Source organism: Ambystoma mexicanum, chromosome 7p (assembly GCF_040938575.1).
Source record: "Ambystoma mexicanum isolate Mex_15411 chromosome 7p, UKY_AmexF1_1, whole genome shotgun sequence".
NCBI classification, from domain to species: domain Eukaryota; kingdom Metazoa; phylum Chordata; class Amphibia; order Caudata; family Ambystomatidae; genus Ambystoma; species Ambystoma mexicanum.
Genome location: NC_090939.1, coordinates 468,832,628 through 468,904,716, shown reverse-complemented (window position 1 = coordinate 468,904,716; position 72,089 = coordinate 468,832,628).

The window sequence follows — 72,089 nt, the reverse complement described above, 5'->3', positions numbered from 1 at the left end:
GATCTCGATATATAGTACATTTTATCTTGGTCAATTGTAATAGAATCGCATCTTTCTCGGACCATGTCTAGAAGCATGTTTCCTTTTGATGCATGAAAGTACATTCAACGGATGAGTAACACGTTACGATTAGCGCCATATCAATCAATTCTGTATGTATGTCAATTCTGTATGTATGTAGTATTTGACTACGCTACACAGGTTTTGCTTCTTTGAACAAAACAAACGTGGAATAGAAAACTGTGATATAATTCCATCAATCTCATACATTCAGTACAATTGTTTTGTAATTGTTTGTACTTTTTTTATACAGATCGCATCAACTTTTCAAGAATGCCTGCTTGTTTTTGGGTTGAAGTTCTAGGAGCCCTGTCAAAAGTCAGGGCACAATCCTGCATACATTCTCGAAGGATATTCATTTAATAAGAAGATGGGTTCGATATTGTGGTTTTGCAGTGGACGAGATTGAAAGTAGAGCCCAGGCTGTCTTTGAAGACTTGAGGGCCAATCGATTCCGCATCTGCAACCTGCACTTTAGCCAGGATATGTCGACCAATCGATGAGCACAAAAAAGGGTCGATCCAGAATGTTTCTTAAATTGCTTCCAAATGCCATTCCAACTCTATTGATGCACACGCTGCCTAAGTTGCGTGCCGGGTGATGAATTAGCTGTAGGCGTTGTGGTACTGAACAGGTAACTCCATGAACGGATTGGTGCCTTTTTTAGGAGAGCATACTGATGGAAGCACAAACTCTCGCAAGTGATGAAACCGCCGACACGTCCAGTATACCAATGGTGAGCCCTACAGACTTGAAGAAGTTCATATTATCAACAGTTCGATCTTCCCACATATCGAATGTAAATCTAATTTTCTCTTTTAGCACTTTGTGACATTGCACTGAAAATGAAGGAGCAAGATTCAGCATCCATTTCTTTTCCAGAGTCAAAAACAACTTCAAGCACCTATCAGCTAATTTTATTTCACTTTTCAATTACTAGAATGTATTATGCTTGGTCATTTATGGGTTATTCTTTATATGTACCATTGTCTGCAGTCCATTGTCTCTGTTTCAATTAGCTGTTTTCATCCATACTAAAACAAGTACTGTGTTAAAGGGGGATGCTGGTACTTTGACTCCAATTACATAATCCTTTGGAGCTGGTCCAGAGTATGAAGTGGGCGTAATGATAGTTCCCTTGAATGAATGAAAGTAAATCCTACGTAGGATACTATTAAACAGTGACATTCATATAAACGTGCAGTGTTTCAAACTTTTATGATTTCAGTCCTAACGTTACACTTCATCCCTAATGCAGAATACATTGCAAAATGTTTGAGGGCAACATTATAATCAGTATGCTTTGCACTGTGATCTCTGATCGAGTACACTGAAATTCGAAATGTATATTTTGACTAAATGAGTACACTGTTCGCGAGGGTATGTTTTTTATAATGAATATTCTATTCAAGGAATGTATACAAGGTGTGGAATTAGAAGAGGCACATGGATCAGAGGTGGTGGACCAGCTTGCTGGTGCGGTCGTTACAGAGAAGACCGCGGTTTCACAGAAAATCAAGAAAATAAGGGTAACTAACAATTTCATTTTCTAGTAGTGTTTTGGGCTGGTGTTTTCTTCATAACATGTTTTTTTTTTAATTTAAAGTGCTATCTACTGTATGTGTGATTTACATTGAACATGTTTTTACAACCCATCTCCTAGAGGCCCAGAAGGAAAAGAAATATAAAGACACAGATAACAAATGAAAACCAAGATGCTGCTTGCCAAACATATTTCACCATGTAGCAACTACTATTTGAGACGCAGTGTGGTCCAGTCAATAGGCAGACTTGGGATGCTTATGTCCAATGGCCAGAAACTGAATTGAATGTGACCGGCGAAGCCAGCAAAGTATTGTTGGACCATTGCTACAATGGGAGAACTTGCCAAGATGAAACTGAATATAATGAAGATGATTTTTAATTCCTCACTGACCACTTGACACAATTTACACCTGCAAAAAAAGGTCCACCCAATAAACAATCGACGTTGATGCTTTCTCCAATTCATGTGCAAATAACACAAGCTGAACTAACAGAGGAACTTGCCAAAGATCTAGACTACAGTTTGTCTAGTTTGGCTGATTTGTCCACCACAGTTGAGTCACAATCCACAAACATGCAGGACAATTGGCTAATAAAAGAGCAGACATACATTGTATTCAACAGCTGCCTGGTAGAGATTATACTGATGTTGAAATGTGTCCATCCAGTGAGGGGGAAAATATACAGGGAACCATTGGTGAATGTGACTTGTGTATTACAAGGCACTAACCTAAAAGCCCAAGCCACCTGTGTCCACCTGCATGATACATTTTCATGGTCATGGGCAAAGTTCTAGCTGGAAATCTACTGTGTTCAGCAGCTTTACTTTTCAGTGACTTGACTTTTAGTAAGTTGTCCAGTTTCTGTCAATTTTTGGGACTTCAGTTCCTTGCTAAAACACAGTACTACAAATATCAAAGAGAATTCTTATTCCCCGCTATTAGTCAAGCCTGGAAAATTGAACAAATGTCAATAGAAAGCACATTCTCTGGCAAACGGTTCAGGCTAGCTGGCGACAGACAGTGTGATAGCCCTGTATTTTCAGAAAAGTACTGCACATACCACTTTCATGATATGGAAACTAAAAAAATTGTGAGTTCGGAGGTCATGCAGGTGTCCCAATGTAAATCCTCAGTGGCCATGGAGAAGCATGATTTCATAAAATCCCTCGAACATCTTCAATCGAAGGGAATGCAAATAGACCTCATAGCACTGACAGACATGTTTCAATAGACAAGGCCATGCAAGAGCAGTTTCCAAACATTTGCCATCAATTAAATTTATGGCATGTTGCCAAATCAGTCAATAAAAAAATCACGGCTGCCGGTAAAAAAAAGGGTTCGGAAAATATTTGAAAGTGGTTTCAATCTCTCAGCAACCATCTTTGCTGGAGCTCCAAAACTTGTGATGAGTCTGTGGAAATTCTACTTGAAAAATGGTGCTCATTGATGTGCCACGGTTCCAATGTTCACTCATGGACAGAAAACCAACATTTTCATGAATGTGCACATGGACCTTCATCGGAGGAGCAGGACTGCAAGAAGAAGTGGTTGGTTCCATCTTCATCTCCAAACAAAGCTCTTGAGAAGATCGTGTTTGATAAAACACTTTCAAGAGACCTGAAGGGACTCACACCATTTTGTCACACCAGAGATTTGGAGGTGTTCCAGAATATGTGCCTTAAGTACAGACCCAAAAGGTTGCATTTCGGCATAGACGGTATGCATTCTAGAACATTACTAGCCGTATTAGCGCACAACGAGAATCTAGGCAGAGAACAATCGAAAACTGCAAGAAATATTTGGAATGATTTGTTACTGTTACACTCACCTGGTATCCACGGGGGTGCCACACGATACTGGATGGAGGTCTAAGCACCATCCCTGACCGATGTCTGCTTGGTTATGTGCCAGACGTTGGGTAGCACCTATAACTGGAGAATGGAGGGTTAAGATACTGGCTCTGTGATGGGTGGACTCCCACCTCCCTCTGGTCCAAATACCCTCCCTTGGGGTTACTGCTCACCTTAGGTTTTTGTGCATTGAACTCGCCGTCCTGCGTCTCTGTGCAGGGGTGCGTGGTTGGTGTGGGCATTCCGTGGACCAAGTTGCTTCACTGTTCCATGTGCCCTTATGTCAGGTCCAGACCGGCTATGACTCTGACACTGCTTGCTGTCTTCCAGGTGAGTTATAATGTCTTTTCCATCTTTATTCTGTCTCTTTCTTTCCCTCTGTTTTCTCTATCTTCTCGGCGTCTTGCTCCACTATGCTGTTCCATAACAATGTCTCTTTTTGTTTTCACAAGGATGGTTGCGATCTCGGAGTTGCCGCACCGATGGCGAAGACCACAGTGAGTTATTGATGCTTGGAGCGCTGCACTGTTTATTGGTTTTAATTGCTAACCTGTGTTCTCTTCTCTTTGTACAGGTTGCGGTGATGCTCCGGAATGATGAGTGATCGAAGCGCTGCTTGCTCAGGTAAGTGCTTTGTTAATGCTGACCTTGTTCCTTCTCCCTTTCAGGTTGCGGTGAAACCTGTACATGGGCGAGGTAAGAGAATCTCAGGGTGCTGCCAGGACTCGCTGCTTGCCCAGGTAAGAGTTGTTATTAATGCTGTCCTTGTTTCTTTACCTTTGCAGGTTGCGGCGAACTCCGAAGATGTACGAGGTAAGCGAAGCACAGGATGGATTCAAGAACGGTTACTTCACAGGTAAATGTTCTTGCTCGCTAATGCTGTTCTTGTTCTTCCAGGTTTTTAATGGAATCCGGATCTAGGGCTTCAGGATCGGGCCGCTGGAGAAGCAGATGAGCAGGACCTGGACACGGTGAGCGTTACGCTGCAGGAGTGCAGAATAACGTGAAGCGTGTTCTGCTGTTTGGGTGTGGTTTAAATAGCCCAGGTAAAGTGGTTCCAGGCCCAGCCACACCCAAAACACTAGACCGCATGGCTTGGTACTAAAGAACTGAGCTGTGTAATAGGCCTCCATGTTGGATTAAGGTCCAAAACTGGTATTGCTTTATTCCTGATAATGAGCCTGGCGCCAAAGGCGCCAGGACTGACTCCATGTATGTTTCTGATGGAGTTTTAATGCCCTTGGGTCCAGTGTGAAGGGCTTTAGCCCCACTGCTGCCAGGGGGCTGTTATACCTGAGGGGGTCAGGGGCATGGATCGTGACAGTTATACAATGGCCTTTGCAAAATGAAGCAAAAAATGGGTTGCCAAGCCAATATGCTAGGAAATGGAATTCGATTTTGTGAAAGATCTCACTTTGACTATTTTGGCCATGCATACTCATGGAGTCAATCCTGATTTTGTTCTTAGGACACATACTTTGCCACAAAACATTGCAAACGAGCCCTGTCCACCAAAAGAGGACCTCGATGAACAGTTGACTTCCCGGTATAAATGATTAGCAGCGGGCTGTATGTTCCACAATGTTTGTACATTGTACATGAACAATGGAATGCTAGTAAACTCGATTTTCAAAGCTATTAAAAATATGAGAAAGTATTTAATTATGCTTATTTAATCTGGTTTATGAATCATTGATTTATATCTCGAACGATAACATGCATGTCTGTGGTTGCTTGGTGTCTGTAAAGCTCAACATAGGTGGCCATAGCGTCCAAATTGTCTTTACAAATGTATCCTCTTTGTCAACTTTTTTTTGCAAGAAGTCCGTGTTGTAGGATGCCATACAGTGTAACTCTGTGTTTTCCCCCTTCCCACTTTCGGCCAGCTCTTGTGTGTCCTTCACTGATCAGGGCACGGGAGGGTCAGATGGATATCAGCATGAAAGCAACTGCGGGGTCTGCAGTTGTCTTAGCATGCACGTGTCCAAACAGATAGAATAAATACGTGTCCCACTAGGGAATGAGACCAGGAGAGTAATTGCAAGGGAACCAAATTTGATATAAGCAAATAAATGGAGCAAAGGACTCTGCTGCCTGAGAGTGCTTTGCCGAACATTACAAGAACAGTACATTATAAATTCTTGAAACTTCACTACTGACGTTTCCCTATAGGTGCATAGTGTTACATCAGGATTGGAGGAAGACATGGATACAGTATATAGATATAGGGAATGGCTTCACAGGATTGGGTGGTGTCTTGGAGATCCAGCAGACGGCATGTGGGTCAGCTGGGCTCCTTTCGGCGGAGTGAAGGTCGGGCAAAGTTCCACAGATATGAAGTACAGATATCTGACTAAGCTAAATAACAAACTTGGAATGTAAGAACTAATGACTGTCAGCAAAACACTGCATGAAAGGGGGCTGTTGGTGTGAAATAGGTGCATTTTTACCTATATTTCTATGGGGGCATGTGTTGGGGTTGTTCCTTCGGATGCCTTATCAGAAGAGAAAATCTTTGAATTGCGGCCTTTGGAGTCTTACGATTTCAAACACAGTGGGGATAGGTCTTACTGTTACCAAAATATATGAACACTCTATATTAGGTATATGGTAGGTGAATTGGAGGTGGTGCGGGGGTAGGGTCTGGTGATCAGATGCATTCAAAAGGAATAGGGGGCATGGGTTCAGGGGACTGTGTCCTGGCAGGAAGGGGGTGGAGAGAGCATTAGTTAGTCATTAGAGATGGATGGAGCACTAAGTTTGGAGCAGGCCTTGGTCTCACATTCTTGAATGAGCACATTTTGTCAGGGCTCGATACTCGCTACTTGCAAAAATGAATAGCTGCATTTCCGTTAGAACAGGAGACGCGCTGATCTGACAGAGGACAGAGGTTTTGGGGGCTTGCTGTGCATGGCGCTGGGATAGGGAGAGAGAACATTTCACCAGAGTGGCAGAGGTCCTAGAAAAAGATGGCATTTGGAAGGACACAAAATTTAGTTCAAAGTATACACATTAGTACAGTGTTAATACACTTATATGAAACGTTGGTTATGCAAATAGGTACAAGAGGGGTGGAGATGTCTACCCCCATAGCTTATATGTCATTTACCCGGTACAAGAATGGTGCAGGGGGGCGGGATATACCGCCTCTCCTCCCACATTTGTTAGTGCACGGGAAGTTCAGTGAAGATGGAAGGGCACTTGGATTTATGACTTGTCAGTGTCTCACGTTATCCGTAGCGCACATTCCTCTGCAAAAACTGGGCACACACAGACATGACTATGGGGAGGACCCTAACTGGAACTGTTATCATAAAATAACTAAATCACTATCAATATAGAAGAGTAAAAAAGTATTCACGAAAGCACAGCATTGGTGTATGCCAGGAAACCATTTGTTTTTCGAACATATTTCAAATGCCACTTTGGTCGGCTGGGCTAATCGTTCCCATGGAGTGAAGGTCACTGTGTTTGATGTTGCTTGTGGGAGTTCACAACGACGCATCTTGTACAGTATGTTTTTGATTTGTGGCTTTCCTTCACCAAAACGAAACTTAGCATAGGCGCTCCAAAGAAGGTTCAATTGTTGTTCATCCTTGGAAGAAAGGGAGGATTCTCTAAGGACTTAAGGACGGGAGGTGTGTAATACCAGCAAAAATGATGAGGTTCACAATTTTAAAACTGGACAAAGGAACATGTAATTTCATTTATGAAAACCGTTGATCTGAGCGCACACTCTGCGTTACGCCAAGAGAATGGAAATACCAAATATAATGTAAGTTTTACTGAAGACGCGTTTATAGACGAACGAGTCAAGGTTTCATTTTTTGACCGGTATTGCTTGCTTACATTGTTATGGGTTGTTGGTTGGGGCATATTGTGATGACACGCAAACACAACCTGTATGTATTTGTCTTTGTCCCGGGTACATGGACAGTCCAGTACCGAAATGTTATAGCAATTCCCTTCTGAACTAGAGTACCTACAGCAACCCCATACACGTGTTTCAGCCTTGTTGTGCCTCATCAGTGAGGTCGAGCAGTGCCTCTCTGAGCACAGTGAGCATGGAGTCCATGTCTGGGTTCCCCCAGGTTCCACCAAAACCCCAAGTTTGTTGCTAATATTCTGTTATAATGCCGTCTATGTGTTGTCAGAATTCTTCCGTCAGCTTCCTCATCCCATTGCGTGCTTAACATACTCCACAGCACTAACCTCTCAAGCACATCATAGACTCCAACTTTCCACAATGTTTTCTCTGTTTTTCCATTGTTTCTGGTTTTTGTTCATTATTAGGTTTCACCCGGTGCAGAATTAAAGGATAAATGGATGAATTGACATAAAGGACGACTACTGAAATATATTTTTGTTATGTTTTCTACACAGATACATTCTGCCTTTCTGCGAATGTCATCGTTTCCAGATACCGAGTGGTTTCTTCAACAGGCAGTGGCAGATACACCTAAACGGATGGATCACTATTATGCTGATGTGGGACAATCGCCCGGGAACGAAATGCCCTTTGGCGGTACCAGCAACAAGGAGCAACCTGCCATCTTTTACGGTGGTCTAGCAAGAAGCTGATGCCCAAGCCTTATGATTCAAGGTGCGTTGAGTGCGCTTCTTCTATCGAAAGGAACACCCTGTGCCTCATGATAAAGATTTGATGCTCGAATAGAACGAAATTTAAAATGAGAGACTGGCACCATGCAAGCAAGGCCCAGAAGGTATAGGGAAGCACGAGCCACCCGGTAGGGACATGGGGGAGTAGAGAGGTCTCCGCTTCATGCCGGGGCAAGTGTAAAGACTATAACTTTTCCCACTTAGATGTATCTATTGCGTTATCTTTCAAACCTGATTACTCTTGTAGTTCCAGGAGCAGCTGGGGTATGTCATCAAATGTATCTGCTACCAAAAGTACATAAAACTCACTTCCACATGGCACAATTGATGTCTATCATGAAGCTGTTCTATGTGATCGTAAGACACTAACCTTTAAGACACCTAGTTTTAGTAATTTTAGCAAAAGTGATCTTAACAAAATTAGGATCTTGTATGAAGACGATTCCATCACCATAAGATCGGCGGACAAAGGAGGGGCACTTGTCATCCAGAATACAGATGACTACGAACAAGAGTGTAGCAACCAATTGAATGACCAGAATATTTAAGCGGTCCTTGACCACGATCCCACAAGAACCATCATGGATAATCTACAAAACCTTCTAGACCAGGATGAAGGTTTTGATTGGCTCAATGAAAAGACCAGAACATTTCTGTTTAATGCACATCCGAAGGTACCTCATTTTATCTGCTACCTAAAGTACATAAGACATTTTGACAAATGATCGGGCAGGCCCATACTATCGGTCACTGGCGGCATCCTACAACCCTTAGGCACATATGTGGACACCATTCTGCAACCACTAATTCAAAATACGACACACACATCAAGGACACTACACATTTTCTGAATATCCTAAACCGGCTGACCATAAATGCAGAAGACACACTGGAGTCAATGGATGTAAAAAGCTTGTACACATGAATACCCACAATTTAGGCCAAGTGGTGGTCAAATGTATTCTCCTTAGAGAAGAAAAAGTAGGAGCTACAAAGGAATTCATCATTTGTCTGCTCGATTTCATAGCACAAAATTCATATTTTAGACACAAAACAACATTTTACTTACAGACAATTGGTACAGCCATCTGTGCAAATGCCTTCATGCTTATATTTGAAAATCTACGGATTTTAGATTGGCAGTTGTTAGCAGTAGCAGAGAGGTAGTATGCACATGAATCTAAGATTCATGCTTAACGTTTATTTCCAATAGAATTGTTGTATCTCGTTACTGAAGAGGACAAAGGCACACTTACACGCTAGGAAGGAGTTACATCCTGTAATGGACACGTGGGAAGTCTATTTCTTTTAAACGGTTGGCAGACAAAACACCCAGTACAAGGAATGAACACAGCCCATTTATATCTCACCTCTAATTTCTCACAGGTTCAGACAAGAAGGCACCTGCTGTAGAGGTTAAGAAGAGGCAGGTAGGCTTAGTGTACATTGCAATTTACATCAGTACAACATTGTAGCTTTATTGCAATTGTAAATATTTTGAGCTATTGTGACTAATATACACTGTATATGTAATTGTAGAACATTGCCCTGATGATGGACCACATCGGCCTGGAATGCATTGGTAGCAGCCACTTCTCCTCTGTCAAAGAAGAAGACGATTAAAGGATGTTTGGTACATCAGATATTATTTGTCTTTATGTGTATTTAATAGATATGACTGATATATAATCAACAGTGGTGATTACTACACAGGAAGCATCTCCAGATCTTGTGTAGCTACACCGGAAACAATTTAACTACTCCATGGAACCACTAATAACCCTAAGCTGGATTGCTTCTTTCCTCGCTGGGAAAAAGAAACAACACTTATGGCCCTTTTCAGATCATCCCCACCCATTAGCTGAAATGCTGAGTACCCCAAGTTGTCAGCCTCTTGTCCTCTTCTCTTCAACATATACATGATCTCCGCTTGCAACTCATCAGCAACATAGGCCTAACATGCTTCCACTAGGCAGATGACACACAAATGGTCTGCAAACTCACAAATGATCCAAAGGTGGATGCAAGGGGCCTCAATACTGTGTAGACCCCTGGATGACCACTACCAGATTTAAATTGAACCCTTCCTAAACAGAACTGCTGATGAGCTGGCCACCTCATGAATCAGGTGCCAATCACGTGGCTGGAAGTAATGGGACAGCAACCTCACACCAATACACAGGTTAAATTCATAATTAGTGCCAATTTCTTCCACCCTCATATTATATAGTGCACCATGCCGTACCTGAATTTCACACACAGGACCATAGTAGTTATCTCACTGTTATTATCAAGACTTCCCTATACCAACAGCCATTACCTTGCAGTACCAGGCTATTCACTTAACAGACTACAAGGAGTTTAAAACATATCTAACAGACTACTACCTAGAATAAAAAAGACATGAACACACAACCCCAGCACTACCCACACTCCAGTAGCTCGCAATCAAAAACTAGATCCACTTCAAAGCTCTATACATAGCTCACCTCTCTTACTATGTACTGCAGCTGGGGCCCAGAAGCCATCAGAAGGAATTTCTTCTGATGCATACCAACAAAAACAATACGATCCAGCAGCAATGCTGTAGTAACAGTGCCATGCTTCAACCGGCAACAAGACTGAGGCTCAATGTTTTCCCTCCTAACAAGCAAACTCTGAACTACTTACTGTAAGGGTGCAGAAATAAGACTCTGGACCTCATTACAAGTCTGACTGTCTGGAATTAAGGGTGCCAGGTCTGACATGCCGAGCACAGCAGCCCCGGTAGGCAATGTTGTCACAGAAGCAATGACACTGTTAGCAATGGTGCTGGTGCTTCCAAGTCCCCATTCCTGTGGAGTCCTATAGGATCCCTATAGGACTCCATGGAAATGGGGACTAACATTTTCTGCCGCCTGACTTCTCGGGCCGCCGGGACTTGTAATGTCCCAGTGGCACAGGGAAGTCAAGCGGCGGAAATGGTGTTGCAGAGTGTTCATTGTGGTTGGTAAACAATGAAAAGAAAACCCTACTTTGCGATAGCTCTAAGAGGGGTTTCCCTGCTTCGGCCAAAATTACTAATGTCATAGTTAGGATGTCAAAAGCAAGAGTTCATAGTCCTATGTCAGAATCCTAGCTATGTCCCTCATACTCTATGTTAAACTAAATGAAAAAAAGGATGTCTTCCTAGTCCGCAGAAACGGCTCCCTTCACCTGGACAAAAAGGCAGTTCTTGGTTTTAAAAGTTCTGACTTTCTGATTCAAGTGTTGTGGGGGATTTCCCCCTTCACCAGCCTTCCTCAGGCATCTGGCACAGTTTACCAACTGGTGGGGCAATGTCTCCTTTCGCCAGTCCTCCTTATGTTTATAACACAGTTCAACATCAGTTCTACAAATGATGGGGGAATGCTTCCTTTCCCCAACTGGCCTTTCTCGGGCTTCTTCAAATGGTGGTGGGTCCCTGATCCTGATTCCTTTCGACGAGGCACTGTGATGAAGAAGAGGAGTTTGGATGTTTTTCCAAACTGTGGTAGACCAGGTTCCCTTCTACCAGGCACTGTATAGAAGAAGAACATTTTGGATGCTTTTGCAGACTGAGGAGGGCCCATAACCCTGATTGGCAGACTGTGTTCCCTTCTACCAGGCACTGCGAGTAATAGAGGAGTTTGGATGCTTCTCTAGATTCAGGTGGGTCTCTGACCTAGATTGGCAGACCTAGCTCCCTTCTACCAGGCACTGAGATGAAGAAGAGGGGTTTGGATGCTTTTCCAAACCGTGGTGGGTCCCTGACCCTGGTTGGCAGACCTGGTTCCCTTCTCTCCCAGGTCTCTTAGGTTCAAACACAGACTCGACTTACTTGCCTGCCAAGTACTGTGTTCATATGCATTGTTATCACAGTTCTTTTCACTGTCTCTTAATCTCTCATTCAGACTTGGTTTACTCTCCTGTCAAGTACTGTCTTTGTATATCTTATTCTCACAGTTCTCTTTGTTTTCTGCCCTCTTGTTTGACAGATCTGGGTTGTCTTAGCTCCAAGTACTGCCACAAGGATGATTATGTATCCTTATTACGTGATATTTCCTTTTCAGGTAAAGGTCCAAGACCCTATTCCCTTTGTTATAGTGTCTTTGTAATATTTCTCTTAATGTCCGATAGGGGTTATCCCCTGTTCTCCCCTTTTTATGCACTGTTGTCTTTAGGGCTCCTCACAGCCTCTGCTGACCCCCAACCTTATACTCAGCCACCCAAATACCTTTAGGGTCTTGGCTGCAGCCCTACGGTCGGCTGTGGGCTTCCCTGTGTCTCTTTTGGGCTCGCTGGAACTCTGAGGCTCTTATCGGCTTGCCGCAGTGGCTATGCAGCTCTGGACTCTGTTTGGCATTTCCCTTGCAGCTGGGCCGTGTGGTCCTTCAGTGCCACGCTGCTGGTACCCTCTCCAGCCGGCCTTCTGGTTCTCTCGCTGTGTCCCCAGGGCACTGTGTTTCTCACCCTGGTCTCCCCCTGCTGTGCTCTCTGGTGAGCATCCACCACACTCTCAGTTCCTCCAGTGAGGATCTGACACACAGGTGAGTCTGTTGTACATTTTGTATGTGAGCATTCAGTGCATTCTGTGGTTGGAGACTAGACCATTCATGTAAGTTCCTCAGAGTGATTCTCGCGGATCCCCACTTCTTCCTCGTCACAGTTGCCCGCGCTTGGATCTCCATGAGAGCTACCTCTACTCCACCTGTTTGGCACTGGCCGGTAGTGTTTATAGCACAATCTAACCGATCATAGTATTTGATCTGTACATAAATTTGAGAGCACCAAGTTTGTATTTGCTTATTTAACACATTTTATTAACTTTTTGTGCATAAAAAGGCCTACTGCGGCCGTTAAACATATCTGATCATTCTCGACCCCATCTTATATGGGAGTATTATGCAATAGATATCATATTAAACATTCATATAATACACAATTTGCAGTCAGAATTTTGCACGGTGGGGGTTAGTACAGTATGTGACTTAGAATGTGGTTATTATAACCAAAACATCTGTCTAGTCGACACTTGTGGTGTTTCTGGCATGAAAGAGATAGTTTTGTATTCTAATGCTGTCTTCAGGACTGTAGAAGTGGACTGGGTGGTGTCACTGGTGTACCCCATAGGTGGAACATCTAAAAGTAAGGAATAAAATAAGGTCAATGGTGTCTCTCAACAGGATTCACTAAGTCCCTGGAGTGTGTGCTATAAAGAATCCTACCTGGCCTTTGATGTCAGTGTCACAGGTAATGAGAAACAATGCAGCGTTTCGCTCTCAAAGTGCCTCTAGTGCTCCTCTGGTAGTGTTGTCCTGTATAGTTAGGCTCGGTGTCTCGCTGATTATGCTGCAAGTTAATAAAAGAAAACTGACATGTGTTGTTGCAGTTACTTCTAAACAAAAGATGACAGATATGGCCGGCTGTGTCTTTTAGCCAGGCGGCCATTTTAGTGCATGTATACTAGCACTTTCTACTTAGGTGACTGCCAATAGGTGGCGTATCACCTTCTGTGGTGCTTTTTCAGAGACCCCGGTGTCCCTGCTCGGCATCATGGCAAACAAGGCCATATGGTTGTGTGGAATCGCTTTATTGCGGTGCGGTAACCGTGCATATCCACTGGCATGCCTTTGTGGAGCCCGGTGTCTGGCATGTAGCCATCTCGAGGTAAACTCTAAAAATTCCTGATGTGTTGCTGGTGGAAGATGCAAGCTGGAGGAAGCTGTCTAAATGGCAGCAGAAATTGGAAAAGAGCAGCGCTGGTGTGCTGTATCTTACCTTCGTTAGCTTCCTGCGTTTGTGTGCTGTGTCCGCGATAGTGTAATGAGAGAGACGCATGCGTGCTTACTTTCAGTAGTTGTGTCTTGCATTGCTCCGCAACCACGGGCTGATGTGCGCATGCTCACGGTGTTAGTGCCCTGATCTAGAGGCTCGCCTGTCTAAGAGCCGTGTTCTGTAGGCTACGTCACAAACTAGTGTGCGTGGGATGTCCACTGATTGTGAGGACTCGATATGCATGAGGTGATTCTTGTTGCTGAGGCCCCCATGTACTGTGGAGGTGCATAGTAACTGTCCATGTTTCTACACCTGTGTGGAGTCAGTGTGATATGTATCCTTCATGGACATAGGTATTGTCGAGGTGGTGTCTGTATGGGAAACCAGGATAGCCTCTATTCAGATGAAATCCGTAATGCACTGTTTATGGAGCAGACATGCAGATTCATACACATCTGGCATCTGACATGTATGCCACATTACTCTCTTTGTACATTGTGTGGACATTTTCATACATAGTTAGCCTCTGACATGTGTGCCACATCGCTCATCGATTCAATATAAACATTTAGCTCATTTTTCACCGTATCTAGGCGGTGTATCCATTTTTGCTCCGGTTTCCTTATTTCCAAGTCCCTGTCTCCCCCTCTAGCTTTTGCATTGATGGTTTGGATGATACACCATCTAAGTTCTGTGTGTTTGTGTTTTGCTTTCGCGAAATGTGCCACCATTGGTTTATCCTCAATCATGTTTTTGAGGCACGACCTATGCTCACATATTCTTTGTCTCACTTCTCGCTTGCTCTTGCCTATGTACAATAGGTTGCACGGACATTTGATCATGTAAATGCTCCATTTTGTAAGGCAATTGGAAAAGGTTTTGATCTTCTGTGAGGTGGCACACTGAACATTTTCCACAGCGCTAGTGTCCTACTACGGGTGGAAGGTTCTATAGTGTGGTTTGGTCTGGTCTTTTGGGTTTCTCGGTAGAGTAGGTATGTACCAGATAGTCTTTTAGGTTTTTACTTCTTTTAAACGTGAATCTTGGAGTCTCTGGTGTAAAGGTATCCGTTTGTAGCAGATTCCAATGGGTTACGATGGTTTTCCTTATAGCGTTACTGATTGGAGAAAATGTGGTTACACACGTCATTTTTTCTTTATGTTTTTCTTGCACACATTTTGTCAGGCAATATGTTCTATTAGTATTCCTCGCTGTTTTGCGTGTCTTCCTGATGATTGATGTTGGATATCCTCTGACTTTGAGCCGGTTCTCTAGATCTTTACTATGATGATCATATTCTGGTAATGTGGTGCAGTTCCTCCGTATCCTGAGAAACTGTCCAAACGATAAATTTTCCTTTAGAGCTTCTGGATGGAAGCTGGTGAACTTTAACAAGGTATTCTTGTCCGTGGGTTTGCGGTATAGTGTAGTTGTGATGCTACCGTCTTCTTCTCTGAGTATGTTGGGGTCCAAAAATGCTATGTTGGTGTTGTCATGATGCATCGAGAAATTAATGTATTCATCTACGCTGTTGAGCCATGTGTGAAACTCTTGCAGTTCTGTGATTGTTCCTCTCCAGATGGTGAAAATGTTATCGATGTATCTTACCCACCGACTAGTTGGTTCTTGTAAATGTTGTTGTCATTGTGAATGAAGTTGTTTTCCAACTGGTCCATATATAAGTTTGCGATGTCCGGTGCGAACGTTGACCCCATGCTTGTGCCCCTTGTTTGTTGGTAGAATTGCCCCTGGTATATAAAATAGTTTTCTGTTAATGCCAGGCGAATACATTCTTGAATGAAGGATGTAGGAGTGGACACATCTGTTTTTCTGTCTAGATATCCTTTGAGTATATCAATGCATGGTTTTTGTGGTATGCTAAGTAGAAAGTGCTAGTATAGATGCACTAAAATGGCCGCCTGGCTAAAAGACACAGATGGCCATATCTGTCATCTTTTGTTTAAAAGTAACTGCAACAACACATGACAGTTTTCTTTTATTAACTTGCAGCATAACCAGTGAGACACCCAAACCTAATTGTACAGGACAACACTACGAGAGGGGTACTATAGGCACTTTGAGAAAGAAACGCTGCATTGTTTCTCATTACCTGTGACACTGACATCAAAGGCACAGGTAGGATTCTTTATAGCACACACTCCAGGGACTTAGTAAATCCTGTTGACAGACACCATTGACCTTATTTTATTCCTTACTTTTAGATGTTCCACCTATGGGGTACACCAGTGACACCACCCAGTCCACTTCTACAGTCCTGAAGACAGCATTAGAATACAAAACTATCTCTTTCATGCCAGAAACACCACAAGTGTCAACTAGACAGATGTTTTGGTTATAATAACCACATTCTAAGTCACATACTGTACTAACCCCCACCGTGCACAATTCCGACTGCAAATTGTGTATTATATGAATGTTTAATATGATATCAATTGCATAATACTCCCATATAAAATGGGGTTGAGAATGATTAGATATGTTTAATGGCCGCAGTAGGCCTTTTTATGCTAAAAAAAGATAATAAAATTTGTTTAATGAGCAAATACAAACTTGGTGCTCTCAAATTTATGTACAGATCAAATACTATGATCGGTTAGGTTGTGCTATAAACACTACCGGCCAGTGCCAAACAGGTGGGGTAGCCTATGTCCTTTTGTTTCATAAACTGTTGTACACCCTCATGACATAGGCCCCAACATCAAAAAAGAGAGCCCTTACCCCTTATATTTTAGACAGCTACCTCTGCTCTTCATTGCCTCAGTCCTTTTTACTTCTTGAGTTCTAGAGAAGTATCCTGGATAGGATGGTAGTGGTGGAGAGAGAGGGGGTGAGGGAGAGGTGTAGGTGTTGGCAGATACCGCGTTTTCCCACAATAGTTGTCACTGGTCCCATAGAGGGCTTCCCTCCCATGAGACCCACCGACTGAGTACCACCCCCAGGGGGACTATCGGGTAGCAGCTTCACCGCCCTGGCCTCATGGGAAGGGGCTCCCCCTACGGAAGAAGTGATGACATCCTGGGATTCGTCACGTTACCTAAACACATCCATATATATGAATACCTCCTAACCTTTAGAAAGCAGCAAGAAACCATGGTCTTCAATTAAACCTTGCAATTACACAATTCTTATGCCATAATCCTCTGAAACTTTCCATGCTATCTACATATGTTCTTCTGCCAGCGCATCTCCCACAACGTGAGAACACGCGCGCTTGACTTTGAGCTGCACAGCCTCCTAGATTAACTGCCCAGCATGCCACTGTTCGATTTAATCGTTGTTACGTCATGAGTGCCGTTAAATGTTTTCCGTACCACATAACTTGGTACGTTAGTAGCCCAGCATTTGTCTACATCATATGAGTGCCTCCAATTGATATATATACCGCACATCCTGTATGATAATACCGAATGCTTTATTCTTTGCACCTACACTTGTTGAGGTTACTCGATCACCCCTGTATTTGCATTGCCTAGTTCTGCCCATATTAGCAGTAAAGCGCTGCTTCCAATGTACCCATACCTGTGGATGCTATATGAGTACACTCTGTTCTTCTGCACGGCACCATCCTGCACACCAGCTGCTTAGTGCTGCATCTAGTGCATCTACACCTGCTGATGTCCTGTATTCTATACTGTTCAATCCTGCAATCTAACTGCCTAGTGCTGCCTCAAATGTACCTGACCTGCTGATGCATTGTATTCTATTTTGTTCAATCCTACGTATTAGCAGCCTAATGTTTTTATACTGCATTTACATTTGTTGTTTTACCCAAGCACCTCCTCATGCTCCTCTGTTCAGCACACTCTGGCATCCTAGCAGCCTAGTGACCCTTGCCTGTACTCACCTTGCTGCTATCATTTGAGAACGTAACCACTACCTGTGTATTACACAACGCTTCATGTTATGTTATTGAGATTCTCATCGCAGTATGCTTACTACCAGCCTTATTCTCATCGCCTTAGGCACACTACTCTCAATAAATATACCAATGGGCTCTGTTACACCCTCCACCCCCACTACCATAACCCCATGCACTTGAACAGCCCTACAATGCTTACAGGCGCCTCTCTACGTCCTCCCAAACTTAGCCTCCCTACCCAGGCCCTATTCCTAAGCATTCCCTGTAATACAGACACCAGAAACACGAGACCCCGATCTAGACTAGCCAAATTATTTGAACCCCTTGCTAGATCTACTCCACTCCCAGACCTCAAAAGAAATGTTCCCCCATCCAGCCAAAACAACATAAGTAGCAAACCTTTCGCCTATTGGACCCCTTTTCCTGCTACTCCAAAAGCACTGTACTGCAAAATGACCAAAGAGTGTAGTTACCAAAAAACTTCCTACACCTACCTCAGAGCCCTCCATCCCTCCACTCAAAAGGGCACTGATAAACGCTAGATCTCTGGGTGCACATGCCACAGAGATCGCTGATTTGATTTTAGCAGAAAATCTTGACCTTCTTGCCATCACTGAGTCATGGCTGCATTCTGCAGCAAGCCCCATGATCCTGCTAGTAGTCCCTGGCGTTACTCGATCCTAAGACAGGACAGACTCGAGGCATGAGGCGGAGGCACTGCCATCATCTTCAAATCTAGCCTATCCTTGAGACTAGCCCCCTCCCTCGACATCCAATCTTGTGAAGTTCTCTCAGCTAAACTATCACTAGCCAACTCCCAGACCCTTACCTTGCACCTTATTTATAGACCCCGTGGCCCCATTGGGCACGTCGAGGAGGATATCTCCACCATTCTCTCAAACAACCTCAAAAATAGTTCACAAATACTCCTTTTAGGCAACCTCAATCTGGGCTTCAACGACCCACTTGATAAACATGCCACTGCAACGGACAATATTTTGTCCAAACTCGGCCTTACCCAAAGAACCAACGCAACCACCCACAACAAAGGGAGATTACTTGATTGGGTGGCAGACTATATTTGCAACGCCAACATTATGTCCATCTCCCTGCAAGCCTGGACTGACCACTTCCTTGTGTCTTTTACACTCATCAGCGCTAGACCGCTCCCTATACTCACTCCCACCGCTCCCTCCATCCCAACCAGGAACAAAAAGAATATTACATCGGATAGATTCATTCCTCACATCCTCCCTACCCTCAATTCCTTATCAGACAGCACCGATCCCGGGTCGCTTGTCAATGAGTATAATAAAATTATGGCAACTTCATTAGACACGATTGCCCGCTTAAACTGAGACAAAGTAAGCCTAAAGCCCATTTGAACAAATGGCTTACCCCACATTTAAAAGACCTATGGCAAAAAAAAGAAGTTGCAAAGCTTCCTGGAAATCACTCCCTGTGAAGAAAACAGAATCAATTTACCAAAATCTCCTCCCTCTACAAAAAAGAAATGTGCCTGGCCAAGCGCAAATCCTACAATAATTGTATCTCCCAAGCCAATTCCAGCATGAAGGAATTATTTACGATCCTAAAAGAATTAGAGACCCCCACCCCTACACCAGGCACTTGCACCAAAGACAAAAACTGGTGCTCTGACATCCAGCAAGCATTAAATAATAAAGTGACTACCCTTCAAAACAAAATTGCCCCAAAAAAAGAACCCCTAACCACCTTAACACCCCCAAACAATACCTCTCCAACTTTTGACAGCCCACCCATTTCAATTTCTCCAAAACCTCTATTCTTGAGGTGGAAAAAGTCATACTATCACTCAAAGCCTCCAATTACCAGGGCAGCCTTTGTCCAGCCCAGCTTATCAAGGATGCAGCTAGGGATCTAGCTCCCTTAAATCTGAGCTTATCTAAGCCTCATTCACAACTGGCACCATTCCCAGCAACCTCAAAGAATCATGGGTGCTCCCACTGCTAAAAAAACCAAACGCTAGACCCATTGAAACTAAATAATTACCGACCTATCATGACAGTTCCCTTTTTGTTAAAAATCCTGGATAAGGTTGCATATTTACGAATCCAGAAATACCTGGAATCACACCACCTTTTAGGAGTTTGCCAATCAGGTTTCCGTCCACAACACGGAACAGAAACTGCCCTTATCGACCTGAAGGCCCAAGTCGATGAGCTAAAGGACAAGGGGAAATCAGCCCTCCTTTTCCTCCTCGACCTATCGGCTGCATTTGACTTTGTGGATCATAAGGTTTTATGCAGCCATCTAGACTTAGCCGTACACTTTTCTAAGGAGGCTATAGCCTGGATTGAATCATTCTTAAGTGATGGAACAGTGAGGGTCTTCTGCCCCTCGGCTGCTGCAGAACCCATACCTATTACCTGCGGTGTGCCCCAGTGCGCCTGTGTCTCTCCTACCTTGTATAACATATTCACCAAGCCCCTTTTTGATGACCTGGGCCATCTTGATATCAGCTACACTAACTATGCAGAAGATACTAAGATTCTCCTCCCACTTTCTGGGGATTGTTAGGGAGAATTCTCCAGACTGGCTAATTTCCCTTACCTACTGAGTCCCTCAGCAGCTTTTCTGGATTCCTAGAATTTATTTTTTTCACCTGGTAAGGGTGTGAGCCTTATTTTCCTACTCTTACATATGTTTTGCTTTGTGTGTTTAACATTTTCTTGTGTTCATAGACTGTGGAGCCTCACCTACTCCATAGGCAACATCTTTTTACTGTGTGTTACACCTCACCTTCAGTGCAGTGACACAGGGTTGTCTTTAAGACTTCCAAACTCAGACTCCATTTTCTGGGACTGACTACTGTCTCCCACAACATGTAAAGTTGCCATTAACTTAATTAGTCTTTTAAAATCCACAGACCCAGTACAAACTATCTTACATGGAGTAGTGGAAAGGGTTAATACTTATCCCTTTTTGTCTGTTTGTCTTGGAGCATTGTTTCGCTCCCTTTTCATCAAGACTTGGCTGGTGGCAGTGGTAACTACCATATTTTTCCTAACGCGGTTATCTTAAATAACCCTGGTATTGTTTTAGGCTATCTTGGTAGCCTCGAACTTAAGCCCGCTAGGCCATATATGTTTTTATATGGTTCCGGCTGGGTTTATTCACCATTTCTTTTTGAAAATGTCTTTCTCGTGTTTTACTCCGCGTGCCAAACCAGGTTTGGTTCCTTTGTTCACCGTCTTTTCGCGGGCTTCTACACAGAAGCCCTCCTTGGGTGCCTGAAAGTCTGGATAGGCAGGATGTGAGGGAGGGGTTTTAGGACCCCTGCCATGGGTTCCCTTGGTAACCCAAGTCGCACTCCTGTTTGATTGGCTAGGTGACTGTGCCACCAGGCCAGTTACCCTGCTGTGTGATTGACAGCCAGGCTGTGTGAATGGGGGAAAACTGCATAAAAAGCAGGTCTCTGGGATTGGAAAGGCAGAGTCGCCACTGGAATGAAAGAACCAATGAGGAGCTGATGGAAGAGGACCCCTACAACGACTGAACCACCCGGTGAAGCTCAGCTGCAGGTCCGAATCTTCAGACTCCAATGACAGAGGAGATCTACCAGGAATCTTCTTCCCCTGAGCTGGTGGGACCAACCAGTTCACCCAAACTGCAAGACAGGACTCCCTCCTCTGGTCGAATTTGCTGTACAGAGCTACAGTGAACCGGATAGCCATGAAGGTTGGACCCTGCTTGGGATTTAAGGAGCACACCTTTTATTTGTTTATTTGCTCTGCTGCTGGTTTCTTCCCTGGGCAGTGCAGGAGCCTCCAGTCTTCCTACTTCATGTCAGTCCGACAGTCGCTTCAGGAACCGTGAGCCTGCAGGAACTGCCAGGAACATCCGCCTCAGCTACAGCTTCTTCTTCATTTAAAGGTAGTGTGCAAATCCGGTTGGTCGTTTCATCCAGCCGCGGTGAAGGTGTGTGATACCTTTCACCAATTCGAGGGCTTGTGCTTCTCTACTCTTTCAACTAGCTTTTCTGCCGACCAACTTCGTCCGGAACTCTTGGCAAAGACTTAACCGCAAACTATCTTGAACTGTGTGATCTTGAGCAAAAGACTTTTGTCCTATTGACTTTGCCTCTAAGCCTTTTTGATTTGATTCCATCACTGTAGTTCCTCTTTCTAGATTGCCCTGCTTACTTACCTGTTGGTGCTGCTCAATTTTAGTCTAACTTTGTTTTCCCCTCTCTTTTTAAATTGCTGGAGTGCCATTTTTCTCACACTTCGTTTTGAGTTTAACTTGTCCAGAATCTATTGGTAGTGGTGTGGTGTGGTGTATTAAGAGTGTGATTTTTCAACTGCTTTACAACTGATGTGTAAATAAATGTATATTGTTTTACTCCGAAACCTTGAGTCAGTGTTTGAATCATAGTAATTGCGGTCTTTTGTGTAACTATTGATACTGCTCACTTGCTCTTGAGATAAGTCTGGCTGCTCAGCCATCACTACCACTTTACTGTGTAGTGCAGGCTTGTACCAAAGGTGAATTTGTACTGTCAATTGTAGTCTTAATTGTCTGTGGTGTTCCCAAAGGGTACTGCATATAATTCTGCCTAACACTGGTGTACAGCGGTGAGGATCAAGTATAGTGATTACACTTAGAGTGCTGCTATTACCTTGGATCAACTAACCACAAGGCTAAACATCACTAAAAAGCAATATTATTCATGTCTGATATGGAAAGCTAGTCAGGAGACCCTCCTTAGTTACACTGTGGATTATTTAAAAAATCTGTGTAGAGAAAGGAATCTCTCTGTTAAAGGCAGAAAATCTGAATTGATTGAAAGGTTGTTAGAGAAATAAATAGTTTGTTAGAGAAATAAAGTCTGGAGGGTGGGTCTGAAATACCTGACCTCTCAGCAAATGTGGAAAATAATGAGGATGATAATGTGTCTATTATTGATGAGTTAGAGGACATAGATGTGTCTCATAATGTAGGCCCCACTGCTCCCTTATTTGCTCAACAACCTTTGTCCACTGGGACCCCACCAGGTTCTACACTCAGTCCCGAATTCATTGCTGTAGAAAAGATTAGGCTTGAATTGGAATTCAAACGTTTAAATGCTCAAACTGAACAAAAACACCAAGAACTTAAGCTCAGAGAAATGGAGTTGAATCATGAACTAGACATTAAAAGGTTATCTCTTGAAGATGCTTCTCTCCCAGAGTCTTCTAGGTCTTCCAGTCCTAAGAGACCTTGCATGCCTAAAGAAATTGTGGGTATGTATGAAGCTAAGCTTGATATTTTGGATTGGTTGGCAATGTTTGAATATAACCATGGGATTCAAGATCTTACAGGGAATCAATTGCTTCCCTGGCTCTTCTCTAGGCTATCCTCAGTGGAATCTGATGTTGTGATGGAGTTGGGGGGAGGTGGATAGGATGTATTATGAGTGTGTGAAGCTAGCTTTAATTGCTAGATTTGGGAATACCCCTTCCCATTACCTTAAGAGATTTAGGACCCTCATGATGGTACCCCTTGGGCTACCTGGGTGTGTGACTGTTTGAAAAACTTAGATGGTTGGATTAAGGGTTACAGAGTAAACACTTATGGAGGTATGAGGAATCTTGTTATGTTGGAGTCATTTTATGATGCCTGTTCTACTGAGCATAGACAACACTTGGCTGTTTCTAAGAAGATAGATCCAAAGAAGTTAGCTAAGGCTGCTGACTTGTGGGTTGCCAACAGAGCTACTCACAAGGATTCTGGAGCAACTCAGAAGAAGGATGAGGGAAATATAACAAGGAGAATTCTAATACCTCCAATCCAAAAGAGGGCCACTAACAGCAATATATGGGTAAACCACAGGATAAACCGAATCAGGCTTGTGCACCATCTGGACCCAAACAAGATGGAGGTCAGAACAAACCCCCATTCATCAAAACATTTGGGAAATGTTATGTTTGTGGGTCAACTGACCATGTGAAAGGGGATCCCAGATGTAAGGGTAAACCTTCAGGGGTCCACACTGTCTCCTTAGCCTTCTCACCAGAGGAAGAAGTACTTATGGCAAGTGGAAACTTTCACCTACTGGCTGATGAACCCATGAGAGTCTCAGCTAGTGTTTCTTTAGAGTCCCTGGCTTATGGGAACAACAGAACTTAGATATCTATAATTCCATCCCAGATAATACTAAAGAGTATTATAAAGATAGTGTTCTTGTAAATGGACAGGAGACCCCTGCCACCCGAGACACTGGAACCAGCATAACTGTGATAGAAGAATCATTTTTCAAGGTGGAGGATGTTGCCAAGGCATCCAAACGCCTCATCAAGTTAGCTGGAGGCCCTGTGCAAATGCTTTCCCAGTTACCAGCTCTCATCCAGTGTAATGATATGACTGTCAAAATACCTGTTAGTGTGCAGAGTGAAGTGCCTAGGAGAGTTCTGCTGGGTAATGACCTGAAAACTCTTGGAGTTGTGTCAAGTACCCCCATATCTCCCAGTAAGAGGAGGCAGGAGCTCACTAGGCCTGCAAGGGAGAGTACCTTGAGAGGCTCTCCAGAGGATTTGATAGAGGAAACTATCACTCCCACTCCACAGGAGTTGCTCACTTCTATTTCTGGAAAGAAAGAGGCAAAGGGGAAACCCAAGACCTCAAGAAAAAAAGTCAGACAGCACCCCTGTGCTACCAACAAGGACAACCCCAAGATTGTCCAAGATCACCCCTTTTATCCCTCCACCTGATGAAGCAGAGTGTCGTACAACTTGTGTGGTTGAGCCAGTTTCTGAAGAGTCAGATCTGGAAGAAGACACTGTTTTGGTTGGAGATATTGACCCTGTTGATCATCCTGAGCTGCAGTATTTACTGGCAGAAGGTGGACCCAACAGGGCAGACTCCAGCAGAGGACAAAGAGAGTGTCCTACTCTCGAGGGTCTTCGACAACAGGCTGCTAACCAACTTGATGGGCAAAAAGTTGGAAAGCATAGGTTAAGCTGGGAAGATGACCACTTCTACAGTGAACCGACTGAGTCTATCCCTGGGGACTGCAAAATAATTGTAGTGCCCCTTGCTAACAGATTCCATTTCCTGGAGTTGGCCCATGAGATACCTTTGGCTTGTCATTTGAGCTTCACAAAGACCAAGGAAAGTCTCTCCTTCTACCTCTACTGGCCTAAAATGGGTTCAGAAGTTGACAAATTCTGTAGGAGCTGTCACACTTGCCAAACCACTGGCAAGAGTAGAGCCAAGAATGTGGCACCCCTGGTGCCTCTCCCAGTGGTTGTAATTCCTTTTGAGAGAGTGGGCATCGACATTGTTGGTCCCCTTGACCCTCCCTCATCTTCAGGGAACAGGTTTACCCTGGTTGTAGTAGACCATGCTACAAGATAGCCCGAACCCATACCTATGAGAACTGTTACAGCTCAGGCTGTGGCTAAGGCTCTACTTGGTATTTTTTACCAGAGTAGAGTTTCCTCAGGAAGTGATATCCGACAGGGGATCCAATATTATGACAATTTCTCTCCAATAACAGTTGCATTATCTTGGCCAGAGCACACATCCTGTCCAGGCTGGATTATTGCAATGCCCTCTACATTGGGGCCAAAAAATATATCATCAGGAGAATCCAAACTCTCCAAAATAACGCCCTTAGAGCAGCCCTTTGCATAGCTAGGAGAGAACATATAGCTAAAATCAGGAGACAAAACAACTGGCTCTCTACCAATGACAAAATCCATCTGAAAACTGCATCACTTATTCACAAACTGTTGAACAATGCTGCGCCTATCTATCTCTCTGAGAGATGCCACAGAAGGACCTTTTCTAGACCTTCCAGACTTACCAACTCTAACTGCCTCATTGTTCCCCGGTTTATACTTTCAAAGGTTGGGGGCAGCAGCTTTCCAGTTAAAGTAGCCCAGCTTTGAAACTCCTTGCCACCCTCACTCAGAGCAGACCAATCTTACCAGAACTTTAGACATAGCTGCATAAACTGGCTTAAGACAACACACTACTAAGGCCTGCCACCTTCATTACATTGTACATAGATTAATTACATTGTACATAGACTACTTCTCCATAGCTGTTCTTAGATCATAGACACAGCGCTCATGCCTGTTCCTATCTCTGCTTGTGTTTACATATAATTGCTTTTGCCTGACTTGTTCTATATTTGCCATGTATTTATTCCTGTAACCTAAGCTGTGAACCGTCTTGTATCCTCTGCGCCCTGTTACCTCCGGGTATGCTGCGCAATACAAATAATTAAAAAAACAAACAAACATACAAACAATGAGCTCAGCATCAAACCTGGCCTAGAGGTTTACCGCCTTATCCACCAAACACGGAAAGCTCCTTTATAAGCAGAGAGACTACCAGGACCCCTCATATACCCAATGACAGTTTAAAGGTGGGAATGCACACAGCCAAAGTGGAATCCAACAATTACCACTGAATACATCTAACAGGCTGTCTTATTTGTTTCACTCGCAAAAACTTATCTCAGACCCGGAGAGCTCTTACTTTGATGTCCAAGCCTCCTCATCCACTACACTTACCCTGTGCATCGACACAACACCCTCTAAATCCTTACCCTTCCACCTTATAACACACTAAAAAGTTGCACACTGATAGCCAACACAAGCCTACCGAATCTCACAGGAGCACCACCAAGCCATAACTGAATCCCCTTCTTCAGCTCTATCACACTCCCCACATTAATGGGAAATAGTGACCTAAACTCTTTTACGCCTTTTCAGCCCTCGGGCTCTCCCATAGAGACTCAGCCAATTCCATAGAAGCACACCAATGGCCAGAAATGTGTACATATATTTATAGCCTGCACGCATCAATGACACAGGCTTTGCATTTGTGGCTTCTACTATCTCACTTACCCATGCAGAGCTGCGCACAGCAAGACCAACAAAAATGGCAAAGCGTGCTATATAAGACCACTTTATTATTATTCTTATTATATTGTAAGTGTAATTGTCATTTATATAGCACCCTTTCCCCATTTGTATGGCCTCAATGCGCTTTGTGGTTGGAACGTCCTCGGGGACCAAAGTCCATGTATGGGACATTCTAAGAGTTAAGTTTAAGATGTGTGTGTGCATTGTGCCAGATTAGGACTTGGGAGGGTTCGCTGGGCACCAATAAGCAGCCCTGAAGTCGGGCACGTGGGTGGGTGCTCTTGGTGGATTAGGATAGAGTGCTAGTGTAGGAGATTCGATGTGTGCTAAGCTAGACTACATTTTCTCAGTAGGTTGTCGCTGTATACTAATGGCAGAGGTGTTGAGGTGCATCAGAGGTTTCAGTTGGATGGCTATGCAAGCTGCTAGATTGGATTTGCATAGCCATAGCTGTATTCTTGAGTGCATGGCTGGGGAGCTGTGTCTGCGGCATGTGTCTACAGATGTGGCGTGTGTTATACATACCTTAGTCTCAGATGGATCATCATTCAGTGTCGTTTTCTTAGGTCTCTCAAGATGATAGATTGGTTGTTCAAGTGCATCTTTCGGGGTGTTAGCATACTACCTTTGTGGAAGACCTGGCTGGTGCCTTTCTTTGAGTGCAATAGGAATTAAATTAAATTAACTAGATCTTGCCAACTATGGCCGAGACCAATAGTAACAGACCCGCCCCGACGGATAGAGCCGTCTAAGTGCTTCTTAACGTGTCTCTGGTCCTACTCCCACAGTTATTCAAGTGTGTTCCATGCCCAATAGCCCCGGTTGATCTGGTGCATTTCCTCACTACCCCCAGTGCGACCTATGGGTTTAGCGCTCTGTGTGCTTGGGTAGGCCCTTTGATATTTAGATAGGGACCACCAGCTGAGTGTGTGAATCATAGATATCCCCTGTTCAAACTGATCTTGCTACCATTGCCATCTCTAATGGTTCATCTGAACAAGCTTTCTGTCCCTGAATCTTTACGTTTGCCACATCCAAGGTGCATCAAATTTACTGGTGCTATTAAGTGACCAGATTGCACCATGTATAGAGTTGGTGGTTCAGGCAGGGCGGGCGAGGGCTCGGAAGGACAGGATGAAGTATGATCATCTGTGAGGCGGGCAAGAGAGTGACATTTTCTCACTGTGTGCCGCTGCGAATGCTGCCGGCACCCACAGTGGTTTGGAAAGTAGGTGCTTAGTTGAGGCTGGGTTGTACTTGTGTGCTTGGGCAATCACAGTATAGAGTGGGAGAGTTTCAAGAGGAGGAAGGAAAAAGTCAGGTTTTAAGGGCCTTTCTTTTTTTTTAAACCTTTATTTAACATGCTTGACTTTATAACAAGGAGCAATGAGTTTCCTTGAACATTCCATTCATACCATCAAACAGTGCGACCATGCAGGGTCCAAAAAGCAGAACTTGCTAATTTTACAACTTGAGGGTTCTGACCAAAAGACAGTTAACAGTAGACTGGCAATGTTAATTATCAGGGGATGATGGATTGTCGCTATCTCCACCATCCGTAGCAGTCAGAGAGTGCAGATAGGACCGAAAGGAGACCCAAATATTCCTGGGCATACATATAGCCGGTTGCATAGAGGGCCAACGCTCCTCCACACCCTAAGCCCAGGTGATGGCCTGAAGCCATTGATTGAAGGTGGGAGCAACAGGGCACAACCAAAGTAGCAATATACAGTCAGTTGTGAGCAACAGACAGAGACCAGCCAGCTTCCTGTAGTTACAACAGGTATGGGGGAACTCATGGAACAAGCATGCCATTGGGGTTGGTGCAATTGTGCAATCTAGCATCTGAGATATAGCATCACAGACCCCCTTCCAGATGGTAGCTATTCTTGGACAATACCAGAGCATGTGAATATAACCAGCATTGTCAGTATTGCATCTAAGGCACAGAGAGGGGTTCTCCCCTGACATACGGTGCAGCCTAGCCAGGGTGTAGTGGGACCTGTGTAGCACTTTCAGTTGAATCAAAGCCTGTCCATTGGGCGGCTTAAACATCCCGTATAACACCAAAGCCAGCCGCTGACCAGTTAGGTACAGTCGAGCAGCTCCACAGGGTAAAGTCACTGTGAAATGGATGGGGGTGCACACCTGCCTCCAGAGTCTGTGTCACACTGTCATCAAAACCCAGGTGGGCTCAAGTTTCAGGTTCACAGAGGGAAGAACCAAAGAACGGATGTCTAGCTTCCCAGCCGCCAAACGCTCGAGTTTGACGTGAGGGAGAGATCCGCCATAATCAAACCAGAACGCAGCAAAGTGAGCTTGGGCTGCTATCCAGTAGTGTTCAAAATTAGGGGCGGCGAACCCTCCCTTTGCAAAAGGGGCAGCTAACGTATCTAATTTCAAGCAAACCGAAACAGAGTGCAATAGAAAGCTATTGATTGCAAGAGTGAGTGTCTTATAGAATCCAATCCCTGGCCAAAGTGGGACATTTAGAAATGTATAGAGAAGTTGTGGAAGTATCAACATTTTAAGGAGTGCCACTCTTCCAGCCAATGTGATTGGTAGTCTGGCCCAGCCTTCAACCATCCGGACAAGAGAGGTGAGGTAATTCCCATAATTGTGGTCGTACAGTGAGGTTCCGGTGACGTGTAACTACAATCGCCAGATACTTTATCTCTGATATTGACCAAGTAAACACTAGAAGGTCTTGGGGTGCTATGGTGTTGTCTGTCAATGAGAACAGTGTGGATTTTGTACAATTAACTTTTAACCCAGATAGTTCACCAAAGAGGATAACGTTATTCATAATAAGTGCTAGGTTATCCTCAGGGGACCGGATATAAAGCAATGCATCATCTGTATAAAGCAAAATGATCTATGGATCCCCAATGAGCCTTATACCCCTATGTGGATGCCGCTGGTGGATCCTGTCCACCAGATGTTCGATGGCTAACATAAATATCAAGGGGGAGAAGGGGCAGCCTTGTCTGGTGTCCCTGGCAATCACAAACTGGGTGTAGCACCGATCCCCGGTATGGACCCTAGCAACAAAGGATGCTTAAAGTAGTTTCAACCAAGACAGGAAGCGGGGGCCAAAATGACTCTTCTCTAGTACTGCCCAAAGAAACCTCCAGGACACTGGGTCAAATGCCTTGTGCATGTCCAATGTTTCTGCCACAGCCAGCGTCTCTGTTTCAATATGGGCCAGGATATCAAACAGGTGGCACAGGTTGAGGGCGGTGGCGTGCCCCGGGATAAATCCTGCCTGGTCGGGGTGAATGATAAACGACATATACCGGGCTAACCGAGGGCCGGAACCTTGACAAAGATCTTGACATTGCAATTTATAAGGGAGAGAGGCTGGTATGAGCCACATTGTGTAACTGCTTCATCAGGTTTTAGCAATACAGAAATAATTGCCTCACAAAGCGAGGGGGGAAGTTTACCGACCACGCACGACTCCTCCCATACTGCAGCTAGTCGGGATACCAGGCACCCTTTATAACACTTATAAAATTTGGTAGTGAGGCCATCGCCCCCAGGGGCCTTCCCCACTGATAGTGAATCTATGGCTCCTGATATTTCCTCATTTGTCATTGGGCAGGCAAGCGCCTCCCTAATTTCAGTAGACAGCACTGAGAGCAGGAGACTGTCAAGAAATGATTCAAGATCTACCAAGGGGGAAGTGTCTGCATTTGCATAGAGCGCTTCATAGAAAGAGCGAAACTCCTCATTAATTTCCTGAGCGGAAAGGGCAAGTGTATCAGTTGCTCTCTCAATTGTTGAAATATGAGGAACACCCCCCTCGTGTCGGATCACAGTAGTCAATATCCTGCCAGGACGTTCTCCCTCGCCATACTGTCTGACGACCTGGGGATTATTCAGGAACTTGCGCTCCTGATCTGCATGGGCCCTAAAGGTATCCAGTGCATCCCCTATCTCACCCAGTGTAACAGCGGCTGGGGATGAGGCATACTATGCTTCAAGCTGGGCAAGTAGGAGCTCGCAATTCCCAATGGATGTATGGATCGATCTGAGGATCCTGGCCTCCTTTGCAGGGCTACTCCGCGTATGTACTTTGAAAGCCTCCCAAGGGATGGCCTGAGTATCCACCAACCCGGCAATGAACTCAAAATACTCATCAATACCCAACCCTAGCTTTAATAAAACACGGGATCCAGCAGAGTGCCTGGTTTGAGCCCCCAGGAGCGTGTCGTCCCACAACCCTCACCCCACGTCAACGAGATAGTGACCGGGGAGTGATCCATAAAGGTCCTAGGCAGGATGGACATCTGCCTTATACATTTGACAAGTACGTCGGACACTAGCCATCTATCAATATGAGAATGCGAATCGTGCACCAACGAGTAGAAGGGGTAACCCCGGGCCATAGGGTGTTGAAGTCTCCATGCGTCAACAACTCTCAGCGTGGTCTGCACTTCTATGATGGTCCTAGCAGCCCTGGACAGCTGGTGAGCTCTGGTACCAGACCTGTCCAGATCAGTGTCCACTATGGTGTTGAAATCACTCCCCCCCACAGTATAGGGATAATAGGGAACCTGGTTGATAAAGAAGAGAGTTGGGAGTAGAACTCTGGGTCATCAATATTTGGCCCATATACATTAAGAAGAACCACCTCCGTCCCAGCAATGAGCCGTACAATAAAACATACCGTCCATGGGGATCTATATGTGCCACCCTGTGAGTAGACTTGATGGATTTATTAACCAGGATCATTACCCCGTGTCTTTGAGTAGAGTAGGTGGTATAATAGCTCTGGGTACCCCATGGCCTGGCAAACCTATCACATCCTCCAGCTAATGCGTGTGTCTCCTGCAAAAAAAGAATCTTACGTTGTTCCAAATACAGCTGCAATTTGCGCATCTTAACAGGATTGCCCAGTCCTCTAACATTCCAGCCCATGCATACCAGGCCTTCATCCACCATCTAGTCGGCAAGCACATGAACCCAGGAACCCAACCAGGGATAGGAGAGAATAACTTGCAGAACTGGCTGACCCAAATAAGGGGTTAATCGTCACACCAAGTGCCAATCAAGCAACCTTTTAACTTCACCGTCAAAAAGGACTTCCGCTCGTTCTGCACTGCCATTGAAAAATCAGGATATAGATGGATCTTGCTGGAACCCAACATTAGCTCCCCTTTGGCCCTGGCAGATATGAACAATTCATCCCTGTCCCTGTAGCTGAGTACATAGGGTTGCGGGGAAGCCCCTGGTCTGGGCCTGGGCACCAGAGAGCAGTGCTCCTCCGGTACCACATATTCACCGCCGTCCCCTTCAGTTCCTCCCTGGATTTTGGGTGCAGCCTTAGTATATATGTTGATCGAACTTTGTTTCTTGCCACCTCCCTCGGCCATGATAGCGAAGTAGAACACTGGGGGATGGGGGGACCCAGGAAGCGAGTGAGAGAGAGGCCAGACAAATATCAGCAGGCTGAGGTTGACCCATCCGGGGTGCGGGGAGTGAAGCGGCAGCAGCAGACTCGCAGGGCTGCTCCGATATGCTGTGAAGTGGCCTTTTAAATGCACCCAGACACCCCTGTGAACACTGCCCCTCGCAGATATTACAGCGTACAGTAAGGGCAGTTCGACATGTGACGTGGAAGGGTCAGGCAAGGGCAGATGTGTCTGCAGTGGTAGGGCCGAGACCAGTGAAAAAGAAGTCATTACAGCCAGCCGCCAAGACTCACTCAGTCAGGGCATCCAGCTGCTACGCTCAATTCAGCATAATTCCAGCCGCTGGTGTATGCCAGGCTGTGAATGAACTGCTTACTGGGTGTAACAGGCTCGGGGAGGCCAGGGAGTGCTCCCGGGATGCAACTATGGTGTGATTACAGCCCACGGGACGGCCACCACCAAATAAACCAAGCAGGGAAAGGGCCCTGTAGCTCTCCAATCAGAACAGAGCCCAGGAGGTCACTGCAGCGCAAAGCCCACTCACCAAAGTAGGCGTTGTCGGGGGAGGCACCCAGGTGCCACAGGGCTCAGATGTTGGTCAGGTGTCCATACAGCCTAAGTGAGGGCAGCACCCCCATGGGGTCTGGGCACACCACCAAGTCCCTCGCCGGAACAGCCGCAGCCAGGAGGACAACCTCCTGCGTTCAATCCCTATGGAGGGCTGCACCAATAAGGGGGAGCCAAGTCACTTCAAGTAGGGCCAGGTGAGCGCAGCACTCCCAGGAATCAACGAGGATGCCAGTTTATGGGGTTAAGAAAAGGACTAAGAGAACCCTTGTTGCCTCCTGCAGGATCACATCCAAGCCCTAGTTGAGCTAGAGTCTCTGAGTCTTGCACTCCAAGTAGATGTCTGTCAGGCTAATAGCATGTGGTCAGTTCCATTAGCCACCGCTGAAGTCAATCCCATACACTGTGGCACAGCGGGCCGGCACCAAGGTGCATCTGCCCACCCAGGTCCAGCAGCTGGCGTGAAACATACCGCAGGGGTTAGAGCGGTGCTGGTGGGGCAAACAGGTGGCAGTAAAAGCGGGGCCTAGGTACAGGCAACCCCAGCAAGAATCACACACAGGTGGGGCCCCGGGCTCGTAAGCCCTTTGAGGCTTTCAGCTCCACCGGACCCACACAGTAGACCAGGATCAATCCCGTCCCAGTATTCCGGCGGTCTGCACCCAGTCAGCAGCTCCACAGGCATTTACATATTTTGGGTGGGCCTTGCCTTCTCAGGCCCTACCCTCAGACTCTGATGTGAGCGTAGCCTCAGGTCTGGCCACTGCGATATTCCACCGTTAAGCCTGCGATGTAAGGTGGATGGTAGGCCAGACTCCGGTAGCTCAATCACCAAGATGGACCAGCAGGGTCAATGCCAGCAGGGGTACCCAACCCACTGCGGCAGTGCCGGCCACGCCGCTCCACCGTGGCCCGCAGCGCAGCCAGACGCGTGATGAGCAGGCACAGCAACCACAGTAGTATGCACCGGCGGGAGCACTGTTAAGCAGAAGGTCAGTCTCAGCACGGTACCCAGGAATCCAACAATCCGATGTCGACACCATCCGCCGGGTAATCTGCTGTTTAATGTTTAAATCAAGCACCCATGAAACAAGGATTATGTTGGGAAGTGGTCACAGGCTTCTGAGCCTTCCACTCACGTGGCCATCTTCCTCAAGCGCAACAGCGTCCCCCACGTCCCTTGAGGGTCTTTCTGAATGTGAGGTGATTGTCAATGCTGTGGATGTGAAGGCCCATAAAGTTCCAGATGGTGGGAGCTTGGACGGAGAAAGAAGATCCCCCCAGTCTGGTCTAGTTATATTACGGGATAACAAGGAAAAAGGCTGTGCTGGATCTGAGTGTCCTGGAGGGTTGTTAGAGTGTTAGTTTGTCTTGGAGGAATTCTGGGCCTGTGTTGTGGATGGCACGTTTAGTAGGGAGCCAGTGGAGGATTCTCAGTGTGGGACTGATGTGTTCTCTTGGAGGGAGGCCAATGAGCAGGCAGGCCGCAGCGCTTTGGACTCTTTGTAGTTTCCTACGTAGGAACACTGGGGCACCTAGATAAAGGCAGTTTGCGTAATCTATGCAAGAGAGGATGATGGTGAGGATGGCAGAGATTCAGAGAGGATAGGTGAGGTAAGGGAGGATATGCCTGAGGATGCATAGGTAGAAGAAACAGGTTCCGAGGTTTTTGACTGAAGTGGAGGTTGCCCAGGAGGGTGGAGGCATGGAGGGGCTAGGGAGTGAGGCCAGGGGATAGGTTGGGGAAGGACTGCTGATTTTCCTCAGACTACAATTTCTGTTTTCCCAGGGTTGAGGAAGAGGTGATTGGTTGTCATCCAGTGGTCAATATCCGTGAGGCATGATGACAGATCTGGATGGGTGGAGCCTGGTGATTTGTGGATTTTAAGGATGATCTCAGTATAGTCTTCGTAGTTGTAGCAAGTGAGATTGTGGGAGCGGATGAGTGCGGGAAGTGGGCTTTGAAGAGGAGAGGAGACAGGGATACCCCTTTGAGACCCATTTCGGCACTGGGTGGGGTGAAGATGTGAAAGGGTGGAGGAGCATGATTTGCGAGTGATTAGAGATGAAGGAGGAGATCCAAGTGAGAGCAGTTCTTTGACTTGTAGAGAGTGTAGCCGGCCTAGGAAAATCGTGTGGTCAATGGTATCAAAGGCGGCAGAGAGGTCAAGGAGAATGAGTATAGCACATCCGTCGGCAACCGCTGTTCTTTTTAGATCATCCCAAATGGACACTAGAGAGGACTGAGTTCTTGGAGGGGTCTGAAGCCGGATTGGGCTGGGTCAAGGAGGTTGTTGGCTTCAGTGAAGTGACAGATTTGCTGTGCGGTCCATGAGTTTGGCCGTGAAGCAGGTGTTGTAAATGGGCCAGTAGTTCTGCGGAAGGAGTGGGTAGAACGTAGGTCTTTTGACGAGGGGTTTGATGTAGAAGATTTTTAAGGCTTTCAAGAAGATTCCCAATATAAGGGATTGGTTAAAGATTGAGAGTACAATACTGCCTGCTCAGGTTGAGATTAAGATGTTTTTGAGGAGGGTGGTCAGAAAAGGGTCCTCAGGGGATTCTGATGGGCGGCTTTGTGCTAGGAGCGAGAGGAACTCCTAGTGTGAGATCGAGGAGAAAGAGGCAAAGGTTTGCATCGGGAGGTAGTTTGGACAGTGGATGGGAGGTGGGCGGGCAACAGGCAAATGCATTATTTATGGGAATAATATATGTGGTAAATGGGAGCGGGGGTGTCCCTGCTCCCTTTAAAATAATATGAGGGGTATCCCAGGTTAAATGGTGTTAAATTTTGCTGCAAAAAAAACATTCTTGTAAGGAGACATTAGAGCCGGGATATTATGACATAGAATCTGCAGTTCCTTGCTTGGGTTGCAAGAGTTCCGGATTCTTTTCCCATTGAATGTTTTTATGATTTACAATCTGTAGGCCCCTGTTAGTGTTACTAGTGGGGGTTTGTTTTGGAAGGGTTTGGTTGGTTCTCCAGGTCCTAAAGTGATTTTTTTTAACTACATGTGCATTGTGGTTTAGATGTAGTGCCACTCAGAGAAGAGACTGGAGAGGGGAAATTGGTTTACTTTTAGGTCTATTGATGATAGGAAAATAGCAAATAAATATAGGGGAGGTGGCTCACCAAGTTATAGGGTATTTAACCATGCCAAAAGGGTACACTACATGTTGGACAGTGTTAGGAAAGATTTTCTTTTTGCTGCTTTCCTCCCATACACATCTATGGGACACCCTATCTTTTTGCTATTGTCTGCTTCCTAACCAGAATTTTTGGAGATAAGTAAAGCACTCAGCTTTATTTCCCTTGTGTTTTGTTCACTTGTATGGCAAGACTGGTCAGTCCATAAGACTATCAGTACTGGGAGACCCGGCCCCTAAAGCGGAATCCTTGTATTTTTAAAGATGCACGTTTCACTCTAAAGTGGAGTTGGTTACGATACTTTGTATCCTCATAACTTTTTCTTTTGTAACTTTGAGGTTACAAGCACATTAGATCCAGGATGGGCTGGTGGCAGCAAATATTTTTCTGCTGGGCTTTTTGCTTTTCCTTGTGCATTTTCACATTTTATAGCATAATGTCAATTAGATTACCATATATTTGAAAATGACCATGCCACAAGACGTTTGGCCTGTCCATTGGCTATTTTGTGCCTTGGTCTTCTTCCTGCCCGTTTGGGTCAGGAATTGCCATATATGAAAAGCCCTTTCCTAGGCAAAGATCTTGCTTTCACAAGCAAAGAGGCATCCTATGTTTGTGGTCGAATGTGGGGGCTTGGTCTGTCCAAGTCTGAGCCAGAGTGTCTCTGTTTCTTGGCAGATGTGTTGGCCAGAGGCTTTTCATGACTGGACAGCTCTGCCATTTGAATGGTGCAGATCCTTTCCTTTGTTGTGAACTGATGGCAACTCCTGTCCTATCCTGGATGAATGTAAGACTCCTGCGACCATTGGAGAGATCATCATTAGAGCCAAGACTCTTACAAAGAAGTGTAGCATGCTGAAGATCTGAGGACGACCATTGCTATTGACCAGCATTGCCTCCAGCCAAGTGTCAGTGAAGCACTGGCCCTCTCTCCAGAGTTCCAGAAGGCCCTTGTAAGTGCTTCAACCCTATGACTGGTGGGAACAACCTGTTCTGATCCCTGCTCTAGTATCCATTCCTGCTGAGCCTTTATAAGTGTCCGTAGACTAACTGGTGGACTGACCAGCTCTCTCCTGGGATGCCTCCCTGCAACCATCGCCATTCTGAGTGCATCCATGGAACTTTATGGACCGTCAGCTTGTATAACAAGACACCTGCTCGTGCAGAAAACCAAGAAAACCAATGCAGGTGCTGTCCCGTTGTTCGGACCACAAGAACATTCTGTTGCCGCTTGACCATGGTGACTCTTGCTGCAACCCACCTTCATCGTGTCCTGGAGGTTTCTTGAGGATGCCTGTTCCATGGAGGTCTTGATCTTTTTTGTGTCAAGTGTGTCTAGCTATCCATTCTTCAGAACTGTGTCACAAGAGCCTGGAACCAAGAATTAGCTGGATCCAATCCGGAAGCCAAAAGTATCCTCTGCAGCTGCAGCCCTTGGACCTCCCTCAACAGGACACAGCATAGAGGTAAGGGGCCCAGCAGATTCAGGAACCCCTGAAGTGGTAGCTACAGAAATCAGAGTAAGCTAGGTGAGTTTGCATAGCTATTTGTACCCCTTCCCTCGTGCCAGATGGTTACATGGGTGTAAAGTCCTAACCCTGTCCCTCCCTTGCCTCACTGAGATAAGTGGCAGTCTGGTCATGAATTCACCCCCTCACCCCCTACCCCCTGGGTTTACCCTGGAGTGGTGGGATTGGGAGAGAAATGTGTAAGAACTTTTCCTACCTTTTCATTATTCTTCTGGAACATTTGCTCAACTGTTGGCTTTGGCAACTCTCCTTGCTAATCCAATATTAAACCCGCATGCAGAGTTCCAAATTGTGGAACTTGTAAATTTTGGGGACTAGACCTCAGTTCCTTGCAAGGCTAGACATATTAAGAGCTTGGGACCTTGTCTTGGATTTTTCTGTGGGTATTGTACCTCATTTACGTTCCTGTCTATACTGGTTATAAATTACAGTTTGCTCCATGTTCTCACTGGCTTTACTTCACACAGCTCTTTTCATTGTTGCTCCTGGCTTTGCTAACTATTGCAAAACTGTTTATAAAGGGAAAAGTGTTGGTGATCTGTTAGCAGACCCCCCATTAATGAATGTGTATATGTATATGATAGTTGTGTGATAACACGTACCTGAATGTTTAATTGCCTATAATGTATTCCAAAGGCCTTATAAATAATTGTACATTTTTGTACATCTTCTGCCTAACATGAATTATTGGAGTGCTCTGTGCGTGTCTCATTGTCGTCCTAAACTACTGTCACACCCTTCTCAGTCTAAGACTTACTGCTCTGCTACTCTTCCTTGATTGGGTTTGGCTAGATATGAGTGTCTTTCCTATTCCCCATGAAAGGTTGGCCTCTCAGAATCCATCTCCAGGGTTGCTGCTGAAAGTCCATCTTACTAGACAGTATCACAAACGTTGATGACAAGTACTCTAAGTCTTTCTATCTGGTTCTACTATGTACCACCAAACCTATTTTTCTTTTCCCGTTTTTTACGGTTTTTTGGTCACTTTCGACCCTTTACCCTTACTGTGGACATCCCTGAAATTCGTCCTACTATTCTTCTGCTCCCCCTACAAGCCTTGCCATCTTGCCTTCTACACATGTACAATGTGAGCAGCTGGATGCAAAATCTAGTGTTTTTGGAAATATACTTCTAGAAATACAAGGGCCCTCATTACGACCCTGGCGGAGTGGGTCTACGCCAGCGGTATTCGCGGCGGACCCGTCCGCCCTACTACGAGTTCCCGTAGCGCCATGGAGCGGTTTCCGCCTGGTTTTTCCGGGCGGAGAAATCCATGGCGCTACGGGACCTTGTTGTTAATTACGGCACCGTATTTTACGGTGGCGTAATTAACGCCTTCCCCACTCCCATTATACCCTATGGGGCAAAAATGGGAATGGGGAAGGGTAAAATGGGGAATGGGGAATTACCGCCCCGCCAAGGTCGGAATGGGGCGGTAAATCCGCCAACCCCCATGGCGGTATCGGCAGCTTTCCGCCGTGCTCCATGGTGCATATTGCACCACGATCTCCGCCAGGGTCGTAATGAGGGCCAAGGTAATTACTTTTTTGCTGCTATTATTGTCGTTGGTCCTCATAACATCACTGGTAATTTCCACTTACTAACTTAATCCTTTCTCTCTAATGCGTTGATATTCACTGCATCATTGTACATAATTTTCATGCGTCTTTTGACAAAGCAATCCTTCCCCACTTTTTCTGATTAGGTGTCAGCAAACACACAAGGGGGTAGAATCTCTCGCATATGCATATGCATGAATAAATCACCTCCAAAAGATGATATATTATTCCTTGTGGTATTTGTTGTGGAGACATTTGTATGGGGCCACCTATGCAGCGAAAGACATTAAGGGAATCGTGATAGTGCTGAGGACATGAGGGACGGTGGGAGTAAGAGGGGGGGCTACTAGATCCCGGGAAGCAGAGCTGGAAAGCAAAATAAAGTAGAAGGTTGTGACTTCCATGACTCCAAGTAGAGTGAGTGAGGCAGGAGATGGAAGCTGTCGTGCTTGGTGTGGTACGAAGCATAACGTCTGGCAACGAGGGGAACGATCACAGAAGGAATAAACATCAATATCAGCAGAGGCGTAGACAGGGTAGGGCCTGAGTAGGCAAGGCCCACCCAAAATATGTAAATGCCCGCTAAGCAGCGCTGTGTGGGCATTTATAGAATTTTAATGTCTCTGCGGTGGCCCCAACTACATTAGCTTCTGGCTCCACTTGTTAGACAATTCTGGCTGCTCCTCTGAATATCAGGAGGACCATCCGGCCACTGAAGCTGCCGATCCAGGCCTCTGAATGTACTGAGAGGGCTCTCCACCTGAACAACTGAAGGTAATACGCCCAAGTAGGGTACTGATCCCGGCCCCTGCAATCAATAAGATGGCCATCCGCCCACGCACGTTGTTGATCCTGGCCCGTGTAAGAGCTATAGGGCACTCCACCCAAGGAACAGAGAGCGATCCAATCACCCAGGTTGGTGATCCCGGGGTCCGGAGGGGATAAGACGGCCATCCTCCCATGGAACGAGGGAAATACGCCCAATTGAGGTGCTGATCCCGGTCCCTACCAGCAAATAAATGGAAATCCGCCCTGCGGACCCAGCTTCGAACTATACCAAATGGGGACCCAGCCCCATGATCTTGAGTGCATGGACATACACAGGGAGGGCTGTCTGCCCTCAGAAGAGGAGTCTGCCGATCCTAGCACACCCGCGATGCTCCGCCACCAGAGCCCTGCCAACAGCAGAACACTGTTGCTAGTGCCGATCGAGCACCTGGGGATTACGGGTTGTCGCTGCCACCAAGGATATCAGCAGCACCACGTATCGTGACATAGCAGGTCACTCCACCCGCTTCGTGGCTGGTCCCAGCCACGAGGAGAAGGTAGGGGGATCTGCCTGTGATGCAGTGGCCGCCTGCCCACCTGACTTGCCCATCCCGGCCCTGGACTGAAGTTGGAGGGCAAAATGCCCAATGGACGTTAAGCAATCCGCTCAAGTGGGCAAGCGACACTTAAAGGGCTACCTGCCCACAGGAAGGAGGGCTGGGGACACCTAAGGGGCGATCTCCCCACAGAAAGGAGGGCTGTCCGCTGCCTGTGGTGCTGCGACACTAGGAAGGGGCTGTCAAGAGGCGTGACCACCGGTGAGAAACACTGAGCACAAATGGGGTGCAGGGTACTGCTGCAACGTCAAAAAGCACCATGTGGGAGCACGGTGTCAAGGTTGGAGAACCTGCTCTGACAAGGACAGGGGAAGGAACTAATAGAAGACTGCACACGAAAGTGATCGTGAACCAAGGGGGTAGTGACACATCAAGATCACTGTGCAGACCACGAGGTTTACTATAGGTCCAGAATGGTCAAAGAACAGGTGATCGCAAGAATGGGCAGCACAACAAGTACAGCCAGGACAGCAATTCTCAAACGACTGCAACCTTCAACTGCAGCTGCAGCAGGACATAGAGCCCAGATGGGTGAAATGGCTGGAGGAGTTTACCGACTTTGTGAAGGCACTTGGGGAGGATGATCCAACAACGCTCCTGGTGGTATTTACAAACATTGTGGGGAGAAAGGTCAATGGGGTGCTAAAAACAATCCTGCCACAGGAGAGAGCGATGTATGGGATGATTTAAGAAGTTACTTACCAGACCAAACAAAGAATTTGAATGATTTTTGTTCAACAAATGTCAGCAGCTGCCTCCAGGGACAATAGGGGACTTCCTCATCAGATTGCTAAAGATGAATTTGCACTGCGAGTTTGCGAACTTCGCGGACAAGGAGACAATTCATTTACAAATAATAGAGGGGTGCACCTCACCTATATTTCAGAAGCATCTCCTGAAGGAGTCCATACCACTGGCAGAGATCTTGGAGCTGGTCCGCATTCATAAAAGGGTGGATGTCCAAGCCACCAAAATAGAAAAGCCAAAAGAGAGTGGGCAGTTAGCTGCCATACACACATATGACACAAGGGCAATGCAGCTTTGACAGAACACTGCAGCACCCCACATCTCAGCTGGGTGGGGAATATATTATGTGCTATAGGTGTGGGTTGCGGTTTCCTCACAATGGACCATTCACGGCAATAGGGCATCAATGTGATAGATGCGGGAGGAGTCATCACTTCAAGCGGAGGTGCAGGGAAGACATCCCCTTCCCACCAAAAGAGGCGATGGGCCCTCAGAGAAGCAAGAGTAGAGCGAAAGGAGACTTTCACCAGTGAGAGGACAGAAGGAAGGGAGATCCGCCGGACGGCGACTACAGGGAGCACCCATGGCCATTGAGAGAACGAGCAGGAAACAGGAGAGAATTTCACCAAAGAATGAAACCCGGCCAGCGGGAGAAGTTCTCAACCCGAGCAGATGACCACCCCAACGCCCTAGCAGAACAGCGAGAAGGCAGCTCGTAGATAAGCGGATGGAGATGTTGTGGAGACATTTGTATGGAGCCACCTTTGCAGGGAACGAACTTAAGGGAATAGCGACAGCGCTACGGACACGAGGGACGGTGGGAGAATGTGGAGAGGCTCCTAGATCCTGGGAAGCAGAACTCGAAAGGAAAATAAAGAAGAAGGTTGTGACTTCCATGACTCCATCTGTGTCAGTTGTGTAAGCAGTGTGTGTGAGACAGTAGACCGAAGCTGCTGTGCTTGGTGTGGTACGGAGCATAACAGTATTGCCCGAGAGGTAATACTGCTACTCCCCAATGAAGTCGTATCTGACTTCAGAACAGGGAGCAGCAAAATTCCCTAATTAAGTGGAGAATCACCAGTTACCAACAGTGGTAACTGTAATTCCCTTTGGTGGTAGTAGCACTGCCTTCATATAATGCCCTTAGTCTTTCCTATTTACAAGTGGACAACCATTGTCTCATTTTCCATTATTGCCCTTTTGATTTTTCTCAGCTACTACACATACATTAAGTGTGGTTTTTTTGTATGCCCATCATCACCTTGTTCCAATACAATTGGTTCCTCTTTCTTGCTCCCTTCTCACAGACAGGAGGACCAAGCATGCTTAGGCCTGCCTGTCCTCTGATGCCCTTGCGTCAGAGATATCCAGTCATTTGCCCAGTATTAATAATAAAACACCTTACCATATAGACCTGAAGTTTTGACCTTTCCGCTGCATGGCAGACTGCAGAGACTTATGTTATGGAGTGAGGGCTTGAGCAGTCATTGTGAAAGTACACAAAGTGCCACCGAACAATTGAGGAGAGGAGCTGCACTTAGGATTCGCTAAAGTGCTAGTTGCAATATGGGACAGCACCACCCTGGCTGGCTCTTCAGCTGCCCGCTGAAAGGCCAGGTAATAGGTGTGCCTTGTGAAATTCAACCAGGGCGTCTCAGACTATACTGATAGCATTTCCAAAAGGAACCTACGCTTCAGTTTGAGATCCGTCTAACGTGCCCTTATATGTGTTATGCAGATGTGACAATTTAACACCTATGGGACTGAGATCTTTAGTAGTCCTTTGGAATCCTGTGCATTCACTATGCATAAAACTGTATGTACTGCTCGCCTTTGCCTAAATAGAATCTAGACAAATGAGCGAACTACCCTTTCCAATGTTTTGTGGAAAGGCAAATGCTTCAAGAAAGGGCCTTGCAAACACCTGCACTCCATTCTGTGTTAGGAAATACCACGAGTAGCAACAAAACAGGCATAACAACCAAATGTTCGCCCCCACACAATTGCTGTACAATGGCCCAGGGTGTTTCTTTTATTTCAAATCGAACAGGAGCTTCATGACCAGGGAATTGTATTTTTTTTTGTTTTGACAGTAGAGGTGGTGCTTAAGGGCCCCCTCTAATTCAATGATAATACATTGAAGTACAGCTAGGAGGGATATGAAATATGAGAAGAGACACACAGCTTGTGAGTGTTGTTTGTTTATTTACCCACCCTTTGACTGCCCATGGCCATGGTAATCCTTATGCACACAACCACCCACTACCTTCCCCTTTCCACCCGAAGCATATCCTTCCGGGATCACATTGGGGTAGCTCTCTCTAGCAGTGGCATCAAACGTTAGCCTGCCAATATTATTTCCAAGTAATCTGCTGAGAGTTAATACTAGCTGTAAATGAGCTACCGGTGTAATACACATATCTTAACAGAGTGTGCCTTCTGCCACTTGGTTTATCTGTTCCTTGCAGTGAAGTCATGTTACAACAAGCTTTGATAACGCCAACAGTTTTGGCTTGGGTTTAGGTATTAGATATTTGCCAGGCACTTCCAAGAGGTGTGTCAGCTAGGCGGGGTGTGCTATACAAATGGTCCCTCTCTCACACTCACCTGCTACTGTCATATGCCCACGTAGTCACGCTATTTTCTAGCTGTTGCCATCTTGCAGCCATGTAGCACCATTTTGGCAGTGCCTGCCAAATGCCTTCCCTATGCCAACACAAAAGCTGCAACGATTGGCTTTGCCAATGATTGTTTCAAAGGGGTGTTTTGAGGAAATAAGTGATGAGTCAAAGTGACTAGCACCTTCTGCTATGCTGTATCTCACTTTGACCTTTCATAAACCACCCAATTGTACAGGATAAATCCTGATTACAGCCTCGCATTTATATAAATGTAATTAGAGCCTTCATAAAAGCACATTTACACAGTTGTGAGAATCGGAAGCCCTTATGCATATTTTGACAGATGAGGTAATCCACAAGCACGCACTTGAGTCACGGAGGGTTACTGGAGGAGATCTGGAACAATGCATCTGAACAGAAACAGAATGTAAGACTGCAGGTAGCATCTTGCTTCTGCATTTTTCATGTCATTTCCATGAATTAATGATGTTTTAGTATTAAAACAAGTCAGATTGGGCACTTTTCCAGTTTTCATTACTCACCGTATTTATTGCTGGGCGATGTAAAATATTGACACGCCTGTTGCACCCATCACTTTCCATCTTTAATTATTCACATAACATACATTTTGCTTTTTTGTAAGTATGAACCGTATGGGATCCTGTTTCTTGCAGTCTGATTTCTCAATTAGTAACACGACCTTCTTAAAGGCTGTGCATTATTTAATATCTGTCACTTTCCCTTTAGGGAAACAATTTAGTATAAGGATATGGACAAATAGAGGTTTTTTTTCTGTGTCCAAAACAGCAATATCTGGTATTTAGAGATGGCCTATTTGGGCCCCACATCATTGTTCCTGATTGAGTAATTGTGGAGTTAGTATTAGCCATGAAAACCTCTGCCCTCAACTGGTCGGAGGACAACTAAGAAATCGCAATATACAACATAATCTGCCAAAAGATGGTGATATATTTGGTTGTGGTCTATGACAGTGCGTGGGGGTCATTAGGACACAGAATTTGCAATCGTGTTATTCGGTTGATGGATACCTATGTGTCTGTTTATAACCGATGCAGCACCTGTCAAGGGGGAAGTATTAGACATTCAGAGGCTAGTTAATCACTACAAAAGATGCTTTTATTTTCTGGGCTTTACGTTATGTTTTTTTATTTGTATTTATTTTACTGTGCATTTGTAAGGTGCTTATACATCAAGTACATTTTGTTTCAAAGCGGCCACAGGGCAGCAGGGAGGGAACAAGGGAATGAAAATCAAACAATGAAAGATAGAGGCGGACCTACTAGGCCTTGTGAGCATTCAGAACATGCAAGTGCAGAGAGAGAGAGAAGGGATGATGGAGTGGAGGGGGGGTAAGTGCTAGGTGTACTAAGAGGGAAGTGCTGGAGAGTTAGCATCTGTAAGTGCTTAGGCGAGAGGTCAACTGCCCATAGATGTGTAAGTGCAGGCTGTGGTGGCACTGGTCAGTGGTTGCCAAAGGCAAATGCTGGGAGAGGGCGGAGGCTGAAGGCGATTGGGTGTGGGAGGCCAGGAACCAAGAGACATGAGGGCCCTGGTCACCAATCTCAGAAACTGAGGGGTTTAGAAAGGAGGGAGGAAGGGAAGGAGGAGGTGAATAGTAGAGTCTTGAGGAGCTTCCAGAATCTGAGGCGATCCGGCTCTGTTCCATAGGAGGGAGCCTGCTGAGGAAAGAGATCGGCCACCAGCTTGCTGTTTTACCGAAACGCTTCACCTGCAGGGAGTTGGTGCAGCAGAAGGGTGAAGATCTGGAGGTAAAGTATTTAGTGAGAGCAAGTTGTAGATAGTGTGGTCCACGGCCCCAGACAGCTTTATGGATGATGCAGAGGGATTTGATTTGAATTTCATCCTTGCAGCAACTGGGAGCCAGTGGTGGGCTGGAGAGATGCAGTCCCTGGGCTTGAGGCCAAGGATAAGTCTTGTAGCCCTATTCTGGATTAGCTGGAGGGGTCGTAGAGAAAATGAGGGTAGATTAAGAAAAATGCTATTGCAGTAGTCTATCCTAGAGAGAAGCAGAGCTATAGAGACATTGAGCTTCTGGGAGGAAATGAGGAAAGGAAGAATTCCTTTGAGTAGGTAGAGTTGACAGTGGGCCTTCGTGTCAAGGTCCTGAATGTGAGGGAGGAGAGAGAGGAGTCGGAAATGAATCCAAGGTTCCTGGCCTCGGATGAAGGAGAATGGGGAGAGCTTATAGAAGATAGCCAGAGTGAGAGGCAGAAAGTGGGAGCAGGAGTCCCAGTCTTGTTGGCATTGAGGCAGAGATCATTGGAAGTACACCAGGACTCGATGGCGCATGCACAGTGAGGAATTATGGAGAAAGTTAGGAGAGGATCAGAGGGAAGTTTGAAGAAGAGTTGTGTGTCATCTGCGTAACACTGGAGGTTTGGGGAAAAGGTGGAAATGAGGTGTGCAAGTGGAGCCAGATAGGTGTTGAAGAGCCAGGGAGAAAGGTTGAAGCCCTGAGGAACACTGCAGATGGAGATAGAGGTGGGAGATAGAGGCGGGGGAGGAGAAAGAGTCCAGATTAAGCTGGAATGGGCAGTCACTAAGGAAGGAGGTCAGCCAGTCCAGTGCCTGCTCTGAGATACCTAGGGTATCGTGGAGCCTTTTTATGAGGATGGGGTGGTTTGCCGTCTCAAATGCTGAGGAGAAATCAAGTAGAATGACAACAGCTGGAGAAATGGAATCAAGAGATGCAAGCAGTTCTTCACTGGTGTTCAGAAGAGCAGTTTCCATGCCTCTGGATGCTCGTAATCCATATTGATAGTCGTGGAGGCAACCAACAAGTTCAGTGTGCTGGGCAGTTGGGGGAAGACCAGCTTCTCCAAGAGTTTCCCTGGGAAGGGGGTGATAGATATGGGGCGGTAGTTGGCTGGACAGGACTGGTCTGCAGAATGTTTTTTCAGGAGGGGACACACAAGGGAGTGCTTGAAGGAGGAGTGGAAAGATCCAGTAGCAAAAGAGTGGTTGCAGAAATCAGTGAGTGCAGGGACAAGAGAGCCAATGTTGTCCTTTAAGGTTATGGAGGTGCAGAGGAAAACCTGTTTGGAGGAGACCTTCATGGAGTGGACAGCTCTGGTGACCTCATCAGGTGTGACAGGAGAGAAGGAGGGTAGAAGGGCAGAGGGAGGTTGGGATGCCATAGGAGACAGGGGCTGGGGGAAGTAGAAGGGGAGAAGGATGCAGGGCTGCTCAGGATATCCTGAGTTGTTGCAGAGAAGTGTGTGGCTCATGCGTTGCATAGTGCCTGGGAGTGAAGAGGTGAGGAGGAGACTGCAGAAAAGTTGGCTAGTTCGCTCCAGATTTTAAAGCTTTCAGCCGTGTTGTTGGATGCACCAGAGATGCTGGCTTGGATGTGGGCCCTTTTCTTGGCACGGATGGAGAGGCTGTATTGTCTTTGGAGAGGGTGACAGGCCAGTTTGTCAGAGATTGAGTCTGAGGTCTGCACTTGCATTTCAGGGCTGCAAGTTTGGAGTCGTACCAAGTGTTACGTTTGGAGGCTTGTTTCAGACGGCTCCTCATGACTGGGGCAAGAACGTCAAGGGTGTTCATAATGGCAAGATGGAAGTTGTTGGGAGCAGAATCAGAGATAGAGTCTGTAGTGGGGAGAGAGGAGGAAGAAGGTAGATGCAAAGGCAGCAGCTGACACTCGATTCATCAGATGGATGTTCGTGAATGAGGTTGGCAGTGTGGGGGGGGGGGGGTCAGAGAGCTGTGAGGGCCCAGGTGAGAGGAGAGGAGAGAGTGGTCAGACCAGGAGAGTGGGGTGATCAGGGAGGCAGAGAGTACAAGATCAGTGTGGATGAAGGCATCAAGAGTTTGTCCAGCCAAGTGGGTAGGACCAGAAGGGAGAATGGAGAGGGAGAGTGAAGTGCAAAGGTGAGGGAAGAGAGTGGATGCTGTGATCAAGGAGTCAATGTGGATGTTGAAATCACCCACAAAAAGGAGTTTAGCGGTGGATGTGAGGAGAGAGGAGATAAAATCAGCCCATTCAGAAAGGAACAGGGTGGTAGAGCCAGGTGGCCTGTAGATGGTGGCAATAGTTTGAGAGGAGGTGGGAGAGATGACCAGTTTACAAGCCAGGCTCTCAAAGGAAGAGTAAGGCTGGGTGGATATTAGGGGAAAAGGGACCTTTTGGAGATGATCTTATAGCCATCAGGGAGAAGGGAGTCAAACACAGTGACTGAGCTGGCATTGAAGCACATCTCAGTAAGGGCAAGGATATCGAGGTCAAGGTCTTCAAGAAGGAGGCGGATGTCAGCAGACTGTGTGCTGGCAGAATGAGCATTATGCATGGCTAGATGCAAGAGGTCTCCGCCTTTGAATTTTTTCTGAGGAGGGGTACAGGGGCGTGGTACACCAGTTAGAGGGGGGGTGCAGAAAGAGTGGAAGAAGGAGTGGCAGGAGTGGGAAGGAAGTTAATGTGGGATGGCCAGTGCTGATCAAAGAGCAGGAGGTTGGGTTGAGGACCCTGAACCAAGATAGTGCCAGTGTGATAGACATTAATGATACATCTGGATGATGCGAAGCCCACCAAGAGGACTGCCTATTTAGTGCCACCATTAATGGGTGAGGATGTGAGAGGAGAGAGAGTGGAGACGTGATGAGGAGTCCATAGATCTGTAAAAGGGGATGGAAAAGGATGTCAGTAAAGATCTTTCTGGAAGATCCGCTGACATAGGTGTCTGCAATGGGAAGGCCAGGGTTAGTGGTCAGGATATCTTTTTAAACTTTTTTCTTCCTGACTTCATGAGAGAGGGAGGGTAGGTGGTAGTACAGCAGTTAGAAAAGATAGGGAAGATGGTGAGGGCCATAATGGCGGCAGAGGATAGGAGAAAGATAGAGGAAGGGCTGCACAGCACAGTACAAACACAAACTCACCAGGCAGCCTAGTAGCCAAGGGAAGCAAGAAAACAGATACAATGGGAACACTATTGTACCGAGAAATGGGTGCACGCAATGTTAAAAACAGACACCAGGTTTCAAATTGGAAAAAGAGTCACTAAATGAAATTCAAAATGGGGTGCATGATAAAACACACACCAGGTTTCGATTTGGCAAAAAGAGACACAAACTGCAATGCAAAATGGGGTCCACAAGATGATAAAACACACACCAGGTTTCGATTTGGTAAAAAGAGACACACAATGCAATGCAAAATGGGGTGCACAAGATGATAAAACACACACAAAAAGAGAAACAGATTGTGGTGATAGAAGGAATAAGAGAGATTAAGTAGGCAAGGAGGCAGAGAGGTCCAGGCACACGAAGGTTTAAAAGTTGTTAGTGTGAGTGGAGAGGCAATGAGAATGTCCAGCAATCACTCAGTGGTAGTCAGTAGGGTGCATAGAGTTGTAGAGGCCCACAGTTCATGGGGTAGCAAGCTGCATAACTAGGGACTGATCCATGATGTGCTGCAAGGGCTAAAGGAGTAAGCCCTCCGAGCCCTCCAAGATCTAGTCAAATATTGATAAAAAGTTGTAATACTCGTCAAGTGCCACCATTTTGACTGTTATAGTTTGCTATTCCCACTGGAAAATTATAGAAATTAAGTATTTCCTAGTTGTATTGAGAGATATAGGTATTACTGTGAAATAATATGTTATTCGAACCCATGTGGTGAAAATCACATGCAGGCATATCTAAAACTAAGTAGAAGTCAGAAATAATGTAGAGTAATCATGTATTTAGGGCCTTTAGAGGCAACAAAGTGCCCCCAAAGCACTAAAGATATGTCTGTGACCAAAGGATGTAAATATGCACTGCCATGAATACTTATTACACTGACTGAAATCCACAGAGGTTTTAACAGTAGCAATCGTTTTCAGTTAGATGAACCATACAGACAGACATTTCAGGCGGGGGTTCGGCGTGTGTATCAGCAGTTTGGCAAGAGAAGCTGATCTGTATTTGCTCTTTGGGAGTCTGTTTTTACTTGCACCTATTGTGGAGGAGTGGTCTTGGGGACTGGAAAACTGCTAAATACCCACACACAATGTGGAGCGTCCACAGTGTACAACATGTGTATCAGCAGTTTTGCAGGAGAAGCTGCCATGTATTCGCTCTTTGGGAGTCTGTTTTTACTTGCAATTATTGAGGAGGAGTGGTCTGGAGGACTGGAACATGGCTAAATGCACACACACAGTACAGAGCGCGCATGGTGTGTAACATGTGCAACAGCAGTTCGGCAGGGAGTCGCTATATTCCAGCCAAGGAGACGACTTCAGAACTGAGTGGTGAAAAAGAGGCTGCTGAGTGCTGAGTTATCCTTGCTACCAGTCTGGGACTGTCTGTGATCACCAAAACCAGCTGGTGAGTTGTGCTTTTGGGCTTTGTAATGGCCCCAGCGGTTTTTTCGATCACACACCTGCTTTTCTCCTCCTCCCCTCCTCCTTTGGTATAGCTGCTTTGTGGCCTGTCCTCCTTGTTTTATTTCTGCTTACTGTGACTCAATTTTTACATGACTACCACAGCCTCAGTAAGCGTAAGGGGAAGTCGGCAAAATCTTCTCTCCCTCGTCCCTAACCTCTGCACAGCAGAGCCTGTCGACGTACTGTAACAGCAAGAAAATGTGTCTCCCATGAACGCTCGTCCCCCACCATGAGCGGTACAGGCTTTATTGCCACAGTTAACACCGATTCTGCTGCAGTATTGCGACCTTCCCTGTCATGTCCCAGTGGGAGCCATTCGAAGCGGGACATTAACCTTCCACAGGCTTCGACAGACCGGTCCAAGATCACCTGTTGCTTTACTCCTACTCCTAAAGGTTTGTCACCTTTGGTGGGTGTTGGAACGCTACAGCCTACTTCCAGCTCAACTACTACTTCGTCTGGTATTGATAATAATAATTTCCTCCTTAATCTCTGTTTGAGCCTGCAGTGTGAGACACTGGGAGATGTTTTGCCAATTGCCACATAACACAAGGAAGGAGGAGCCTGCATTGCTTAATATACCTTGCACCAATCTATCAGCTAGCCCAGGTGAGGAGCACCTCTCTGCTCTTTCTGCAGAGGAATTGGACATCTGTAGTGTCTCCTCTGATGCCACCTTTAGATCTGATATGTGGTTCAAGATAATGCGCCCTTTACCCCTAGCATCAATGCCATTGCTGTAACTCTGGATGCTATTTTCGGCTTGTGCTCTACGTTGGTACAGGAACAAATTGCTCTAAAACAAATGATTGCACAAGTCATTGATGTCATTCATGCTCACAGTGTGACACCTGGCTGCTAAAAATGCTGCCACTGCTTGGCGATGGCTCATATACTTAAGAGGTGAATAGTAATGCTATAGATACTCACTCTTCAGTTTATTCTATTACCCCTTTAATTGCACGAATCAATCATAATAGAACTGCTCTGTGCGTACCTGAGCTCACCATCTCCACTACATCAGTTTTGGTAATGACGCCACCACTGCAAATCAGCAATCACCAGAGTAATCAGACCCGGAAAAAACACAATACTAAGCGCAAAAGTGTAAATGCTCGACTGCATAGCTGAAATGAACAATCCTCCTATTTTGGCTATGATCTTTCCCTTAAAAATGTGAAAAGCATTGTCCCTCGCTCACATACAGTGACTTTAATGCCCCCTGTTGGTACGTTAATAAAAGCCTACAAGTTCCTGATATAGGGAATGTTGGCCCTGGTGCTTCGGTTGCCAGAGAAGTTAGTAAATCCTCACACTCTGGTAAGCTTAGTATTGGTGCTCAATGTGACTCGCATTGGACCAATCATAAATTGGGAAAGTCACAGGTTTCTTTGACAACTGCAACAAGAGAAATGGTCCACCACTAACTCGGTGGACAAACACAGGGCACACTTATGTCTGACAGACGTCAGTGAATATTACGTCAATTGTAAAGCAAAAATAATATTTTATTTGATTTTAGTTGCTTTCCTTCAAGACAACTATCTCAACTAAATTTGACATTTGTAACCTAAAATGGTTAACATTTAATGTACACTTTGTATGAAGTAAATACATTGTGCATAACAAAAGGAAAGAAATTCAGCAATTTATAATCATTATGAACAAACATAAAGATTTATGACATTAACATTATCTCAGTAAAAAACATGAGATTCAAATTCTCACAAAGCAAATGTACGACGTGTTTCGGGACTAGCCCTTCTTCAGGTACAATTTTCAAGCTTTACTTTTCCTGTAGTTTAGAATAAGAACATTGTGAAAAAGCATTGGAAAATCTTATCATTAGATCCAACATTGGCAGAACTTTTTCCATCCCGCCTCTGTTTGCATACAGTAAAAGCAGATCAATTAAAGACAATCTGACTAAAGCGGATATTGCAGCCAAAAGAACAATTAAGCAGAATTTCAAGGGGGCCCTGCCCTGCAATAATTGCAACAATTGCAACAACCTGATAAAAGGGGAATATTTGAATCATCCCCATACGGTGAAATAAAGCAGTTAGAGCTGCGGAGTCTTCTTTTTTAGGGGGCTGTGTGGCAAAGGACTACTATGAATCTATAATGCAACAAGAATACCACAAAAACAGCTACCCGCCTACACACGTGCCAGGTGTGTCTAGTTGCACAACGTGCTACCTTTCATGTCGGTCAATTATTTGTGACAGAAAACATAGAGAAATACATATTTTAATTCATAGATACAAAACACTTAGAAAAATTAAAAACAGGAGAGACAAAAATGCACATAACATTCCATAAGAGAACCTATACTGAAAAACAATTGTCTTGACCAGTTGGTTTTAACTGAACACATTCGTCAGATGCTGGTGATGTAGTGAGGTTAGTAAACAAATAAGGTGACATCCTATTATTAAATGAAACCTAGATGCAATTCACTATCCTTGACTTTGTTAATTTTTCTGTCCTTGACTTTGGGGAAATAAGATCCAGTTACGTCATACAACCAGATGCGACTCAAAGAATATCAATTATGGCATTAAATGTCCCTGCGGAATTTTTTACGTAAGGATGACAACGAGAAAAGCAAAAACTCGTTGGTCTGAGCATAAGTCCAATATCAGACTAAAAATGAACGCTCACCAGTAGCACAACATTTTTTAAAAGAATCTCACACTATTGCTCAAATTAAATTCATCATTTTGGAGCAGGTAGCTCTACCAAGGAGAGGTGGCAATCTGGCAAAAACTCTGTTACAGCGTGAACTATACTGGATTGACAAATTAGAATCAATGTACCCAAAAGGAATGAATGTTGATTGGGACATGAGCTGTCATCTGTAAATCAATGAATGCCATACATTTGAAACTGTAGAACAACTATTATGAGTGTAATCTTATCAGTTTGGAGTTTTAGGTTACAGCAATGTACAATCTCGAATTCAGTGCGCTTCTTATTAAGATTAATGCAATCGAACATCTACAACACATTGAGTTTCGTTATGCAGCATGACACTCCAAAATGGCGCCCTGCATCGACAGGGTTTGCAGTTAGGTTCTAATTACCCAACAACCCTCACGGTTGCCCAGCCAACAATGTTACTCCAATTGCCAGCGAAAACACTCACGCGTCTTCTCTGGATACGAAAGAATTACGAGAAAGAGTGCGGTAACAAGGAAGAACGAACGGGGTCCCTCTGGGCTTGAGTAGACAGTGGAACGTCTACCGTTACATCGCAAACGCGCCACGAAGACGTTTTTAACTCCTAGTCGTCTTTGAAATATCAAGAAACACAAGTAAGTTGGCCGTATATCAAATGCTTACAACTGCATGGCGAAGTAGCCTTAATACAAGCTAGGATCGGTTGAGATAATATTGTAATCAATATTCACTGTCCCCATTTACAGAGCGGTGTTGTGGATAATATCGGAAGGCAAACGTGGACAATACCATCATTGATATGTAGCCGAAATTTGCAAATGATGCTTTTTGCACTGAAATCTTCATACTGAATCAACTATCACATAAGAACACGGTGAGTCGAATGTTATGTTTTTGACAAAACAGATGAAATAACCATTTGAACAACTTAAAAAGGGATTGAACTCCTTTTAAGCCTTTCGGGCATGTTACTTTTCACAGCTATTCACCTGCTATGCATGTTTGGTAACTTGAACACTCAAACAAGAGACCTGCATTTCCATTTCTACCCATGAATTGCTAATTGGACATTTGGGGGATTTTTTTAAAGGTAAAGGGGTGATTTCTGTCTGTATATATGTGAACACATCAACAAAAATGGAAAAGAGGGAGCCTTAGTCATAGGCAATCATTTGTTCACCATGCAACGATGCAAACAGCCTCTTTCACACTTTTGTACACGATGCACTACTTGTGTACTTTGTGAATTGTCCAGTGTTCCCCTCCATATGGCATAAGGTTTAGTTGTCCTTGTAGTGTGGTTGTTAGGCAGTTATCCATTACACATTTCTGGCCCTCTTTAAAAAATGAAAGTTATAAAACTGATTAGAAATAGTCAAGCAAAAGCAGACTTTGCTAGAAAATCAAACTTTTTTAATATTGGCTATGGAAATCGCCAAATTGTTTTGCAAAATGTTGGCAAGGTTTCAGTCGCAATTATCTCTGTGACACAGCAACGGATCTGAAATGAGGGAGTGTGTTGTTTAAATGAGCTGAATGTTTGTGAAAGAAGCCAGATTGACAGCAGTGGAATACAGCCAGGATGTTGCTAGGAATTATATTAATTTAAATGCGATGGGGGCTTGAACTGACAAAGCCTTAATTAAAATGCAAGTTCTTTACCATGTTCTTGATATTAGTGCCTCAATGCCATGAGGCTAGTGATGAGCTTTTTATTTTGCTTAATTACATATTAAGTATTCTGGAGATAAAAGGTCCATCACCTCTGCGGGTAGAAACAGGGAGTGGGGTCTGTAGCAGAATGCATCCATTACATCGGGCAGTAATGACAACCATACAACAAGAGGGCATTCACCAGCACACCAAGAGCATGATTGTGAGAGCCATTGGGTACGTGTTATGGGTCTTAAATGTAGGGATCATCCTCAGGGGTGTAGTAGGCCTGCAACATCCCACTATCCCGAACTTAAGGTAGGCCAAGATTAGCGAGGGACTCTGCGAGGGCTCAGGGCCTCTACAAGCCCTGTATGCCCACAAACACTGGTGCGATCACTGTTTGCACTCTGCAACTCTCCCTGGGTGCAAATAGCTAAATAATTATTAGTTGTCTCCAGTGGAGATGGGCTCTGTGTGTACTGCGAGTGCCCAATATCCAGGAAAACAATGAAAATCATGAGGGCCTTCACCACTGATAACTTAAAAGGGAGTGAGTCCCTTTTCTAATCCAGGGTGGTGACAGTGAAGGAGCATTAGCAGGTGGGACTACGAGGGCCTCAGCATGAGCTGGTAACTCAGTCCTGGTAGAGAGGATGAGGGCAGTGTGTGTGTGCGAAAAACTTTAGTTGCATGGACGTTAATGTGAGAACTTAACCCAACAAACCCCTGATACCAGAAATTCAGCTAAAGCCACCTTAACTTCATGCCCCCTGTTGCGCAGCCTATGACCACAATGATGACATCACAGATGACATAACCGATGACATCACTAATTACATGTTCTTTGAGAACACTGATGACATCACAGATTGCATCACTGTTGTCATCAAGAGTGACAACACTAATTGCATTGTATATAACAGATTACATCAATAATGAAATTAGACATAACATCATTAATAGGTTATCTCATGAAAACTAATGAATAAGTTAGCTCATGATTATCTTAATAACAATTTAGGCCATGGACTTGGCCATGACGGTGGCTAGTGGCTCATTAATATGTTACAATGTGCAGACGGCATGGCCAAAGGCCATGGCTAATGACTGGTTAATGTTGTAAAATATACAGTGGGCACAGCAAAAGTCAATGCCCGCTGGCCAAGTCCGAAAGTCATGGTGAGTGGCCCGTTAGCATTTTTAAATATACAGTGGACATGGTTGAAGGCACTTTATGGCTAGTGCCTCGTTAGTGTTGTTTAATATACAGTGGGCACGGTTAAAGGCTATAGTTAGTGGCACGATAATATTTTAAAACATACAGTGGGAATGGCGGAAGATTGTAGCCACTGCCATGGTAAAAGGCCCTGGTTAGTGGTCCATTTATATATTACAATTTATAGTGGACAAAGGCTGTGGCCAGTGGCCAGTACTGTGCTGAAGGCCAAGGATAGTGTTTGATTAGTTTATATAATATACAGTGGATACAGCTGAAGGCCGTAGCTACTGGTGAAGGCCAAAGACTATGGTTGGTGGCCTGTTAGTGTTTTAAAATATACAGTGGGCACGGCCCACGGCCATGGCTAGTGGCCCATTAATGTGTTAAAATATATTTAGCCATGTGCACTGACCATGGCTGAAACCCATGCTTAGTGCTGATTACTTTTGTAATTTAATTAGTGATGTCATCATTGTGGTCATAGGCTGCACACCAGGTGGTGTGAAATTAAGGTGGCATTAGCTGAATTTCACCTAAACATCCCTGCAACTAAAGTTTTTCCTTGAATTTCAAGTTTTTTTTTAACAATGTATTGCTCACCTTAACGTCCCTGCAACTAATATTCTTTCCTTGAATATCAAGGGTTTTGTTATTCCATAGATTCTTTACACGACACTAGTGGTCAGTAGCCACAGCTTTTGGCTGTGCCCACTTTATATTTCAGAATACTACCAGACCAATGCCATAATACATCTAATCAATGATCAAACAAACACATGATGTACACAATGGCTTACTTAATGTCTTTCATGGATGTCTCATCTTCTCTGTTCAGTCACTCTAACATCTCTTAAAATGAATGAAAGCCGTGGCTATGATAAAAACATAGACAAATGCGCTTTTTTAAATAAAAATAAAAACTGTATTAAAAGGACCAATTTTATTGTCTACTTTTATAATAAAAACCTGGCCCTGAAAAAGGCCATTTCGGGTGAGAGGGAAGGAGGGGGCTGGAACTGAGAAGGGAAGGACATTAGGTTTTGATACATTTAACAATAGGTTAAAAAAGGGCACATCATTTCGGGGATTTTATTGTTTTTGTTTTTTTTAACTTACAGTTGTTCACAAAAAGGGGAGAGAAAAATGTGGCACCTTAAACTTAAAAATAAGGTACCCTATGGTTTCAGTGCACCTTTGTGTTTACAAATGATTCTTACCCATCCAGATAGGGTGGCATCTCCCGCCACAGCCCAATTGTGGCACAAATCACATAACTTTGTACTGAGTCAGATTGTGGGCTGGCAGCAGTGGAGGAGGTTAAGTAGTAGCCCTTGATGATGGGGTACCAGCTGTGGGTGCACTTTTTTCTGGTGGTGATGTAGTAGGAAGGACAGAAGATGTTGTAGGGACTGAGGTAGAGGTGTTTCTGTGATACTGCTGTACCGACTGGGGTCTGTGCGCCTTTAGTTTATGTTTAAAATGAGCTAGCCAATATGGCTCATCAACGTCATCCCAGTGAACTCTCACTGAATTAGCACTGAAGTCCTCAGACTTCGAGATGGTGCAGATGCTGGACCCCTCTGCAATGTTTTTGTGCACAAAGTGCACATTACATCCTCTACCTCTGTCCAGCTATGGTGTGCTTGCACCATATAATATTTCCAGCTGTCCGCTGATCTCTTAATCCCAAACTGCTTCTTGCATGGCGGCAAACTGATAGAGACCAAACCTTCTCCTCATCACGGCTGTGGTCGGACAGCATGTTGAACAAGGAGAAAAGTGAAATAATTCAAAAAAGACACCACAAAAAAGACATTTCCATTTAAAATGAAAGAAAAATATTAAATAAAAGTAAATAATAAAGTAAAATAATACATGTATACAATCCGCAAAGCACAAGACAAAGGAAAGAGGTATAGGGTTAAGGGAGTGCAAAAGGGAATGGAAAAAAAAAGTTTGCAAGTTTGGACAGTTCCTGGCGGATTACACATATGTGTCAGGAACCAAGATCCAAAAAGTAATGAGGAAAAGTAAAGGGGCTTCCTGAAAATATAGAGGGTATCCGTGGCTATGCCCACAAACCAATCACTGTGTGCTTTTCGTAGCCGAGGTTATGACAACATTTGCACTTGCATCATTGACCAATCAAAACGCGCACTTCAGCTGTGCGGATACACATGACATATATCCGCATCAACAGCCTCAACCAATAACAACACAAGCTCCGTTGATGCATCTATGCCCAAGCCATATGATGAAATCTATCTGTGAGAAATTGACCAATCAGGCAACGCTGTTAATTGACAAGCATTCACGCATTCCACGCCCATCCAATCTGATTGCATTCACTATATAGCCCCCTCAATGAAAGTGCCCAATCAGGCAGCACAGTTCGTTGAGGCGGCTACGGCTGTGCCGTATGAAAAAATCCATGTGTGCGAAATTGACCAATCATAACGCGTGCTGCAGCTGTGGGTACACAAGGCATATATCCACATCAACATCCTCAACCAATTATTGGTTGAGTTTTGTAGACACGGCAATGACGATAACCTGAATGTCGAAATTGACCAATCAGAATGTGTGCTGATGCACGCAGGTACACAAGACATATCTGCATCAACAAATGCAACCAATGACCCGGCGAGATGTGTAGACACAGCTACAACCACACCATATGATGAGGTCTGCACGTGTGAAAATAACCAATCAAAACACACAAGATTCCATAGCCGCGGATATTCACCACACCCAAAGTGAATCACTTAATATTTATCATTGCTTTGAGTCCTTGCTAGAGAAAACATTTCCGTAGTAACTGCAAGAACTTTTGTCTCCTCATACTTTATTTCTCCAACCTTTTTACCCACTTTCTGCCTACTCCTCTATTATATTGTCTTGTTATTTATTCTGTTTGACTATTGTTTGTTTTATGTTTTTATTTTTAACATGTTTAATTTTTTGTGGCATTGATCTTTTTGTGTTGTCATTTTTGTTGTTTTATATTTTCCTTTCCTGCCCGACATTTAACAGTATTTAACACATTTAACAGTATGTCTGAACTAAGTTGCAGTATGTCCGAATCCATCCCCACCACAGGAGAGGGCTACAGGAATGAAGACTACATTGGACAGTTGGAGATACCTCTGTGTAAAGGCAAGACTGTTGCAGAAAAGAGGCTGGGGAGATCCAATACACCTTGTGCCAGAAGATGCAATGGTGTGGATATGGTACATCAATAAGAGAAGACACGGCAGGGGTACAACGAGGGTAGAAAAGTATAAACAGGGGGGAGAATGGTGGATAGAGAGGGTGGGGTAGGGTGAGAAAATGTAGAGAAGGTGGGATACAGTACATACACACAGGTAGAAACATTACCCATGGCCACACCAATATGTCCATAGTGATTATGTCACAATTTGCTCTTTCACAACATGGCACTGAAACTGTTCCATCACAGAGCTTGGGCACATGCGTGCTTATCAGTCATCTAGTATGTGTCCACTGGAATGATTTTAATGATGCATACAAGAAGGCCCATGACCACCACAAGGTGAGGGTGCATGGGCCTTGTTCATTACGTTGGTGAGTATCTGCATTTCCTTCTCACCACCTCCATCCACCATCACAACACCTCCAAACACAACTTCTCCTAGTGGGACCACAAATCCACCTACTGCCATTCCACCGGCACTCAATGTTTCAGTGTTGAAAATCCTATGCACTAGATGCCACGATTGGGTTGTCTGAGCCATGACCATGTCCAGTGTAATATGTGCACAGTGATTACATAATAAATTACGCTTTTTTGTCTGTAAAACCAAAGAAAATATAGTCAGTTAGACAGCATACTTTAAGAAAAACAATTAGTTACAGTTGCACACATATAATAATTCCCCAATGCTGTAAACTGTTTTTTTTAAATGTTCTCGTTTGTATTGAAAAGTAGCATGCATAGAAAAAGGGAAATAGTTAAATATGAATGGTGTTCTTTTAAAAATTTATTTTTTTAGAAGCATTTTATAGAAAGTAAAAAAAAAATGCATTGGTGAATTAGGAGCACCGCCATTTGTACGTTTTTTACAAGTAAGGATAACGCAATTGCAAAACATTTCTACAATACTGGTAAGTGGAACTTGGTATGAGCAGGTGTAGTATGTTGGCACTACATGTAATCTGGTAGCAGTGCTTATAAACTAGTGTAGCTTCATATGTAGGGAAACATGCTATATTTTAGAGATAGCAATTTTTAATAGCATCTCAGTAATACACTGACAATGAATAGGTGCATGAGCTGCACTAACAATTTTCTAATTCTATAACGGTAAGAAGAATGCACTTTCTAAATACTTTTATAGTTCAATTAACTGCTACTTGATCTGAGCAGGTGGACAATAGTGCCACCATATGCCATCTGATTGCAGTGGTTAATATAGCTCACACACACAACAGTGCAATTAGTCCTTTGAACATGTAAATATTTACTGACACTTTCACGTTAGAACACTAGGCATGTTCACAGTGTGAGTTCTGCAGTTAGAATGAGAAAAGTGTGAAAAATGGTGGCTTTTATACTTTCCAAAATCAATAGCACAAAAAGAGGACTATAGTAAGCAAAGAGCAAAAAATGAGTGACACATCATTTTTACTGCAACCTATCACAGAAAAGTGCACAATTACACAGTAACACCAACCGATTGCAAGCACTGAACCACAACCATCTTTTATAGTTGTGGCTATTCACCCCACGGCTATAAACACCCTCTTGTAGCCACAGATATACATACATTTTTTATTAACATGTGAAATTGTGTGATCTGATATCTACAGAATAATATGATTATTGCACAGAAATGTATGGCCAATACCCATGGCTATTAACATAGCCACATGTATAACAGCCTACAATCAACTGACATGATACATTAACGTGCTGATGTGTCCCTCGCTGCTTGCTTTATACCCACGGGTGTAGCCACACCCAATGAAGTTATTTGTTTCGTAGCCGCGGTTATCTAGAAAAACTGTGGAAAAATGCTTTCCTGCACTCCCAAGACCTCACCAGGTGCTCCCAACATCTATGCCAGCTCCCTTCATTCCCCTGATGGCCATCTCACCTCCCGTTTCCTCTCCCATTCCCCCATGACACTAGTCATTTCTGTGATGCAGTTTCGATCAAAATGTTGGGTAGTCACCGCTATGCTATCCACCAACCTATACGACGTACCATTGGCCTGTATATAGCCGCGATTACACTTGGCCCTGCAGCTGGCCACGACTGCGTATGTCGCGCAGTGATTGGCGCTTTCGTAGCCGTGGTAAGCACTCCAGTAGTGGATGCAATTATCTGTGCGTGCGGCTCACCTAATCACATAGTTTATGTGGCAATTACATGGCCACTGTACATGCTGTACCAATCAGTTTCATTGGGGCCCACTAGCCATGGCTTTCAGCCATTGCCATTGTCCATAGCTTTTGCCAGTGGCCACTGTCCATGTTGCACCAATACTTTTCTTTACAGCCCACAAGACATGGCCTTTGGCAGTGGTCACTCTACATGTTGCACCAATCACTTTCTTTGGAGCCCACTAGTCACGGTCATTGGCCATGGCCAGTGTGCTCGGCCTTCACAGCTCGAGGGCTCAAATTTTTGCCATGGCCATTGTACATGTAGCACCAGACATCGCCAAAGTCCACAGTCTTCAGAAGAGCTCACTATCTATGTCGCACCAATGCTTTTCTTTACAGCCAACTAGCCATGGCGATTGTATGTGGCCACTGTACATGTGTCACCAATCACTTTCTTTGGGGGCCACTAGCCATGGCCTTTGTCCATTGCCATTGTACATGTTGCAGCAATAGGTTTCTTTGGAGCTCAATAGATCTCACCTGTGATGTCATGCACAATGTCATTATTGATGTTCTCAGTGCCGTTATCAATGTTGTTTTCTGTGATGCCACACCCATTAACCCATCTCACTGCAGCTGTAAAATTCAATTTTTAACTCTTTTTAAAATTCTTTTACCATGTCCGCCGTTAGTGTTCCCCGATAATAGCAATGTTATACCGATGCCCGCGGTTATCCGAAAACACTTGAAAATCCCTACGTTTATCCAAAAACGCTTGCAAAATCCCAAACTCTTCCCTGCCTTCAGGGGCGCTCACCAAGTTCCCCCCTCCTCTTGCCATGCTCCACCCACTCCCCGTAGGTGCTTTTTCCCTCTCCCATTCCCCCAAACATTCTTTGTTTCGTCTGACGTACTTTTATTGCTGATAGCGTCTTCTATTGTAAACACTGCAGTTATCCCGCGGGATGCCAGTGCTATTCCCCCATTGATGCAAAATACGTTTGAACTCTAACTCGGTCACAAGACACCCCTAACTCCCCAATTTAACATGGTGTCTTCTTTACCGATCCCCACCTCGCCTGATACCATTGCATCCTTTTTCCTCCTCCAAATGCCTCTTTTTCACTTTTTGTTTTCGCATAATCCCCAAAATAACCGCAATTATCTCTAGCATTGAGCAAAAAAAAGGCAACTTTTTCATTTCTCAAAAGCCTCTCTGATGCAACACACCATGGGCGATATAGAGATGCTTTTGGGGGAAGGGGGCAACCCATTCTTCATCAAATATTTTAAAAACTACAGGATGGAATAATCCCAGACCGCTCCTGTAAGTCAACGCTTTGTGTCCAAATTCTTTCTTATTTGGTCCAATCAATTCAGTGGTTTTTGCGCTTCGCTGCGCAACAACATTTGAATATTTCTCTATTTGCAAAATGTATAGGAGTAGGCCGAAAACAGCGTGTATTTTCTTTATTAATAATGTTTCGTTTTTTCACAAATCTTTCCCAACATTTCCAGTTTAGAACACTACCGTTCATTTCCGCTCACTAGCCATGGCCTTCACCCATGACCATTGGCCCCCGGCTTTCGGCTGTGACCTGTTAACATGTTGCCCCAAGAGCTTTCTTCCAGTCCTACTAGCCATAGCCTTTGGCCAAGGCGAGTGCCTGTGGCCTTTTGCCGTGGCCGATCTACATATTGCTCCAATAGGTTTTCTAAATGGGAACACTAGCTATGCCCTCCGGCCGTGCCCACATAACTAGGTTTCTTTTGGGCATCTAGCCATGGCCCTCGGCCACAACCTTTCATCGTGGTCCCTTGATATGTTGCCCCAATATGTTTTGTTGGAGTCCAGTAGCCTCTGGCCGCGTCCTCTTTACATATTGCACCATTCGGTTAATTAAAGTAACCCAGTAGCAACAGTCTTCGGCCGCACCCATTACCCCCACCTCACTGTAGCTGTAACATTCCACCTTTTTTGTATTAATCACACATTTTTAACTCTCTTTTTAAACAAATACATGTTCCCATAATTGTGGTTAGCTTAACCCTGATAATAGTAATGTACTACAAATAACCCCTGTTATTCATACAAACTCCCTGGCTATTCATGAAATAACCTTGATTCCGTTTTCTACTATAACCCCAGTTATGTGAAAATAAACCCTGTTATGAGAAAACCTTTGAGATATGAACTTGGACCCAAGTTCCCTCCAACTACCCAATTTCATGTGATGTCCCTTTTGATCCTCCCCACCTCTAGCCTGATACCATTTCATCCTTTTTCCTCCTCCAAATGGCATTTTTCTTTTTTTTCATTTTTTGCTAACCCCGGTTATTTTGGAAAGAGCCGCGGTTATCTCTCGCATTGAGCAAAAGAAAATGGCAAATTTTTCATTTCTGAAAAAGCCTTGCTGATGCTTTGTGGAATACATAATTAGCTATAATTTTGGGAGAAGGGGTAAGTAACCTCATGCCCCGTCAAATATTTGAACAACTACTGGACAGAACACTCCAGACCCCAACCGGAAATCGAGTCAATGCATCCTGTCGAATTTGTTTCATACATGGTCGAATTCCGTCCAGCAGTTTTTGCTGTATGCTGTGCAGAAAGGTGACTTGTTCTCTATGAGAAATGAATGGGAGTTGGCCGAAAACAACGTTGTTTTACTTTTTTAATGACATTTTCATTTTTTAATAAATCCTTCCCAAAATGTCCAGTCCGGGGGGCCTGTGTTAAATTTTTAGTTTGGAAAACATCAGCCAAATCCATGATGCGAGTCAAATGTTATTAGCAATTCAATTTTTGGTCTTTCTACGGAACTTGATATTCAACTATAGTGACGGCTGCACCATAGTTCAGAGAAAAACTTTAGTTGCACGGACGTTAAGGAGAAAAGGTAATGCAACAAAGCTCCCGAAATTCGGCAGACAATTCAAACAAAGCCACCTTAACTTCTCGCCCCCTGTTGCACAGCCTATGGCCACAATGATGACATCAGAGATTAAATCATGGGTGACATCACTCATTACAGCATATTTGACATCACTGATGGCATCACTGATGACATCAGACATAGTATCATATATGAATGGACTGATAAATGCTTTATTTGCATTAATTACATTTTCAAGTTTTGGAACAATTTTGTTTTACATCAAATATTTATACATATTTTCAAAGAACATGTTATTCTGCTGTAATTTTGAGGTACATTTTATTCTGCTGAAATTCATTTAAATGTAGTATATTGTCTACAGTTTGAATTACATACAAAAATGAGAGCAACAAAAAACAGTATTGCATGCAAAGATTAATTTCCTTTCGCAGGTTCTGTTTCAGTGGAGTAATATGTCATAATTAATTTAGAGAAGAAATACCTGAAAGCAATATGAATCCAATTACATGTTTAAAAGTGAATCCTCATGTTCTAAGGTTCATTTTTTTAATGTATGTATTTATTTATTTATTGTTTGTTTGTTAGGTGCTTATACAAGTATCAAGTTTTGTATATATTACAGGGTCTGCGGTAGCGGCTCGGGAGTTATGGTTAAGTTGCTCAACTCAATAGTAAGAGCACTTTTTGGGTGGCTTATAACTATGGCACCATTCTACAAATCCTCACCAAACTTTGCATATATATGTATATGGCCATCTCCGGATAATTTTGCGAAGTTTGGTGCGGTTTCCTTCAGGGGGTGCAAAGTTATAGGAGGACCCAACATTTTTGAAATCCTCATAAACGCAATGGACAAAAATGTTTGCTCACATCTACAGCCCAAACCGCTGTATGGATTTTCAACAAACATGTGCGAGGAGCAGCGACTTGTTCCTGAAAGCATGCTTTTACATATTTGGTGTAAATCTGTTCAGTAGTTTTTATAAAAATTTGCCAAAAAGTAGGTAAAAGGAAATAGTGATATCTGGGTCTGGTCGGTGGACTAATTTCCTGATTCAGAGTCGGCGGACACCTCTGTACCAATCAGAAGTTTGCTTGGTGTCTGCGGACATCAATGATGCATGCTGATTGGATGTTCAAAACTGTGAGGTGCGTCATCATTTTTGAAACAGTCATCATATTGGATCCACGGACAGCCGCCATCGTCCACGGACAGCACAGTAAGAAAAAAGTCTGGAAATTACATTTAGGATTATTTTGTGGCCGAAAGAGGGCCTGCAAAGGGAGTGGGATTTGAAAAAAGTTGATAGGGAGCTGTTGTTATAGTGGGAAAAAAGCGGTGCAGTTGCTGCCCAGTCCCCTGTCACCTTTACTGTCCGTGGACATAATTGGGAGTGGGTTGCTTCAGGGTGAGTCTTTTTATTTGAAGGTGTATTGTACATACTTATTAGATGGTTCCATTCTATTGTGGTGGTGGTGGTCAGATTCTCCCTGAGAATCTAGGCAATGGTCACAGCCATAGTAATATGTGTATATACAGTATTTGTAATATGCAGCAATGATATAATTGAAGTGTATATGGTATTTATGATTACAGCAGATTTGAGGATAGTGATTATGGAATCTGTATTTGTTTCTTTGTGAAGAACAAAAATACGATAATACTGGGATGGTTACTTAGTTGCATATAGGGGTGTACCGAATAGAACATTTAATTATTTGGCTGAAGCCGAATATGGAGCCGAATAGATACCTTTTTAATAAATAAAGTGTTATAGACTAGAAAAACACTTTGTAAATTAAAATTAAATACTTAACAATTTGTATATCCGTTCTTTATTGCATTTAGAAGGGGATTGTTATTATTGCTTGCTTTCATTGCCTAATAAAACGTTCCATCACAGCTCCAATTACTTAAACATTTACATATTGCAATAGGAACTGTTGATAACAAAGAAACAACTTCAAAAAGTAATTTCCCAGTCTTTCCAAATCAATCCCTGCTCCCTCTAGTAAAAGGTGAAGTTCACTTAGTGAAATGGAGTTCTGCGCATGGTGTGCTGAGAGCTCAGACGCTGCATGTCTTTGCCTCCTTATGATTGTTTGGTTCTACATCCAGGGTGCTTGGAATGTCAGTTAGCATGGCAGGTAGCTGCAGGTTAACGTGCAAGGATTCAAAGACCACTTGCGTAGCTGCGAGTGAGTAAAGCACTGAGGTCACCGCGGTTGCAGATAAGGGCACGATGCATGCAATTCAACAATGACATGCACTTGGGCAGATCAGCCCCAATGCAGGAATCTGGAAAATGCAAGAGAAACACCTGAAAAGGGTCCAGGACCCCAATCAATGGAAAGAGTGGCATATCAACATTTCTGCTGCCCAAGTAACTTAAGAAAAGGGGGTTAACCAGGTGGACTTGGAAGGTATCCTTTATGCAGAAAAAAGTAGAGACATGGAAATACAGGAGCGGATGTGCTGCGAATACTGTGGTTTGCTAGACTAGAAATTACAATGCCTGCAAGAGATACAAACTTCTACCCTGCAAGCATACCCAGGAAAAACAAACACAGTACGCCGTTTATAGATAGCAAAAAAGGGATGCTTTCTCACTACAAACACAATAAGAGGAACTTAATTACATCTATCAAGGAGCCACTCAGTGAGGCTCACAGGCAGCCCAAAAAAGAGCGACTTCCCAGTGACTACACGAAAGTAAGTGGTGGAATCACTCTTCATCTGATTGAAAGGCACACTCACCGATTTCCAGCATCACAAAAGCCAACTGTATAAGGAGCACGAGCCAGCTGAGGCTGTAGATGAACCACATGCTTCAGCCAGAACTGATTCCTAGGGGCTGCCCGGGCGGTGCTGGTAGTCCCAAGCCCCTCCAGATCAACACTGGAACTGGCTGCCGGCCTCCTGCTGTGGTCCATGGCTGCTTGGCAGCTGATGCTGGAACCAGAGAGCCACAGTGCGGCTATTCGGCAGAGCACCACCACGGAGGTCTAGGAAACTTCAGAGCCACCTGTAGACAAAAAGGAAGCACAACCTGCGAGTGCAGGACCCACAGTAAACTGGATAAAGAAGAACAAACACGATTGTGTTCTCCAGTGCTCTGCGAGAAAAAAGGCTTCCATGTTTGAATGGGGGATGATAATAGAACATTTCAACATTTGGCTTCCAGTACAAGTCAAGTAAGTATTCGGCTGAATGCCAAATAGCTGATTTTCAGCCGGAAATCGGCAGAATAATTACTGAAAGACACACTTTGGTACACCCCTAGTTGCATATGTGTCAAGGTTAGGGGTTGGGGTAGACAGGGAGGCTTGGAGTGAGGAAATTGTTATAAAACTACATTTCCCAGCAGGACTGGGAAGTTCTGTTGCACGTGCATGATTGCCATTGGCTAATTAAGACGCTTATTAAGACGCCGCCCGCCAGTGCCAGGTGCGGATTGTTGAAAGTCGGCACGGGCGGGCACAGCGGTTTGGAAGTAAGCAGATGGAGAAGCTGATGCGCGGGAGTAATGGTCTGAGAGGAACAGCCCAGGGCCGCAATTGTGACAGGACGCTTCTCCTTGTCTGCGCTCTTCATCTTCTTGTCTGGGAAGCCCCATGGGGCTCCCGGACCCAAAGCTAAGTAGCACACTCGTATGATTTGGAGCTAACCCTATGTTTGTAGGCAATGGGTCATCCTTGAAATTGCTGCCTTAGAGATTCAATGCTTGTTTTTTTCTTGGCTTGATTTCATATGCCCAGAATCGGGGGGGTGAAGGATCTGCTGTAGTAAGCGGGGTTCTTGCACAAGTTGGCCCTGAGTGTGATCATGTAACATGCATCGTTTTCACAGAACTCAATCAACGGGCCAATCAGTCTAAGGGCTATTAATTGGCTTTTTGTGTGTGTTATTTTCCGCTTTTCTTTGCCCATGAAGCCATGAGTTTGTGCATTCATATGGGAGAAATTCCCTTTTGCGTTCCATATTGGATGCTCAGTGTTATTAGCGTCACCAGTGTATCATCATGTTTCATGTTATGTGTCCTGTGTTCAATCAACATGCTCTGAGGGGAGAAAGTGTATGTGTACTGTATGATGTGGTCTTAGGTTACAGGAGGTTAGGCGTATCGGTAGGTTTCAGGTAGAGTCAGGTCAGGTACAGGCTGCAAACACGTTTATTGTACATGTGTTTTTTCCCCACAATCCCCATACCTATCCAATCACATTAACCCTTCAACTCTTTCCGGTTTTCCTTACTTCCCCGCTTCCTATCAACAACATCTCTCTAATCCCTCTTCCTCCATTGGCTGCCACGTGGTTACCTGTGGTTCTGACATCAGGCCTCCATGCCAACCACTGTGGGAGGGTGGAATCCATTTTGCTTCTGTGGTTCAGGGGAGGGTGTTGATTCTCTCGTCCTATATGAGTCTGACAATATGGTAATTAGGCTGGAATCTCTGGTACATTTTCTCTGAAAAAAAACATAATTTTTTTAACAAGATAGTTTAAAATCTTTCATTGCATGAAATTGTACGTATAGATTTACTTTTTTGACCCTCATAAATAGTACATTCTATATAAAATGTTTGGTGCAACATTAGTGTCTGATGCACTGTTGTTATATTGACATGAAATAATCAGTGGGTCATTGGAAAAAATAATTCATAGTGGATAAAAAACTACTGCAATTACATACAGTTTTTGGATGTACATTGTTTTAAAGAATGCACGTTACAGAATACTTGTGTGTGGTAGCATGGCTATATTATGTGATTGTATGTGTGATAGGATGTTTTTTGAAGTGTGTTGTAATTAAAAGTATGTTTAAAGTAGTTAGATGGCTGTTTGTGTAGTCTAACTATATTTGAGTTCACAAGCAGTTGTGTAGTAACAATAACTATGATGGCATATTTTAGTGTATTACTATGAAAAGCATTCTTAAAGTACTTAGATACTTGTTGGTGTATTCTAACCGTATTGGATTTTAAAATTACTATTGCAGTATTATGGATGTATTCAAACACATGTTGGCATATTCTGTGTTTTGTACTATACCTTAGTGAGTACATTTGGGTTGAAGGAATATTAAGTAGGCATTTGTTAGATTTTCTGGTAACCTGTGTTTTGGGGTAACAGTAGTGTTGTTACATTCAAACCAACCACTTGTTTTTTGACGTATGCAGTATAGTGGCCTGAAATGGTTGTGGCACCAGTGTGGCAGATTATGCCTACTGTTGTGAAGGTTTTCTTGCCAAGAGATACTTGGCCATGTGTGAAGCTTGCAGTTATTTTTGGTAGCATCTGAATTGTACCTTAGAAGCATTAATATCCCATATTGGCCATGTAAGTTTATTTGTATGCAGGAACGATTGTCTGAATTGAAAAAAGGGCATAATATGCCATGATTTGCATTCTGCAGAAGCTACTGAAATGGAATGGATTCACAATTTGATATGGCTACATACACACATTGTTCATTAGTGATGTGCTCTTGTGAAACATGGTTGGAGAGTGTGCATGTATGTTTCCATGTGTATGAAATCTGGAAGAGTTCATTTATTGGGAAGTTTTTGGTTTCAAGTACTTGTAGTAAGTGCATTAGGAATTCCTATGGGTCTTCCTGTGTTTTTATGGTGTATTTTACCATTACTGTACAGTAGCCCAGTTCTTGGCTTATACCTGAGCCACTGTAAGTGCTGCCAGGATTATTTGTGGCATTCTACCTTACCATTCAAGCCTCGATGGTGCAACACAAGCTTTGTCTTAGTGATGAGAAAACTGAACTACTCATCATTGGCAATCTATCGGGGCTAAATAATCTACCTCAATCCTACAAACCCTTCACCATTGAAGGCAACATTATCAAGGCAGCCAAAGAGGTAAAAACACTAGGAGTTTACCTAGATGCATTACTATCCCTAACAAGACAAGTCAACGCCATTGCAATGGCAGCGGCCAACACAGCCAAACTGATAAATGCTAGCAGACCTTTCCTGACCACCAACAACTGCATCACCCTCGCCAGAGCTCTCATTCAATCAAGGATTTATCACTGCAATTCCCTCTTTGCAGGCTCTAATACCTGAAACATCAACAAACTACAAATAATCCAGAACAATGCAGTAAGAGCCGCACTTAACATCCCAAAAAAAGAATCCCCAAAAAAGAACATATCTCCTCAGCCAGACGTAATATCCACTGGTTGCCGGACTGGGATGGCACAAATTTCAAAACCTTATCACTAACTCACAAATGCCTGTCCAACAGTGCCCCTATCTATCTTGCCAGACAAATCTCCAAAGTGCAATCCAATAGACCGACCCGATCAGCCTATTCTTACCACCTGGCTAACCCAAGCTTAAGACGGAAAAAAGCTGGAGGATGCAGCTTCCCTGTGATTGTGGTAAAACAATGGAACTCCTTGCCGCTGGCCTTGAGATAAGATCCCTACCTTTGGTCCTTCTACAAAGGCCTCAAAACCTGGCTCTTCTCCCAAGAAACCTAGATACACCTCATCTACATACTTACCTGCACCAGGTACATACCTCCTACCTTGACATCCTGTGAACTGTGTAACAATGATGTCCTAACATGTCTATTAAATTGTAACCTAATGGAATGTGTAGCTACTGTAACCTAATGTAAGACACAACCGATGTATCCGAAGTCTGAAACCTGCCACCTATGTAAGCAACACATGTAACCAACCTTCATATGCTTAAGCGCCCAGATGCCTCTGGGTTCAGTGCCCTATAAAAATGTCAAATTAAATAAATAAACAAATACATTTCTATAAACAATGAGCATTTGCAAATACAACCAGTCCGAACCGTTTAAGTAAATGCTGTGAACAATTGGTGGCAATTGAAAGAGAAGATTGATTGCTGCATTTGCATTGCAATTTACTCCAGTTGTGTTGCTGAATTTAAATGGACCAGAGACCTGTGCCTTTGTATGCTTTGATGGGCCCGCAGTTGTTTTTAAAGAAGTGACATTTGTCTCTTTGTCCTATGATGGACGTGGAGTTGTTTTTAGACTTGAGACATTTGTGGTTGTACTATTTGATGGAACAGCAGTTCTTTGCTTTTTCAGTGGTATTGCTGAGAGATCTGCCATAGGTTCTGTTTATATTCATTTTCTTTTCAAAGGCTTTCTTTTTTGAGGTGCAGGGCACATATCTTGATGGGGATATGCTCTCCACGTAGCCTGTTGTATTCTAGGGTGCAAAGAATGTCAGGGTCAACTTTGTTTGCATCAAAGTTAACTAGGAATAAACCATTGACTTTTCAGAGTTGCGAAAGTGCTACTTGACTCAAACCTTCTTGGTTAGACCTTGCAATTTGTGAATAGTGACAGCATATGCAAGAGATAGAAAAATGGTTCTCTGCATATGTACATGTCTTTGAAATTAAGGAAACATGCTATTGGTTGGCCTATTTGTTTAACTTCAAAGTGGATGTTGACAAATTGAATGTTGTTGTCATATGGATATGTTTGGAAGCCAACAACTGTGCCAGTCGCCCCATTCACTAAACCTTGTTCTACGTCAAGGCTACATTTTAGAATTGCTCTGCAGTCTAGCACAGAGTAAGTACTTTTTATAATCCAGCTGTGTTGGAGATACAGTTTTTTGAAGCTATTTAGTTGTTTGTTGACACAGAGGGAGTGGCATGCCGTACACTTCTAGTTTGTCTGTGGAGCTGATATGCAGTTTGGGTTTCTCTTTCGAAATTGTATCATTGAATTGACTACAGCTTACAAGGGTTGGCATCAAGGACATACATTTTATATTTTGGGATTTAATTATTCCATTACATCAGGGGCAGATGTGTTTTGCCCCTGCAGATTATGATTTAGTCTAGTTTTTCAGATGGATTTTGCATTTTTACTAACCAGACCAGTTCTAATGCTTTTTAAAATGTTAGCATAGGTGAGATCTGCAGACTGATGCATGTTTTGAATTCGTTCTCTGTAGTGAAAGCTTTGCCATAGATTAATATTTCCAATGCTGCTGAGTGTGGTACTGCATTGTTTGAGTCCTTATTTTTTCAAAACAAGGTTGAAGTCTTACTGGTGTTAAATGAAGGAGGTGTCCAAAAACAATAACTTCTTTCTCTCCAAACAGTTGTACATAGTCGGTTTTTAGGACTTCTTGATTTCTGAGATGAATTAAAGTGAACATGAGGTTGGAAACCATGCTTACTTCATCTATTAGGAGCACTTTCATTTGTTTCTGAATTCTGAGTACCTCTATAGTAGCTCCTGCTGATATTTTTATAG